The sequence below is a fragment of the Dipteris shenzhenensis genome, chromosome 5, assembly GCF_047967505.1.
Source record: "Dipteris shenzhenensis isolate YYH24624 ecotype China chromosome 5, Dip_SZ_1.0, whole genome shotgun sequence".
Classification (NCBI taxonomy): domain Eukaryota; kingdom Viridiplantae; phylum Streptophyta; class Polypodiopsida; order Gleicheniales; family Dipteridaceae; genus Dipteris; species Dipteris shenzhenensis.
In genome coordinates, this window is record NC_141600.1 from 15564490 (window position 1) to 15636578 (window position 72089).

Here is a 72089-nt window from a genome sequence, read left to right on the forward strand (position 1 = left end):
CAAAACAAAGGGCTTGAATTTTTGCTCTCAAAAGGATGATGAGCTTGAAAAATGGGCTCTCAAGAGCATTTTTACTTTTTATAGCACTGCAAAATTACTTAAGGACCAAAAGTTATGGCCATTTGAAATATGGAGAGCCTAGTTCAAGCCCATTTTTGAATGCTTGAAAAATGGCCTTGGCTTGAATTTGGGCTACGCATTAGTCATGTCAATGAAGTGTGGTCAAATCAATGAAGGGAAAAATATTTTGGTGAGCTTTTAGGGCTGTTCTTAAACATTTTAGTGAGGTTTTAGGGCTAAAATCTCACCAAAATTTTGGTAAACCCTAAAAGCTCACCAAAAAATCATAGTCTGATTACAAGAGTCTTAGCAGTGCTATAAGTATAGCAACAACAAGCATCCAAGCCCTAGTGTACTCATGCAAGTATATATATATGGCTCTTAGCATATAGCACTAATGTGTTCTATATGGTGTTGGGCATGTCTTGAAGTAAGCGGAGGGGGATAATTTTACCCATAACAGGAAGCGTGTAGTCCTTGAGATAGTTTGGGAAGAAAGGAATTCAAGGCTAACTATAGGTTACCATATCATACTATTATTACTATAGGTTACCATAATGTACTATTATTACTAGCTTCTTCAAGGCACTAGAGGAGATCGGTGGATAACACTTTCCATGATAATCCAACACTCTAATTGCATCATACGACACATTGAAGAATCCGATTAGTTTTCGCTAGCCAATTTGGTACCTAAGAATGGAGTTCAGGGAATAGGATTTGCCCAATTTCTACTAGGGTATAGAGCATGTCATGTAGTAAGAGGACGGGCATAATTAATGTGCATAGCATTCCTTGAAGGAATACAATGCTAACTATGGGTTACCATATCATATTGTTATTACTACAGTTACCATAATATACTATTATGACTAGCTATAACTCTTTTGCACGATAAGCCAATGCTAAAAAATACATTACCATGTTTCCATGTGTACAGGATGACCACCCCAGTAGGGGTATGGTAGCTCTTAGTATAATCGAGCACCCGTTGTTTAATGGAGTTTTAGTGTGATTTGGGGGCCTAAGGCAAGTCCCACATGCTGGGTCCATTAGGGTCCTGGTATCTTCGTTGCTCTCTGGTTACTAATGGAGCAAGGAGTCGACACTTAAGGTGGTGCCACATACACAAGGCGGGAGGAAAGAGTGCTCCATGGGAGGTCTGGTGGGTATAAGAGGACCTCCCCGTGCGTTAGCTAGTGGCGCTGTGGGATGTCTCGAATTCCCACCGAGCATTTCGTTGCCGGCAAATCTGAGCATTTATTGCTGAAATTGGGCATTTTTGGCTTGGGGAGCAAGGTATCTGCAACGTGGTGGAGACTTGCATACACGGTGGAGTGTGTCGATTTGTCAAGCAGAAGGCGACATGCAGCCCTGCTGAATCAGCGGCCTTGGGGAGGCCCTCTAAGTGCCTCACATAGCAAAGCCGGCTCTCAATACAAAACAAAAGATAACCCTAAGGGTTTGATTGTAGAGAGCACAGTGAGTTCTCTGTGTGTGCGTGTGTATTGCATATGTTTTTGCAAATCTGAGTGGTGGCAATGGCTGGCGGTAAAAGCCGTAAATCGAAGCCACCAGCTGCCCAACGGCACCCCGGGGGTGGTATCCAATTCCTTAAGACTAAAGGACAGCATATCCTGAAAAATCCTCTAGTTGTTCAGAGTATCGTGCAGAAGGCTGGTCTCAAGAGCACAGATGTTGTGCTGGAGATTGGGCCTGGTACCGGTAACCTTACGATGAAGCTTTTGGAGGTGGCTAAGAAGGTGATTGCCGTCGAGCTGGACCCTCGCATGGTCTTGGAGCTGCAACGGCGCGTCCAAGGCACAGCCTACGCCAACCAACTGCAGGTTTGTCTCTGAAGAATTTGACCGCGCCTTGCGTCTTGAAATGCTTTGAAAGCAGTCTGCCTCTGGAGATTTCAACTTGGGAAATGGTCAATTAATCTGGATGCTGGCTCTTTAGTGCTGGAAAGTATCTTGCCTCCCTGCAAGGATCAAGCCATTCCTACGCGGTCAAACCAAGTAGGTCAATTCACTTTGAACATGTCTCGTGACTCTGCCAGTTGGCCAACTCGACGTTGGCTCAATTGAGCAGCTTTTAGGGGCTGAATAGAGCTATGCATCATAATGGCCATCTTTTAAAGGCAAGTGAGGATTAGCCTTGTTGGAGGCCAATTAACCAATGAGCTTATTCGTTGACATGCCGCTGCCATTTGTCTAGCCATGCATGGCTCGTAACCTATATGCTAATCATCGTCCTTATAGCAATGTCAACAACGGTTGTTGTGAACCCTTAGTCTTTGGTCTTTGTGATGTCCTATCGTTTGGGAGAGTCTAAATAAAAAACTCTAGTCTTCACAAGATTATGTAGCTATCTTAGACTCTTTTTTTGGGCAGGTATCTCTTTTAGTGCTAGCCTTTGTCATGCATAACCCTTCACCTTTGGAGTGCTGAAAAGTAGAAGGCCTATAAATGGATGCTCAGGTGGTGTGTGGGTGTTTGTGGATATGTATGTGTGAGAGCATGCGTTTATACTATGGTCCACCAGTCATAGTTGAACGTTGATGAGGTCGGTGGGTATGCCACGTTAACTAGTCCTTGCTATTGGTGATGGAGTTTATGGTTTGCAACGTTGGTGGGTGATTGTTAAGAGGTTGGAATTGTACCTTTTTTCTTGCTTTCAGAGGATGAGCTTGGGCATGTTCTTTGGATTCATCTAGATATATGTCTCTAACTATATTAGTAGTCATGCAAATTTCTTGTGAACTTTTTTGTCCATGCTGATATTGCTGAAAATTCTGTCTAGTTTTAGGTGTGCTTTGCTCTATCAGGTTCCTCTCGAAGCTTTTTTGCTTAGAAATGGTCATTTAGAGAGACTAAAATAAAGTACTCTAGTCTTGACAAGTAGATATAGCTTGAAGAGAATGGGGACTACTTTTTGATTAGTTCTCCCTCATTGCAAGCCTTTCTCACGGCTGAGTTAGCTCTTCATGTTGTTTGATAAATGGATACTAAAGTGTGTACGCTTTGTTCTACACCCACTATTGGAGGTTGATGACATCGATGGGTTGTCATGTGATGCAGTTTATGGTTTTTAACGTTGTGTGTGGTTGCCATAAGGTTGGAACTACACCCTTTTCTTTTTTTCAATTTTAGTGGATGAGTTGGACATGGATTCATCTAGATATGTTTCTAAGATAACTTTGGTTCTCTTGAAGGCGATTAAGGATCATCATAAGGTGGAGTCTCACGTGTTTCCTACCATATTTAACTTCTACACCTAGATCGATGGTCAGTAGGTTCTCATCTTGGCAAATTCTAGTTCAAAGGACATCATTTCTATGAAAGTAGTGAAGCATGGATATAGTTGTCTTGAACGAGGCATTCATGGGTCAATGTGTTGAAAGTAATATGGAGGTCAAATCAGCCATCTTGAAGATTTTTGGGTGGGTTGATAGTTGGCCACTCAGCGTTGCAGCGACATAGGTAGCGGATATTATCTTGGGAGGCTGGTGGTTTCACCTTTTTGAGGTTTGAACAAACTATCGGAGCCACAGGATCTCATCATTCTAGCCACTGGCAAGAACTTTATTACTTGCTTCGAGATTCTGATAAGAACCTTATTACTGTACGACCATTGATCTCAGCCATCTAGATGGCCAATTAGATACGTCATGGTGGGAAGTGTTTCTTGTCTAAACCCCATAGCAGGAGCCTTGCTACAGTAATTTTAGGAGATGTTTCTCACCTCGAGTCTACCACCATCTTTATGGCCAGTCCAGCCAGAGGGTCATCTGTCACATGCACCCCTGCCCTAGGGTGCATTGTGACACACTGGACTCATCAGCAACTGAATTATGTACATTAGTAGTTCCTAATTTAGGACATTTCGTTGTTTGTCGTGCCCACATTGTGAGCCCTGGTCTGGGGACGACAAGTCATCCACAAGCTGTGTAAGTCAGTCTGTGAACCTTAGGGTCAGTCACAACACTGTTGTACCCATTGGAGAACTAGGTAGGTTAGTTAGAGTCAGCAGCCTAGCCTGGTTAGCTGTCAGTTAGGGTTAGTTTAGGTCAAATGGCCAGCCTCAGGGCTGCCATTCGGGGCTATTCCAGCAGCAAGTTTTCAGGCCAGCTGGGTGCCCAAGGTCGGCCCTAAGGGCATGTCGGGTTAAAATGACCTGGCTGGTCTGGTCGTGCAAAACCGCCAGCCAGTTGGCTGTTTTGCAGCCCTATTTAATGGCTAATGGCTGTTTGCCCCTTATTCCCCATACATTTCTGGCAATAAGTCGTCCCTCTTCTCAAGCCTGTTGCAGCACATTTATAGCTCCATACCTGGCCCCCGAATCAGCTCCAAATTCATCGCTATTTGTGGGCAGATCCACACACAGCAAGTCGAGGTTTGCCAGTCTTTGTTTCAGCAGTTCTTTCTCTGTATACAGCTCAGCACATTCTCTCTCAGTTGCCTCAGTTCATCTCTCAGTGGTCTTAGCTTCATCTCTCTCACTCTCAGTCCATTCTCAGCTCAGTTCATCTATAACCCTGCATTCCGCATCCACCTCATCCCTAGCTTCGCAAAGTCGTCTACATTGATGTTGTGGACAGCATTGAGGTTTCAGTCATTGGTTGGAGCTGCTTCTCAGGTTTTTGTGTCTGTTTAGTGTTTCATAGTGTCTCTTCAGAGTTGCTTTCTTTGCTCTCTCGAAGAGTGTTTTCAGTTGTATTTCAGTTCTCCAAGATTAAAGCATTTTTTCCTACATGTTGTGGGAGGGGGCTGTCAGTGGGTATAGGGACCTTCTCGCTTCTCTCTTTACCCTTATCTCTCTCTATCCCCTCTTTGTGGTACTCGCTAAGGTTTAAAGGTCTTGCTGCATTTCATATGATCAATTGCATGTTACAATGTAACATGAGGGGACTTATTGTGCGGAAATGAACTGAAATTTTACACTGTAACCTGAGGGGACTTATTGTACCATCTTGTTGCTCCTTTGTAACCTCTTGCTAGGGAAGATCCAAGGCACGCAGGCCCGGCCATCTCCCTAGCAAAAAGCCGACATTTGATGCAGTCACTTTGATGCCTTTAGGTCAATTATCCTTTTCTTTGTCTTTGTCCCCTCGCACTCAAGCTGGATTTTAAATGACTCTGTAGGAGTCATTCCTGTTGTAAAATTTTTTAATTCCTCTCGAAGCATTCAGGAAAAAGAGTCTCCTATTCTCCTTCAAACCTATGATTTTACCATGCTTTACTCAAAGATCGAGTTGGAAGACCTGAAGTTTAGAATTAAAAAGCTAGTGGCTGAAGTTTTCAAGCTGAGATTTGACAAAGATAGATGCAAAGTGCTAAAAGTTGAGAAAACAGCCTTATGCTTTGACTTTTTGTGGCTAAAAAATAAAGATCATGACATAGGTTCTAAAAAGAAAAGATACACAAAGGTAGTAAGTGTGGAAGATGTTTGCTCTTGGATAGATTTTCTTTTAGATAATCTTTACATCACAATAGGTGATTCTTTGTTTCAACAAGTTATAGGAATCCCCATGGGCACTAATTGTGCCGTCTTTTTAGCAAACTTTTATCTTTTCACTTATGAATTTGAGTTTATGCAACGTCTTATTTCTATCAATACCTGCCCTATCATTTTACATAAGCTTAGTCAAGTTAGGCGTTTTATAGATGATTTATTTGCACCAGATGTTCCTAACTTTCAAGACTTTATGTACAAAGATGCTAGAGCTTTTGGAGAAGGAATCTATCCTCGTGACTCTTGTGAACTGAGCTGCACTTCAAGAGGGGATTCTTGTGTTTTCTTAGATCTTAGACTTTCTCAATCTACCATAGGATTAGAGGTTGATATATACGATAAACGTGAACAACCTGAATATAGTGGTTTACACATTATAAAAATGCCTCACATTGACTCAAACATTTCTGATTTGGCAAAATATGGAGTCATTTCTTCCCAATTCCATAGATTTTCTCGCTTTTGTACAACTAAGGAGTCTTTTATCACTCATTGTAGTAATTTGATCACTTTACTATTACACAAGAGGTATAATCCAAGGAAAATAATGAAAAAAGTTCGCACATTCTTAGATATGAAGTCTTTTATCTATGGTGTATCGGCCTTAGGTATGTTTAGAATGATTGAACATAAGCTGAAAACAAAAAGCGGGGAGCTGAGTAGCCTGTTTTTCTTTTAGTTTCAAAAGAGAGTTTGTAGTATGCTTGTGCTTTCTAAGCTAGAAATGTATTTTTGTCTCTTTGTAGAAACGATACATAAGTGTAACGGGCCATTTAGCTTTTTATGTTTTAAATAAGAGAGAGAGTTTCTAGTTTTTTGGAAGATTTTGTTTCTTGACTTGCTTGTTTATTTTTGCTTAGTCATCTGCTTCGTTTCTTCTTTATTTCTTGTTTTCATTCTCTTTTGTTTATTTGACGTATTTTAGTAAGCACTGGGTTTGCCCAAGGGACTCCGCGGGTCTTTAGAAACCCAGTATGCTTGGGCACTGACGACGACATAAGTGTTGCTTTGCTTGCTAAGTATGTCTTCCTTTTGTTTTTCATAAAAGTTTTTGTTTACCTCTTTTTTCTTCTCTTTCATTTTCTCTTTTATATTCTTTGTAGATTTTGGATATTTAGAACAACAAAAAATCTGAATTTGTATGATTGGACTTATTCTAGTCTTACAAAGGTATATATTCTTTGTCTTTTCTCTGGGTAGATGCCCATGTCTCCCCCCCCTACGCTCTCCGCATTTAGGGGCTTACAGATGGGGAGGTGACCTTTCCAACAAAGGACGTATGAACATGAATTTTTTTTTTGGCCTTGTGTGTAATCTAAGTGGTGAGAAAAATAGATGTGAAGGTAATACTCCAAAGTTCCCTATACCATAGGCATCTAGACCAATGTCTATATATGCGGGTATCTACCATATACTTAAGTTTGCAACATTTTCTGCTCAGTCTTCGAGAAGAACATGGAAGACAATATGGATGAGGATGAATTGGATGCAGAGAACCCTTATGTGGATATCACATTACGACCTAGATCAACGAACGGAGAGTTAGCTATTAAGAAAAGACCTGTGAGACCTCTACTCCTCATACTTATGTAATAGTTAATAACTAACACCATTTTGGGCACTCTTTCTTTCCATGCCCTACAATGTGGTGGCAATGGAAACAATCGGTGCTTTGCATAGTACCGCTTCTGTCCGTTAGGTTGTAAGTATCCTCCTATAATACTCGCCTTAGCTTTTTCATTTGGAGTCATCTTGGGCTTAGACTCCTTTTTCTGACCAGCTGATTGTTGGCTGTCTTTCTTTTGGAAGCTATCATAGTCGTTGGGGTGGATTGCCGCGGGGCTTTGGCTCTTGGTTGGACCTGCTGCTTAGGCTTTCTTTTGTTCAGCATCTTTTCTTGATTCTGAGCCAGGGTAAGTGTATGCTCGTAAGAGAGCGGGTCAAAATTCCGGACCGGCAAAGAAAATGTTAGAGTCCAACCCCCTAATGAACTGCTTGAGCTTATTGATCTCGGACACGCCTAGCTACTGGGCTAGGGTAATAACCTTATTACTGTAGGATAACTCCGACAGACCATTCTGGCGAGACGAGAAAACTCATCTTCTAGATTCAGCAAGTACTGAGGTGGCAGAAACTGAGCTTTGAGGTTGCTCACAAACGTATCCCACTTGAAACTTGTGACATGTGTGGTCGGATTAGTATAATTATGCTACCACCAGGTTACCGCCTCACCGATCAGATGAGGGGTGGCTAGATGGACTTTGTCTTGCTTGTCCTGAATACGAGCTAGTGAAAAAGAGCTACAAATTGATGGTGACATGTGTGGTCAGATTAGTATAATTATGCTACCACCAGGTTACCGCCTCATTGATCAGATGAGGGGTGGCTAGATGGACTTTGTCTTGCTTGTCTTGAATACGAGCTAGTGAAAAAGAGCTACAAATTGATGATTAGATGGCAAAATGGCTGAGTGGTTGCACTTATTGTCGTATTTTGTGAAATTCGGAGTGGACCTGGTGAGTGGAGTAACCTTTGGTGTTGTCGAACCCAAGGAGGAAGCAATGCTCATGCTAGCCTGCATAGTGGCCAACATTTGTTTGTGCTGGAGCAACATGGCTTCCCGGTCGAGTCGTTGTTGCTTCTTGGCTTGGGCCATCTTGCCATGCCGAAGTGTTGACTCTTGTTTGCGCTGCTCGCGCAATAGCGAGAGTAATTTTTTTAATTTTGAGAGTCCCTTGCCTTCTTCAAGTTTCTACTACTCTGTCGAGCTGTTTACACATCTCCTCTACCTGCTTGTCTTTTTTGCCCAATTGCTATGAAATTTCTTCAAGCTGGATGAGGAGTAGTCGATTATGTTACATGAGCTTCTAAAACATTGCTCGAGTACTGGTAGGTCGAAATTTTGCTCTTCTCTTCTCTCCTCTGCTGCTCCATGATGTTGGTTTGCATGTCCTTTTCGGATCTCAACAAGGCCATGCAGTCGCGGTAATCAAGTTGGATTACAGACCGAAGCTTTGATACCAATGCAGCATGCATCGGTTAATGATCTTGTAATCGCAGCGAGACCTTTAAACCTTTGTGCGAGGGGTATGTGTATGCACCATAAAGGGGAAGAGAGAGAATGTAGACGACACTAGATTGGGTCCTTGTATCCACTGAGGGACCCCTCCCCTAAATAGGGAAGAATTTGCTTCCTTCAGAGAGTACGGGATGCAACTCTGAGGTTGACCCGTTGACACTGAGAGCTGACCCACGAATGCGTGAGAATCCAAGAAGGTGTCCACATAGCAACATAGCCCAGCTTGGAGCAAAGGTTTGGAGTTCCTGTTTCAGCTTGGAGCAAAGGGTGATCCAAGAAGGTGTCCACATAGCAACATAGCCCAGCTTGGAGCAAAGGTTTGGAGTTCCTGTTTCAGCAGAGCTTTCTTTTATAGTTTTCAGCTCTTTTCACAGTTCTTTCTAGGTCCACCTCTCTCCTTTCACATAGATCTCTCAAGCTCCATATCTCAGGTTTCAGTCTTCCCTTCATCTCTCTGCCTCACATAGCTCCGCTGCATGCCCGGGGACAGCACAAGCCTCTTCAATAGCCATGCACAATGGTCCACATCTTCCATGGGGGGCAGCATTCGTCTTGGTTGAGATTGGGTTGCTTAGGGACTGCTGAACTGATGGCTGTCTTGCAGGGACTTCTGGAAGGGCTGAGGCTGCACCAGGCTGGAAGATATGAGGCTGAACTGCGGGGAGCTGAGTTAGAAATGAGGGCAGCAAGCCCCCCTTTAAATACGGGGCTGTGGGGGCCTGGTAGGCTGAGCCAACCAGCCTAAAATAGCTGACTAGACAGTCGGCTGGTTGACTGGCTGGTTGGACTCACTTTCCCACCCTGTTGCTGCCTAGGGAGGGGCACAAGGCAGCCTTCCCCCAGCCCACTTTTCCCTTGATGGGGAGCCCTTTTGGGGCTCCTTCCTTGGCTGCTCCTGTCCCAAACCTTGGTCCAGCCCTTCTGGACCCCTACCCTAGGCTGAGACCTAGGCCTAGCTAAACCTTAAGATGGAAACCTACTGTGCTCCAGTGGCTACTAGTGAACAAGGACTTTGACTTCTGACTCGACCTAAGGCTGAGACTGACCTATGCAGCTTGTGCCTGACTGTCCCTGGACAAGGGCTCACAATGGGGTCACGGCATTAACTATTTGCACTTTGTCGATGAAGCCAATTGTCACCTTGCACCCAAGTGCAGGGTGCATGTGACAGTGCAGTATTCTGATCCGCTGCTCTCTAGGTGTGCCTGCGGCTCTCTCTGGATCCTCAATGAATGACCATGTAATCATGCTATGTGAGTCCCGCCTCCCATTTTTGGCACATGTACTCATGAGATCCTCAATGAGTGACCATGTGATCTATGCCGATTGAAAACAACCCCCCCCCCTTTCCCCTTTCCCTTGCACACCAAAAAAGAAATGATAAAAAGATGAAAAGAAAAGACATGATATTCCACCAGAATTAAGTGCTTTGCAGTCTAAAAATGTTACAGGTTGTTTTTAGGTGGCTGAGTCTTTGTTGTTGCACATTCTGGCTAATAAAACATGCTCTAGGAGGAGAGACTAAAATGTTTAGACTTCACAAGCAGTTGTAGCTTGAATGAAGAGATTTGGACTACTTTTTGATTAGCCTTCTCCTTTAGTGCTAGCCTTCGTCATGGTTGAGTTTGCCGTTCACCTCCGGAGTGCCGACAGAAACTCAGTACGAAGACTTTGTATAAATGGATGCTCAAGTATGTGTGGGTGTGTGGATTTGTATGTGTGAGAGCATACTTTTATACTATGGTCTACACCCACTGTTGGGGGCTGATGACGTCAGTGGGGATGTCATAGTAGCTAGTCCCTGCTATGCGTGATGGAGTTTATGGTTTTGAATCTTATGAGTGACTCTCGTGAGATTGAAACTGCACTATGTTGTGTTTTTAGAGGATGAGTTTGGGAATGTTCCTGGATTCATCTAGGTATATGCTCTAGGAGGATGCCTCTCCAGTATGAAGGCATATTTTAGCTGCAAATATTACAGGCCTTTACTGCTGAGTTCTGAATTCTATAAAAAACAAAGCTTTGTAGAGTGAGTTGTGTTGTAACGCCTTGTGGTTTTTTAAAATCTCACTCTGCAGGTGCTAGTCATGGTCAACTAATTGAATATTTGATGATGTCTTGCTTGTCTTAGCAATTTCACAGAAGTTCCTTCTGACTGCCGTCTCATGTTGACAATTTTTGGGGGGTGTGTGTGTATGTGATGCAGGTAATCCAAGGGGACATTCTGAAAACAGAGCTGCCCTATTTTGATGTATGTGTAGCTAACATCCCATACCAGATATCATCTCCCATAACATTCAAGCTGCTGTCACACAGGCCTATTTTCCGATGTGGTATCATTATGTTTCAAAGAGAGTTTGCCATGCGACTTGTCGCCAAGCCAGGAGATTCTCTCTATTGTAGGCTGTCTGTCAACACTCAGCTGCTTGCTCGCGTGTATCACCTTCTGAAGGTGAATAAGAATAACTTCAGGCCTCCACCTAAAGTAGATTCCTCCGTTGTTCGTATAGAGCCTCGTAACCCTCTCCCTCCTATCAGCTTCAAGGAGTGGGATGGATTGATTAGGCTGTGCTTCAGCCGCAAGAATAAGACATTGGGTTCCATATTTCGACAGAAGAATGTCATTTCTTTGCTAGAAAGGAATTTCAAGACCTTCCAAGCCTTGCAGGAAGTTGGTGCTATGCAAATGGGTGATGCACATGTTACAATTCTTGGTGATACTACAGATGATACGAGTATGAGCATTGATGCTGAAGTAGATAAAGAAATGGACCTTGGGGAAGATAAAGAAATGGAATTGGATGATGTGGAAATGCAAGGGGTTTCCCAATTCAAAGACAAAGCTTTGAAAGTTCTGCGAGAAGGAAACTTTGAGGACAAAAGATCATCTAAGCTCACCCAAGATGATTTTCTGATGCTTTTATCATTGTTCAACAAAGAGGGAATGCATTTCACATAGCATTATCTTTGTTTTGGTAAATGAAGGATGATGTAAGCACCTTAGCTGTTGTTTTCTGTGCAAAAAGCTTGATAAATCATTATGTTAGTAAATGAGGCTTGTGGGACAGACCGCAACTGCATCTTGGGAATGTACATACATGGGAAGAGAACTTCATAAAAGGTAGGTGGTTAAATTTGAATCAGAATGGCCGCTGGTTTGTGTAAGTGTCTTTACTTTTTAGAGGAACATGTTGTTTTAAGAGAGTATTTCTCTGATTTGTTTGGGTTGGGGGGAGAGATGAATGCCCCACAACTTGAATAGTGCGGTGGATCAGTAATATTGGTGCTTTGAGCAGGTGGTGATGTGGAATGGTGGCTCCTTAAGCATGAAGATTGATGCGGAATGGTTGACTCTCCCATGGTGGATCAGTAATATTGGTGCTTTGAGCAGATGGTGATGTGGAATGGTGGCTCCTTAAGTTGAATAGTGTGGTGGAGAGATGAATGCCCCATCCTTAGAGAACCTTGTTGTAAAAGTAAGAGATTCCAAAGTTTTATTGATGGTGATTTAGGGCATGTAGTCACAGCTGATACCTCAATTTTGCTTTCTAGTAACTTAAGAGACCTTTTTATGAAAGGCATGAAATTTTGATTGTACTCTTTTAAAGAGTCTTGCATTTTACAAGCTATTGATAAGGGAATCTCAAAGTTTGCTTTGCAATTAGAAGAATGTTTAGGAGTTCAAAATATCTTATCAGAATGGAAAGGGAAGATTTTGAAGAAAGTTGCATTGAAACTAGAAGAAGTCCCTTTCATTAATTGCTGAAAGCAAAGTAACCATCTTTCTAAAGAAGATGAAACTCTTCTTCGAAATATGGAATTTCGTCATTTCTTATATGGACAAATGTTCCAATAACTTTGTTTTTATTTGCAAAAAGTTTTACTTAGAATGTCTTTTGAGAGAAGTGAACTCGTCTGCCAAAACTTATGCCCATGCCTTAGTTTCTCAAAAGGATTTGATCTCAAAACACTAGAATTTGTGCAAGTCTTCTGGGTTTGTTTGCAGTCTAAGTATCCCTTGTCTTTGTGCTGCTTGGAAGTTTCACAAAATTCCAAAAAAGCCAAGATTTATTGCAGTTGCTTGTGAGACTACTTTGACGGATGTCTCTAAATGGATAAGCTACTGCTTCAAAGCCATGCTGCCTAGTGTCCATGAACTTTGGAGGGACTTATTAAAGGAGGCAAATGTCTCTCGCACTCAAGTTGGATTTTAAATGACTTTGTAGGAGTAATTCTGGTTGCAAATTTGTTTAATTCCTCTCGAAGCATTCAAAGAAAAGAGTCTCCTATTCTCCTTCAAACCTATGATTTTACTACGCTTTACCAAAAGATCGAGTCGGAAGACCTAAAGTCTATAAGAGAAAAGCTAGTGGTTGAAGTTTTCAAGCTGAGATTTGACAAAGATAGATGCAAAGTGCTAAAAGTTGAGAAAACTACTTTATGCTTTGACTTTTTGTGGCTAAATAATAAAGATCATGACATTGGTTCTAAAAAGAAAAGATACACAAAGGTAGTAAGTGTTGAAGATGTTTGCTCTTGGATAGATTTTCTTTTAGATAATCTTTACATCACAATACGTACTCACAAAAGCAAGGGTCTGCGCCAAGGGCGGCGGTCACATAAGAACCCCCTTCCCTCTCGTCAACGGACCATTCCGTGACAACTAGTCACAACGCCAATGTGCCTCTAGCGTCCAAGGTAAAAAACAAACTAGACACTTACTCTACATGTCTTTTAACACGCTATATGACAGCACGACGTCTGTCCACACCGCATTCCTCATAATCATCGAGTCCAGGTCTAGGTGAGTCGGTACAATAGGCAAATCACTCGACGCACCCGCAGCCCACAAGTCACTGCCAAACACACACACACACACACACACACACACACACACACAAATGCAAACATCCACGATCAGCATTAGGTGATTAGGGTCCGAACGTCCCTTTTTGCATTTTTCCACGAGCTTGCACGTTGGCCTCACCATCAGTCCCACACCGCACAAATGCACTCCACCCGTCCTCTCTCCCACTCACCTTCCCACTCCTTTACACTTTTCCCCTCTTTTCCTTCTCTACATAGTCAGTATCTCGTCGGTCGTTGCTATAGAGTTATCCCTACGATCGTCACCATCGACATATCCCGTCGATCATCACCGAAATATTATCCGACTGACGGTCGCCATCAAGGATCACGTTGGTCACGGCCTTCTTCATATCACGCTGACCACAGCAAAACGGTACCTCGTCGACCGTCGCCATCAACTCACCCCGCCGATCGTCGCCATCGTCATATCACAATGACCATTGCCATCTGAGGATCCCACCAGCCGTGGGGATGCAAAATCTATATAAGTAAACCCTATCCCGTCGGGTCATCGCCATAGCAGTTTCCCCTAAACTCTTGCCAAATTGCCTCATAATTCTCACAACCTCCTGCCCTCTTCCACTGCCATCCATCATACTCTGTTTATTTCCTCCCACTCTTCCTCTTCCACCGATTCCCTTGTCACTCAGTTACCCCTACTCTTCCCTATGGATCCCGAAAACAAATTCTTCGAATTCAAAACGGAACTGGGACTCCACCCCTGCCCTATTCCACAGGCCACCGGCCCCTCTGATTCTCAAAGCACGTCTTCGGCAACAATCCACATGCCCTCCGAATTCCTCATTGAAGATTTGCAAGGGGAGGAGGAAGTGTCCAAGAGATAGGTTGCCCAAGAGGGTGTGACAGCGGCAGGCACGTCCCCCTCAAGATTAAGAAAGCGCACCCCGGCTCCCACAAAAGGCGAATACAAGGTCGTGCCCTCCCAATCGCACTCACCGCTCAAAGAAGCCTAACTCCAGGAATTAGACGCATGTGTCATTCGCTCGCGCTTCATCTACAAGGGTCACGACTACACCCTCCATTATCACACCACGACAGCTTATATGGCACTTAACGAGCAAGAGGTGCAAGATGAACTAAGAGTCGCAGGCCTGAGCAGAGTGGCAAACCGCCTTCCATGCCACCTGGACATGAAACTCTTGGCAGAGTTCCTCCAGGCGTACAACAACACCACCAATATTGGCATCTTGTGAGATGCAACAGGCAATCCCCACCACTACTACCTCAATCAGGACGTGGTACATGCCGCCTTCGGTCTGTCGATCATTAGCGAAAAGTACTCAACAAAGAAGAAGATGGAGGCCCTTAGCACGGTCTGCCACTACGACCCTCAAATTCATAAGTGAAAAGATAAAAGTTTGCTAAAAAGATGGCACAATTAGTGCCGATGGGGATTCCTATAATTTGTTGAGATGCACAAAATGGTAATGCTGCACAGAATTCATAGCAGCAATCACAAAATATTAGTGGACCTGTAGTGTCCTCTAGCAGTGGTTTACATACTTCGCCATGGATAGGCAAATTGAGATCAAGAGGATCTCCTCAAAGCAATGCAGATAGTGGTATGCAAGTATCACAAAAAGGAAAAGAGAAAGTAGATCAGCCCATGGTTGATGTGAATGCAGGTCACTCTTATGTGGATGGTGAATCCAGTGGCTCTAAACAAAGCCTTGATGATGAGTTGGGTATTCCTTCTATTGTTACACCTGGAGTAAGGAATACAAGGGATGTTTTGAGAGCACCTGGTACTGAGCCTATTTTGCATCGTAGGTCTACCAGAGCTAGGTATCCTGTGGATAGGCTGAAATATGATGGATTTACAGCCATTCACTATGCCTATATGGTCAAAGTGATACATGAACCAGAACCCACTTCTTTTGAGCAAGCCATGGGAAAAGAAAAATGGGAGAAAGCCATGGATGAAGAAATGGATGCTTTGGAAGCAAATGCTACATGGGAATTGCTGCCTTTGCCTAAAGACAAGAATGCAATTGGCTGCAAGTGGGTTTATAAGGTGAAACACAATGCAAATGGTTCTATGAACAGATACAAGGCAAGATTAGTTGTCAATGGGTATGCACGGACATATGGCATTGATTATGAAGACACATTCAGTCCGGTTGCAAGGATGGCAACCATAAGAGCAGTCATTGCTATGGCTGCATCAAAGGGATGGTCTTTACATCAGATGGATGTAAAGAATGCTTTCTTGCATGGTGATTTGCAAGAAGAGGTCTATATGGAGCAGCCACCAGGTTATGTTCATGCTATTCATCCTGAGTTTGTTTGTAGGCTAAAGAAAGCCTTGTATGGTTTGAAGCAAGCACCCAGAGCATGGTCTGACAAGATAGGACAATATCTTGTCACTATTGGCTTTCAGATTTCCAAGGCAGATTTCTCACTTTATGTGAGAAAAACAGAGAAAGGCATTATGCTGCTTGTCATTTATGTTGATGATTTGTTCGAAGCGCGGGCTGGCGGTGTGTTCTTCTTGGAACGGATGCTTTCGGAAGAGACGTTTCTGGGGCGATTGGGGTCTTCTATGGTATAACAATGCTTGGTGGTCCACGTAGAAGACAAACTTGTTAGCTAACAAGTAGTGCCTGAACTTCTTGACTGCATAGACCATGGCCAGACCTTCCCTCTCAGTTGTGGTGTAGTTAACCTCGGCCTCGTTTAGTTGGCGACTTGCAAAGTATACCGGGTAGTCCAGGTTATGCTCCCCTGGTTGGGCTAACACACACCCAATAGCAAAGTTGGAGGCGGCAATATGGACGTGGAATATTAGATTCCAATCGGGTGCTCTCAACACCGGTGCAGTGGCTAGAGCTAGTTTGAGGGTTTTGAAGGACTTCTGGCATTCCTTGGTCCACTCAAAGGATACTAGCAGTTTGTATAATGGACGGGCTATGTTCGCGTAGAACAACATGAACCTCCTGTAATAGCCTATGTGGCCAGTAAATCGTTGGACTCCCTTGGCATTGGTGGGGGGTGGTATGTCCAAGATGAACTACCAGATGGGTTTCCTTGAGCGTGGGCTTTCCCCATTTCATCTAGCATTCCTTGGTATAGACACTCACTCCTGCTCCCCCATCTAGGATGGCATCAACCTTTTGGTGTTGATAGATTATGGGGATAGCGGCGTTCATGTCTTCACCCTCGAAGTACTAGCCTTAGCCGAGCTTTTAAATATAGGGAGTTTCAGACCTGAAGGGGGCTCTTCCATTTCGCTTATAGAGCCGACAGGGGAGGTTACCTTACTCACCCCAGCTCCCCAATTGGAGGAGAACTTATGGTGAGTAGTCATGGCACCCACGTATGGTAGCCAATGGAGATCGAATTTTACCCTTACGGTTCCCTTGCTTACCTCTCAGGGTTTGAGCATGTGAAACATTCTTAGGGGAACCACTGAGGTCGACCCTCAAGCTCTGGGGTGGTGATCTGGAACCCTATTCTCTCTAGGACATCTATATTGGCTAAGATGTGTATCCAGTTTTGAGAGAATTCTGGCTCGGGAAGAGCTGCATACCAGAATTCATCAGATTGCTTCTCATCATCTTCCCTGTCATAGGGTTGGAATAGGTTCACGGAGGTGGTTTGGGCGGTGGTGTCAGAATCTGCGGCAGTGAAAAGGTGTCTCGACAATGGGTGGGCCTTATAGGTGTGCAAGTCCACTCGCATGATTAGCTCCTCATGCCACAAGTAGGTGTTATCAGTACGCCAGTTGTGCATGAGCCCGGACATTCGTAAGAAGGGCCTACCTAGGATAGCTTCATATCCTGGCTGTTGAGTGAAGTCCATGACTACGAACCTGACAGGGTACATGAATCCCAATACCTTAATGTTTATGCCAGTAAGCACTCCCAAGGGCTCGGCAGTTCCGCCATCGGCTAACTTTACTACCAGATGGGTTTCCTTGAGCGTGGCCTTTCCCCATTTCACCTAGCATTCCTTGGTACAGACACTTACTCCTGCTCCCCCATCTAGGATGGCATCAACCTTTTGGTGTTGATAGATTATGGGGATAGCGGCATTCATGTCTTCACCCTCGAAGTACTGGCCTAGCTTGTTGATGGGAACCTTGGGTAGGTTCTGCTCCTTTCCCGACGATGATTGGTTGGGCTTAGGGCTGGCAGGACCAGGGGACAAGAGTGGTCTGTTCATCCAATTGGATAGATCACGCCACAGGATGGGATTTCCTCTTAGCAGGGAGGTGATGGGCATTTTTACCTCTGTCGATAAGAACTTTTCCTATGGACTCCAAATCCCAAGCCAAATATGACACACTAGTCTCCACGATCATGGCCAAGTAGCTAGGGCATCAGTGGAAAAACCGTCACAAAGCGAGAAAGGCATCATCTACAAAGATAGGTATAGAGAGATAGCCCTCGAGATACCAAGAAAAAAGTTGAGAGGAAATTGCTTTCACCATCATGCCTTGAGGAGTTCTCACAGTGGGAATTCCAGCCTCCTAATGTATTGCTGATAGTGATGTCTACTGTTCCAAGAGACCTAATTTTTCCATTCTCAAAGTTTCATGGGGTAGATGCTGAACATTCAAACCTCCATTTAAAGCTCATTTAAAGCAATATGAGTACATGTACATAATCTTGGCTATAGTGGAAAAAGTGCACAAGATGGTTTACCTAGCTCAAAGTTTGAAAGACCAAGCCTAGGCTTGGGATGGGCAAATGAGACTTGGTTCAATCCTAGAGTGGGGTAACTTCCATAATTAGTGAATCGCCAAATATAAGAATAATGCTCCACCAAAAAACAACCCTCTTATATAACTAGCGATTGATTGGAAAACACTTGCAAACATGTGTAGAAATACAATGCTTAGAGGTATCCATCTAGCTTTGATAAGTTAAGACACCTGCTAATGTTAGTGACCTTCACAAACAGAGACCCCAAGTATGTTCATAATTCATTTGACACCTTCAAGATTATTGCTGGTTATTGTTTTCTAAGAGTGAGATTAAGAGAGACGATTTGCAAATTAATGTTGGAGGTGTGAGAATGCCCTAGCTAGATACGAGAAAGACATCCCTTAAATTTCAAAGCTGGAGCTGTGGTCGAAGAATAGGGCTTGGCAAGCAATGCATCATAACCATGTTCACAGAAAACTTGTAAACTATATACAATGAGCGTGCAACATTCTCATTTTCATTTATAAAAACATTTTCTCAATTTTGTAAAATTTGTAAAATTTTAGGCAATTCTGTTATATTTTAGCTAAAAATCTTGTAAATTCTCAAGAAAAACCTTTGTGAACAATGGCATAGAAGAATACATATGTAAATTTAAATGATTGGAGTACAGAACAATATAGTAAATTCTCAAGAAAAACCTTTGTGAGCAATGGCATAGAAGAATACATATGTAAATTTAAATGATCGGAGTATAGAAAAGTCTATAGTGTTGTTCCCATTTACTAGAATGGTGGCATGGGTTCTGGATTGTTTTGAGCTTGCTAGCATGGAAAGGTCTTTCAAATCTGTACACTTGATCATGGAGTTGTTGAAACCTGGTATGAGCAGCATTAAGCAAGCTGCTAAAGGATGTTCAAATGGGGGATGTAAGAGCTAATATGTACAGTTGCTTTTCCTAGAGTTACCACCATGATTTGGGCGGTGTTTATGACTATGTCAATTGTTGCTCTTGGTTATGACTATGTCAATTGTTACTCTTGTTGAAGAGAAGGTGTCTTGGAGTTACGCACGAACTTGAGGCTTTGTTCAGGATTCGCAGCAGCTGTTTGGCCGTCTCTTTCGTAGCGAGATTTTCCATCTGCAGCAACACCACTGCCTTCTGAATAGCTCCGGCTTCAACTGCTTCCTGGAGCACTTTTGACCTTGGGAACGCTCGACACAGCTTGTATAAAGCTTCTACAGCAGCATTTGTTGCCTCTATGGATACCCTCAAGATTTTCTTGACTATGGCAGGAACCGCCAACGCATGTGACATAGCTGCAGCACAACCTTCCTCAGATGATAGCAGCACATTGAGAAGGACCAGCGCTCTCTCGCATACCACCCTATCCGCCTCGGGAAGTAGTTCCACTAGTATAGGAATCACTTGGGCCTCGGTGCATCTCCTTATTAGATTTAGTCTTTGTCCAGGCCAAGACAACAGTGCTAACAATACACGCAGACTCGCTTTCCGTCCACCTGGACGACTGACGGTCTCCAGAAGTCCCTTTATGAGCCTGTCGGTTCCGTCTGCTGTGCCTTCGAACCATCTCCCATTGTCAAGTTGGGCAAGAACATTCACTGCATAAAGCCTTGCAGATTCTGTCCTCCCGTTGCATAGAATCGAGACTAAGCAAGCCATGGTTTGATCCTTGCGAAGCATGTCTTTGGCCACTTCCCCGATGGAGAGAAAGCTGAGGATTGCTACCGCTTCTTTGCATATCTCCAGAGCTTCTGAGTCTTGGCTTTGCGCTTTTGGGCCGTAACTGTGAAGGATAGAGGAGATCAAGACGTCTGCTCCGGTAGAAGACAGGCTCCGTCTCTTGCGGGCGTTGAGGCGCGCAATGGCATGCAGCTGCCTCATCCTGTCTATTCTTAAGGGATTACAAACGATATCATCCAGGATATTGCTTACTTTCTGTAGATCCCCAGACGATGTGTCGACGGAACCATGTGTCTGCACCCACGACTGGATTAGCCTCTGCAGGGTGCGGTTGGGGATGAGCTCGAGGGGGGGAGGCAAAGGCTGGCGGGAGACAGGGCAAGTGCGGTGGCCAAGGTCGAGCCAGGTCTGGATGCTGCTACGGGCGAAGGTGATGCCGGTGGGAAGGGTGACAGGGTCGAGCATGATGTCGAAGGAGATGGGGCAAAGAAACTCAGGAGGGATGGAGGGGGAGGATAAAGTAAGGGCCATGCAGGGACGAGAAGGTGAGAATCTCAAGGGGGGGGGGGGGGAGGACAGGTTTGAGCTGAGGATGAGATCTTGAGCTTGAGCTTGAGGATATGGAAGATATGATCTTGAGCTTGAGGAAGATAAGAATATGGAAGATGAGCTTTGCAAAAGCTCGATGAAGCTTTAAGCGTTTGCCAGTAAAAGCAACAACAAAAAATTATATAGCTTTTACTTCAACTCAAGTCAAATCTCCATTTTTGCTCTAATCACACCCCTTAGTTCAAAGTCAAATCCCCACGTTTTGCCCCCGTGTCTTTTCCAACTCCGCGCTGCAACTTGTATCTATAGTCGATCGTTTTAACTCACCTCAACCGCCAGTTGTGCTCCAATCAGATACCTTGCTTAACTGAAGTCAAATGCCCACGTTTTGTCCCCTAGGGTAAAGGGGCTAGTAAAGAGGCAGGTGCCTTTAAAATGTCAGCACCCTCCCTCATTTTCTCCATGGAAAGACCCAATAAAGAGGCATGAAAAAAGGGAAAATATGCTTAGGTGTCAAGCTCTTATGAAAAGTTAAGATAGTCTAAATGTGACACAATAGTGGCCCACCACTGCCTTTAGTATTGGGTATGAAGGTTTTCCAAGAAGTTAATATTTTTTCCTCATTTTTTGGGGAAAAATTATATCCTTTCTCTATTTCCAGTCATGCGATGCCGTGACATTTTGAAAAACATTAAAAAAACTATAAGCGCAGCCTCTTACACTATGAAAAAGATAGGGGTGCACAAGACTGGCCCCTTTACCCTACTCTTTCTTGTCCTCTTGGCAATTGCAGCTACTCATCCTTCCGAGTCCCGACCCTTTCATCCGTCTTAAAACCCCTTGACAATTTCTAAGCTTCTAAGAGGCACATAGCATAGTCCATGTAGCGAGAGAAGTTTTATGTTTATAGACAAAGAAACCTACAAATGTCCCTTTTCCTAAAATTATGCTCTCTCTCTCTCTCTCTCTCTCTTTTGTATCATGGGGCCAACCTATAGTTTATTGCCTTGTTACACTTTATCCAAAAAAAAGTACTTCTTCAAACCCTCTAAAGTAAAATTTGATTAGATCCACACCTTTTATACTTATCAAGAATCCTCAATGTAAATAAAATTTGTTTATATTACATTAGCATGCATATCGACTCAGTAAGTCTTCCACTTAAATAATTTTATCACTTCAAGTGCATAATATTGTGATGAACACTAGTTTTTCATCTTTTATAGAGAGGATAGAATATATGCTTCTAGACCCCTTTAAGGGTGACTAAACATTAAAAAATTAAGGAGTACAAATAATTTTGCTCCACCTTCCAAAAATGAATACTGAGGATCTCCAAGAGGATAAAATATGTTTATTGACCTATGCTTCTAACCCCCTCCTAGATCCCTTTAAGGGTGAGTAAAGATATAAGAATTTAGCAGTAAATTTTTTTTTTGCTCCACCTTGTGACTCACTTAGTTAAAATGTCCAAACATTTGTATTGAAAGAATTAATACTCTCCCTTGCTTGCAAAGCTCTAGCCAACCAAAATGTTATTTTCGCCTTATCATCAATGCAATTCCTGAGGCACACTCTCCATTCATAATGCAAATGGGATCCAAATTCAAGGATGCACATGTGTCATACACCTGCAAGAATGAATTTCAAGCATGTCATTTTCAACTTATGAATAGAATGCAAGTCCTTAAATTTGAACTATTCTTCGGTGGCATAAGCAAAATTATCGAGAGAATGTAAAAAGAAGGCTGTCATCTAAGCTATGTATTGAATTTTGTGGTGAATGCGGCATCTCTCCACCCTCTTTCATTTCACTTTTCACTAATCATTCTTAGCATGGATGCACTAATAGAAAAGGCCTACATAAACCATGCATGCATGGGGCAATTACCGTATCACTTTATTAAAAAGTAAATTCATGAATTTGTGAATTAAAATACATATTGTTATGAACTTATTGTCCACTAAAAAATGCCTTATGTTGAACCCACATTGTACACTGACATAATTTTAGTATTCCCTATAGGGGAAGGTGGAAACTGATAATGTTTAATGTAAGGGAGATGTCAAACATGTAACTTAAAGATGGGACCAACAATAATGAAGAGATGATGGGGAAAAGTATCAAGTAGGGAAAGGATTCATGTAGTGGTATACAAAAGAGGGCACTGATAGGGCTAAGGAAAATCGATTATATGTGTGAATACCCAAGTGGTGCACCTAGAAATATGTAATCGTATGATGTGGGTTCAACAGTGAGGGCTTTTTATTTGAAAAAGTCATCTAAATATACATAGAGAAGGGGGTTTTCACCTCAAAAAGTTATAAAATTCTAAAAGAATATAAAGGGAAAGGAATGTAGCACCCTTATGTAAGTAAGGGTTTAAAAATTAACCCTTGAATGCGGGGTTTTCTAGTGGCACACCCCCCTAGTTGCATAGGAGCTAAAAAATAGGTTGTAGTAAAACATAGCTACACAAAAAGGATCTCATGGCATGATTAACTATGCTTTCTAGTTCTAAGCTCCCTATCTATTAGCATCACTAGATGAATAACCTCATGTCGAGCGAAAAGATTATGAATTGCCCATACCCATTGAGCACGTGTTCGAAATGAATGGCATCCATTATGAAGTAAAGAAATCAACAATACCTGCGGCAGGATGTGGTCTTTTTGTACATACGAGCATTAAGAAGAAACAAGATTTGATGGTATATAATGGTCCAAAGTATGATTATGATACTTGGAGATCTCTCCTCAACTTTTTCCCAAGGATGAAGACTTATGGAATGTTTGAAGATCCATTCATTGAGCCATTGACAGATGTGAAATGTATTATTGTGGGAGATGTATTGTATGGAAACATGGCTAGATATATAAATAGCTCAATGTATTATAAAGAAAGAACAAATGTTATATTTGTATACATCCCTATGCTACCGCCTTGGGCTCAAAAGTCACAAGGAGATTTGAGGGCACATGGCTACATTACTATGCAAACCATAAAGGATATCTCCTTTGGATATGAGCTACTTTGTGAGTATGAATACTAGTATGGAATTGTTAATGATTGTGTTAAACATGTGGTGCAAAATTTAGTTGCAAATTTGGCTATGTGTCAATGGTTTTGATTATATTTAGCACAAGAAAGCAATTAAAAAAAAGGTTTTTATCAAGACCATGTCTCTGAGTTTCATGAGCTCTATTGTGATGGAGAGTTTCACGAGCTCTATTGTGATGGAACGGTGTTTTTGAACACCACATTTATATGATGGATGTCAAAGCTCTACCATAATCCTATTGCATGTCAATACTGTAATTTATCAACATAGAAACATATGTATTTGGCATTAATTTGATACATCTAATATACCAAATAAAAATTGACAGTTGTTGCAAATTTAATTTTGTTTTTGAACACCCCTCCAGCTTTAATTTGTAAATTCGGTCTAGTCTCTCTCTCTTCATTAAAAAAAACAACCCAGCAAGAGACATTGGACGTGTGCTCCAATTGTAGAATGAATTATGGACATATCACCCTACTCTAATTTGAAGTTTACGGCTGTGAAGGTCGGTCCATGGACGCCTCTAAGCATTGTATACCCTACTCTAATTTGAAGTTTACGGCTATGAAGGTCGGTCCATGGATGCCTCTAAGCATTGTATTGACACATGTGTTTGCAAGTGTTTTCCAATCAATCGCTACTTACTGGGAGCAAGTAATGGCTGAGAGTTCTTTTAATTTGTTGGTATAACTGCTTGCCTTTGGACAGAATGAGATCGTCTACACGTATTGCGTATCTGGGAAATCTACGCATATTGGGTTCCTGGGCAAAATCTTTGACAAATGGAAGCTTGCAGGTAAAATATCCTTAAACCTAGCAAAGAGTGTCTTTTGTTTCCAAGTTAGCATACTACTCGGTCATGTGATTTCTAAAGAAGGCATTCACACCGTGTTGGGAAGATGCTTGATCACGAGAACCTTACACAACTAAGGTCCATCGTGGGTTTTATAAGCTCTCATAGAAAACTTGTCAAAGATTTTGCTAAGGTTGGAGGCTCCTTTACAAGTTGACTAAGAAAGATACCAAGTTCCAATGGACAAGGAGTTGTTTCATGAACTCAAGAAGCAACAACTTGAACACCTATTCTACTATAACCAAGATGGGATATCATCTTTCATCTTCATGTTGATGCGTCTAGCTATGCCATTGGGATTATCTAGGCTCATCCACAGGGTAGGCTAGATTACCCGGTCTACTATGCAAGCAAACTGGCGACTCCGGCCGAGTGCAACTACAATACTGCCTAGCTAGAGACATTGAATATGGTCTATAGTGTTGCCAAAATTACGACAATATTTGCTTTAAAATCAATTTAGTTTTTATGTGGATTATGGCATCTGATCAATAGGACGGTCATTCAAGGATGCTTTTATTACAATAGTTCTAACTTCGAAATTACTCATATAAAACTAAGTAAGTCCCATGCTGAAGTAGATTGTTTGTCACGATTTTTGGCCTCAAACATGGACCAGGGAGTTGCTACCAAGCTCCCAGATGCATTGTTGTTTGTAATTGGATTCTCTGATAGAGACTATGATGAATTTATGCAGTATATGTCTCAAAGTACCTTTCTTGAGCCTTGGGACAAGAAGATGGTGTATTATGTAAATGGGTGTTGTCACACGAGCAGTAGTTGTCCTCTCACTGAGCCACATACCAAATCTACTTGTTGTCACTTGAACAACTCAAATGGTCTACTAGGTAGGTTCTGGTGGAAAACTTTGTTTAAGGATGCCCATGCTAGGTGTACCAAGTGCGACGTCTGCCAATAGACACGCCAAATGCTTCCACAAGATCATATGCCTCTTTAGCCAAGTGAACCAAGGGAAGCTTTCCCAAGATGGGGATTTTATTTTATGGGTCCCTTCAAAATAGCACAACATTCTTAGAATAAGTATGTTTTGGTGGGTATAAATTATGCTACCAAGTGGGAAGAGGCTAAGACTCTACGTGAAAACTCGAACCACAGTACAACCAAGTCCGTATTTGAAAATATCATATGTCGTTATGACTATCCAATTGAATTTATTAGTGACCAAGGATCACATTTTATGAATGAATGCTTTGAATCTTTGACCAAGGAAAGGTCATGGTACTTATTATCGTTGGTGTATGGCCAAGCTGAATCCTCTAACAAGACAATAAATGGTTCATAAGTAAAACATCAAAAATAGCAAGCACCCATAGGTGTGGTTGGGACACCAAGATACATAGCAGCATTGTGGGCCTATCAGATAGCATACAAGGTAACAACTAATCTCACTTGGCCTTTTGGGCTGGAAGTAGTGGTACTATTGGAGTTTTTGGTACCAAGTTTAAAAGTTGCTACCAAGAATCACTTCAGGGAGTCCCACGCTATTCTCAAATAGTTGCATCAGCTTATTGAGCAGGATGAGCTATGACTCCAAGCACCTTGGTCTCAGCAAGGGATTTAATGCCACATGAAATCTTAGACTGACAAACACATTGTCCCAGGCACCTTCAAAAAGAAATGCTTGTCTTGCTTTATACTTCCAAGCTTGGTCCTTTTAAAACCTATTTGAAGGTCGGATGGAATGTACAATGCCAACTTATTGAAGTATTCGACAATGGGACAATTCTACTAGCTAACCTCTAGGGACAGGTTATCCAAGAACTCTTCAATGGAAGCTGAGTGAAACCATACCAAGTCAAAATTAGTTGGTGGCTACACCTTGGTCTTCCATGCAACCACATTAGATTGCTCAATATCCACGAGAGTGTAGTGACATTAATGGTGGATTAATTATGAATGATTATGGTCTCAAATTGGGAACAAACTCCCACATTGGACTCGTCCTTTTCACCATGTTGTCCCCCATATCGTATGATTCCTCTTAGCATGAGTCCAATCCTTCTACCAGTGCCACTTCCACCATTGATGTTCCATTGACTATAGCTCCATCGTCTTCTTGCCTAGTTGTGTCCTTGTTTCAAATCCCATCACCCAATCAAAACTTCACAAGAACCTTTAAGGTTATGGCTACATAGAATCCATATCTCTCAATTCACATGATCACCATGGGCCACAATATGGGACTCCACCATCATCAAAGGGACCATGGAAACATATTTGGCTACAAACAACAATGTCTTATTCAAGGAACAATCTGTGCTTTTAATACAACAACTACATGAAGCCATCTTCATGCTCTCGCTAGGCTCGATAGTAGCTCCCTTGCCTAACAATACACACTGTGATAGATTCTTTGAGGATGGCAACTATTCATTGTCACAAGGATACATGATTAGCAAGTCCATTGATCCTTAGGTTTTCTTGTTCTTACATTTTCAAAATGCCCAAGTTGGGCATATCATCACTGACAAATCTGGCTATCTCCTCTGTTGTTGTCTCTTCAGATGTGCAAGCTTTATGCTTATCTTCTCTAGCTTCCTCATCTTTCTTTTTATTCATACAAAACCTCTCAATGTGGCTGGGCTTGCCACAGTAATAACATGCACGAGTGTCTCTCCCCGTATTCCTTTTATCTTTCATGATAAATGATGTGTCGCCACCATAGAGATCCTCCTCCCATTTTTCTTTGCTCATAAGAAGTCCCACACAATCAACAAAATCCGCTTCATCATCCATCCTCAGAATTCGTGCTATCTCACTGAACTTAGAAGGAAGACTTTTTAATAATATTGCCTTCTGATCATCGTCCTCGACTTTGGCACCCATTGAGGCTGCAGCCTTGGATCTTGTAGCCTTAAAGTCACAAACAGTAAATGGAGCTATGTATACTGAAGGACTGGATAGTTGCTACTTGAGATTCGCTTTGGAATGTCGCATCTTGGTCCCGAATAGAGCCTCTAGAATTGTCTAGTTCACTGTAGCTATCTTTGTCATCTCTAGATGATAGAAATATTCCTCCCCCAAAGCTCATCCCATCATACCAATTGCCTTGTCGTTATTCTTCCTCCACACTCTTTTCTCTACTTCACCGGTTGTCAACTCCTTCGTAGTTCTAGACACAATCTCCCACAAGCCCTTGTGCATGAACCAAAGTTTAGCTGATAGCTACCATCTCGAAAAGTTCCTCCCAATGAATTTGACGACAGACGTCTCTGTCTTCTTCAGTGAAATATACTTCCCCTCTAGCATGCACTAATTGATCCGAGATACAACTGAGAGCATATGGTAGCCATTACTTCTAAAGAAAATCTAGAACGACGATATAATTTGCTTCTTGGCTTCTTTGTCCTCCACACCAGCATGCATCCGTCAACTTTGAGGTTGCCTGAGCTGAATCTTCTGTCTTTGCTCTCATGAGTTCTTCCCCTTTGAATCCTCATGACCACGCTTTGATACCAAATGTTGGATTTCAGAGTGAGATCCACTCTTCACATACACTATAAAGAGTTGCTCATAGAATCACACTCAAAAGAGAATCAAAGAAGACACACAAAAGATCAAGTTTAGATGCGCCTCAACTCTACTCAGTCTTTTGGCTTACAATCGACAACTAGAAGACTCATCTAAGGACCCTAGAGGACATACTTGTAGCATGAAATTGTGACCCTACATAGGCTCATAGCCTTGACAAAGAGACCTTCATCATTCCAGCAGAAGGCTCTATGTAGTCGTATAAGTCCACTGCCATGCAGTGCATGAGATGGAACGTCTAGTTGCTTCTCTTCTTTTTGCCAAGTGTCACCACATCCTCATTCTTCCAATCATGCTTCACTTCATGCATGGCAAGTGTCTACAACTCTTGTCAACCAATCACAAGCCTATCACTAAACCTTAGACATGACACCACTCCTAGGAGGATCACCTCCCCAACACAAATCACATTCTATTGTACACTTTTTCTTTCATGCATATTTTGGAGGCTAGTTATGAAAGGAAAGGGGAGAGAGAGAGAGAGAGAGAGAGAGAGAGAGAGAGAGAGAGAGAGAGAGAGAGAGAGAGAGAGAGAGAGGAGGGGGGGGAGAGTACCTAGTAGGGCGAGAGGATCTAGCAATAGCAGATAGGGTAACTACTTGTAGCAGGTAGGCCGTGGAGGTAAAACAAAGGTGTACGTGCATAAGGAGATGGTGGTTGACACACTTGAGGGATACCCACAGTGGATGATAGATGTAGGTAGGATGTGCTAGGTAGTGGAGGTGGAGAATGAGATGGTGGTCGATGCTCCGAAGGGGTGCCCATGTGGTGGATTGGAACACACCTAGTGATTGAGGGTGATCAACATTTGCAGTGAGGTGATCAAGATTCATGGTGGAGGTGTGGAAGGAGATGATACCATTGGAGCATCCAAATGACCATATTTAGAAGAAATGACTATACCCTTAGAACAAACGCTCCATCTTGGAAATCATTTGTGGCACATGTGGTCACACGTGTATTTAGGGTGAGTAGGTAGGCTCATGTGCATGTATTTATTTAGAGCCTTGTGCCCTCATATAACTTGTAGCTTGCCTCACCCACCTGCCCCGCTCCCTACTTCCTACCCTTGCTTGCCCTCATCGTCTGTGAGTCCCTATCCCTATAGCATTGCTTCATGTTTCGTCATCCTCCATGTGCCTCCCTTGTCGCACCATACTTTCGACAACAACAAGTCTCTACCCTTGTCTACAGCATCCCTTGTCTCCATTCCCATCCGGTTCCTACGAATACCATGAAGAATGCAACACAGATAGGAATAAGGAGAAGATGGATAGCTAATAAAAAGTAAGCCACCTTTCACACATCACTATATGTAGATCTAGAGAGAGAGAGAGATTTTGCATGCAATAAAATGTGCAGAAAGAATCCCATTTGGGAGATTGGTTTTTGCTCAACCTCCCAAATTGCATTTTGCTACACATTTTATTGCATGAAAAAATTCTCTCTCTCTCTCTCTCTCTCTCTTTGTCCCACCTTTTTTTCCAACCCTGGCCTCCAAAATCTTCATTACAAAAAAGTGTGCCAGCAGAATGCGATTTTGAGGGTTGGGAGCTTCCAAACCGTCCAAATCACATTCTGTTGCACACTTGCCTCCAAAATTTGAATTACAAAAAAGCTAGCAACAGATTGATAAGTGGGAGTGGAATTGATAGTGGGAATTTGGGAATGGGAGTGGGGGGTGGAAGGGTGGGAGTGGGAGAAAGGGAGAGTGGGAGTGTGGAAGCGGGAGTGGGAGTAGGAGAGGGGGAGGTGGGCGTGGGAATGGGAGAGGGAGTGGAAGTGGGGGACGTGGGGGTGGGGGTGGGGGTGGTGGTGGGAGGATGGGAGTGGGAGGGTGGGAGTGAGAGTGGGTGGGAGAGGGGGAGGTGGGAGAGGGGAGGGTAGGAGAGACCAATGGAAGAGTAGGTACTTGGATGGAGGGGCAAATGGAAGAGGAGATAATGTGATGGAGAGGCCAATGGGAGAGGAGACAATGAAATGTAAGGACCAATGCGAGAGAAGCACTTAAAACCCTACCTTTTCTTATATATACTCTCCTCCTCTCATTGTTTCTCCCATTTCAACAAGGAAGAGCAAGAGGAGCAACAAGAGCAAAAGCAAGGACAAGCATACATCTCAACTTTCTTCCAAGAATTTTTTTTAAATTTTATTCTTTGAAATTTTATTATAGAGAGAGAAAGAAAAGAGAGAGAGAGAGAGAGAGAGAGAGAGAGAGAGAGGTGAAGGGAGAGAGTGCTGCTACCACAGCAGTGAGAGAGAGAGAGAGAGAGAGAGAGAGAGAGAGGTGAAAGGAGAGACGAGGCGGCACGCGAGAGAGAGAGAGAGAGAGAGAGAGAGAGAGAGAGAGAGAGGGGGGGGGGGGAGAGGTGAAGGGAGAGAGTGTCGTTGCTGCAGCAGTAGCAACACCAGAGAGAAAGGGGGGGTAGAGAGAGAGAGAGAGGGGTAGGGACAGAGAGAGGTGAAGGGAGAGACGCAGCTGAGTGCGTGCGCGCAAGAGAGAGAGATAGGGAAAGGTGAAGGGAGAGAGTGCCACTGCCGCAGAAGTGAGAGGGAGAGAGACGTAGGGAGAAAGAAAGGTGAAGGGAGAGAAGCGGCAGCGTGCGTGCACACGTGAGAGAGAGAGAGAGAGAGAGAGAGAGAGAGAGAGAGAGAGAGAGAGAGAGAAGGGAGAGAGGGCCACTATTGTGGTAGCAGCAGCGCGAGACAGACAGAGAGGGATAGGGAGAGAGAGAGAGGTGAAGGGAGACACCTGGTGGCGCATGCGTGTGAGAGAGAGAGAGAGAGGTAGGGAGAGAGACATGTAAAGGGAGATAGTGCCGCTACCGTGGTAGCGCGAGAGAGAGAGAGAGAGAGAGAGAGAGAGAGAGAGAGAGAGAGAGAGAGAGAGAGAGAGGTAGGGAGAGAGTGCCACTGCCGTGGCTACATGTGCCCACGTGAGAGAGAGAGAGAGGTGAAGAGAGAGAGTACCACTGTCACGGTAGTGTGTGTGTGAGAGAGAGACGTGAAGGGAGAGACGCGAGAGAGAGAGTGGGGTAGGGAGAGAGTGCCGCTGCTGCAATAGTGAGTGAGAGAGTGAGAGAGAGAGAGAGAGAGAGAGAGAGAGAGAGAGAGAGAGAGAGTTTTGTGTCTTTTTTGGAACTACGAGTAGACATATGAGATTCGACATTCATACTTTCGAGCACTTCATTGTTTTTTTCTTTGAATTCAAGGATCATTGGTTGAAAATAATAGAACATATCATGCTGTTCGACAATCGGAGCTTAACCAAATCTGTTAGAAGAGGTGGCACTGTGCACATCTACTGCATCATCTAGCATCTGTAGGTATGGCAATAACTCATGAAGCAAAATAAAATCACCACAATCTATATCAAATTTTGTAGGGAAAATGCAATTTTCTGCTGGATTAACACAACCCGTGTAAGGTGAAACATCAATGAACACTGTTCTTGCTGGTTTGCATTCCTCTTTGAAACAACACCACACTCTCATTAATGGTTTAAACTCTGCTTCCACATTCATCCTATCTGGTCGAATGATTCTACTCTTTGTATGCTTGTGGCATGCCATCGCACCCCAAACCATGAAGAAATGTAACTTTCTGTTAACATGATGCTCCAAAGTGTCCAGCATGTGTTGCACCATGCCCTTTTCTCCTCTAGTGGACCAAATGCCAACATGGCAGTGATCGAGCAACCATTGTAGAAACTCTAAACACCCAGGACAAAGAACAAGCCAATGCTTCCCATTGTGCAAGCTCATATGTTTGTTTGACTTCGAAAAACAACACTCGAGCAATAACCCTTTCAAATCTATTATCACTACTAGTCTTATTTTTGTTATCACCTCTTTTGACATTATTTCTGAGGGTGACATTATGTCTTCTCCTTTATCTTCTAAGATTTCTTCTTGTACCTTGGCTTCATACAATGACATTGCATCTTCTCCTTTACCTTCTAAGCTTGCATCCACATTTGTCAATGGAACATTAACTCTAGACATTGCATCCTCAACATTTTCAATCAACCATGTTGAGCTTGGAACTTGCATGCTAATGTTCAAATTAGGCACATAATGAATTTGATTAGGTGTCACATATACAGGCAATGCTTCTAGCGATGTGAAATTGAGATGGCCAAGATCTGTTGATAAACAAGGAAATGAAATCAATAAGTAGAAACAAACTGAAGATTGAGTTGGAAAACCAAATTGTCAAACTTTAGGTTGTGTGCTCTCAATGAAATCTGTTTGAGTGAAAGCAGTCATGTTTTTCTTTTTCAAAACAAAATTGGATTACTAAAAAAAAGAAAGCATTCATGTTCATATGCATAGTATACCCCCTAAAGTTGTTGAATCTATACCCTTTCAAGTTATTTTAATCCCCAAAACTACATATCCTTACAATGCCAAAAACCTTTGCATAATAGATAGAGTGGAGTCCAACATTATCTAGCATTGCCCAAGTGTTCCCACTAAGAAAAGATTTGGCCAAGCGGCCAAAACATATTTGAGCATTCATATGAAGTGAATAAGGATAGAAACAACAATTTACACTAATTCATTCATCACGAAACATATTCAAGAATACATATGTTCATGTTTGAATTATGGCAATGAGATAGAAGAAATTTCCAAGTAATATTAAAAGATCCTTGGAACAAAATTAATACATCATATGGAAAATATAGCAAGATAACATATGAAAAACATGAACACCATATAAAAGGACAATTTCAAGTACTTGTTGCTTCCTCTTCTGTTTCCCAAAACTTTGAAGCGTGTTTTTGTAAATGCTCATGCTGCTCTTCATTGAAGGGTTGAAGCTCTTTTTGTCCTGGTATGGTATCAATTTCTTTATCCCCTCCACCTTCAGTTGTATCATCTTCTTTTGGTATTCCCTCTGTTGCCAATATTGGTTCTTGCAAGCCAACCCATTGTCGAATTTCATGATTATTGTAAGCATACATGCAACAAATACTTTCCACCTTTGCCAACTCCTCATAAATTTCAACAACTAAAACAACACGCCTCTTACGAGAAAGAGACTCTATTGCAGCAAGCCCCTCAGAGAACAAGTCCAATACATACTCATCTTCTCGACAAAAACCCATGATCATGTCTTTCATGATACTTGAACGTTTTCTTTTCAAGGACAATTCAATGTCAAATTCATCATCATCATCCTTGTCATCATCATCCTCATCACCTGATTCTTCTCCACCACTTGATTTTTCATATTTTTCATCTGCAACATATATTAATGGCTTACATTGTGCATTCGTATAGTGCTCAATATCGTTGAAATGCTTTTCCTTGCTTACCAGTACACATGCAATTAAGCCATCCATAGATCCAGTGACAAATATATCTGCAGTTTCAAAATTAAGGCAACCAAAGTGTATTTTATATTGCCCGCATGTCTTATTTAATGCATTCTTCAAACATGATACATGATCCATGGTCAAGAACACTACAAGAAGGAATTGCACTAGGAGAGAAGCGATTGTCATCAAGCTTTTCAACCAACACTCAAAGCGATCCTCATTCCAATTTCTACTTCTGCTTGGTCCATACATTACGTCCAAAAAAGCAACCCCTATTGCCATTGGCTCTTGGTACACATTATGTATAAATTCCATTCCCTCCATGTTTGAACCGACTGTGTAGAACCTCCAAGGCCGGGTGGAATTCGGTCCATGACTTGAACCTTCACTTTGTCCCATAATCCACCTCAGATACCCCTTTGCAGCATCAGGCAATGGTGGAGTTTCCTTGCCTTGTTGAAGCTTCAGTTTTAACCATGAATCAGAGCAACCACGAATCCGATGATACAATTCTGGAGTAATTTTAAAATGTAATCTGCACTCATCCCAATTTTTTAACATTAAAGAAGGCCGTTCTGCCGATATAAACATATAAATTTTTTCTTGTAGTGTAACATCTCTCTTGATCTGCATAGCTCGTCCTTCAATATCAAGAATCATGGCATCAGTCTTTGTTTTAGTTATGACTACTCTACCTTTCTTAATGTCATTTTGAATTTGACCAATTTGATCATCACTCAATCCATGCAAGCATCTAAACATTGAGACTGTGGGTTGCCTACGGCATTTTCCATCTTGTGAATATTTTCCTGCAATGTAATCCTCAAGGATGGAGATCCAACCATCATAAATGGCATCGCTTATAATTATCATATGTACATCCTTCGTGGCAAAGTTATTGCCCAATGTTACCTTGCCAGTGTCAATGAAAGCCTACAAGATATATGAATCCATTAGAATGCAATAATTAAGAAAACATTCTTGTAAAAAATGATCCATAATGAAAAATGTACTTACATTACAATTCTCACGATCTGGATGTCCTTTTGCAAGCCCTTGTTGTGCTTTCTTGGGTTTGTTAAAAAGAATCCATTGTCCCCTCACCTGCTTAAGTATATCAATGTATGGAGATTGTATCAAGATATTTTGAGACTCCAAGTTTGCCATCTTTGATATCTCCACACAAAAGGGTGCGGGACAATTCACTACAATCCTCGCCTGATGGGTGTGGTAGTAGTTCTTTCTTTGGGCCGTGCTGTTATCATCATTAGATGTGAATATTTTAGCAGCATATATTGAATGTTGTCCAGAGAGTATCCAATAGTGGCACTTGGTTAAATCCTTTTTATCTACCCTTTCTATGGGTTGCTTTGTTTCAGGATTGAAAGGCATTAAATCCGCTATAGCACCAGGAGGCCTAGAGTTATAACCGAAGTCTGCAGCAAGCTTCTCCACATGCTCTTTGTTCAACCCTCTATATACATAGCTTGGAGGAGCTTTTTGACATCTTGCAACTGGAATTGGAAATGTTTCATGCAACCCGAATGGGTAGTACTTTTCATATTCCACCAAGCCTGATGGTTTCTTTTGCCCTTTGTTTCCTATGACCTTTCCACTTGGCTCCAATTCACTACCACTGCTTCTTTCCACAACTGCTAGCATACCCTCTGGAGGTGTTCCTTCCTCTGGTACATCCTCGGTACATCAATTATAGTGAGCTTTCCTTTCTTTGCCCCTTCTCCACTACCACCTAGTGCTTGAACCATAGTCAACTTTCCTTTCTTTGTTCCTTCCCCACTATCTTCCCCACTCTTGCGCTTCTTTAATGTTGCTGAAACTTTGTGATATGATTCAATGATTGTTGTCACTGTGTTAATTTCATTTCCATCAATTGATTCAACACTTATCTAGCCTCTTGAGTGCATGTTGTCATCTACATCAGACTTCATACGAGATGCTTCATAATCACTAGGATCCAAGAGAAATTTCTTATTTTGATTTATAATGATTAACAATCCAATATCTCCCTCTTTTCCAACCACATCTTTTGTGATTTGATGTACCGATCCAACACAAGTGTATGCACTTTTGTTAAGTAATAAAACAAATAAGTGAACTCATGTCAACTGTGCTCCCTCAATACTGTATATGTCAAAGTACCATGGTATGCTTTTTTCTCCAAATCCACTTACAACTTTCTCAACCTTCTTCAGATTTGTGTCTTTCCTGTAAAAAATCCAAGCAATATACAAACTATCATCTTTATAATCTTTAATGTTAGACAAAACACATTATCAATAAACATATCTGAAATAGAATCGAGAATTAACAGCAAACATAGTGGTAGATTTGAGAAAGCACCAGGGTCTAGGGACATTTGGCCGTGCGGCCAAATCTTATGGGCTTCTTTTAAAGCACCGGAAGGGGAGGTTTGGACGTGTGGCAAAATCTTATGGGATTCTTTCAAAGCACCAAAGTTTGGGGAGATTAGCCTTGTGGCCAGATCTTGTGGGCTTCTTTCAAAGCACTAGGTCTGGAGAGATTTGGCCGTGTAGCCAAATGTTGCTAGCTTCTTTCAAATCAGTCAAATCTTTCTAGCTTCTTTTAAATCACCTGGGTCTAAGGAGATTTGGCCGTGTGGCCAAATCTTGCTAGCTTCTTTCAAATTGGTCAAATCTTTCTAGCTTCTTTTAAATCACCTGGGTCTAAGGAGATTTGGTTGTGTGGCCAAATCTTGCTAGCTTCTTTCTAATCACGAGGGTCTATGGAGATTTGGCCGTGCAGCCAAATCTTTTCAAAGCAACACGGTTTGGGGAGATTTGGCCGTGCAGCCAAATCTTTTCAAAGCACTAAGGTTTGGGGAGATTTGGCTGTGCGGCCAAATCTTGCTAAATTCTTTCTAATTAGGAGAGTCTAGGGAGATTTGGCCATGTGGCCAAATCTTTTGAAAGCAGCAAGGTTTGGAGAGTTTTGGCTGTGGTGCCAAATCTTCCTAGCTTGTTTCTAATCACGAGTGTCTAGGGAGATTTGGCCTAGCCAAATCTTTTTAAAGCAGCAAGGTTTAGGGAGATTTAGCTGTGGTGCCAAATCTTCCTAGCTTCTTTCAAATCACCAAGGTCTAGGGAGATTTGGCCGTGTGGCCAAATCTTTTTAAAGTAGCAAGGTTTAGGGAGATTTAGCTGTGGTGCCAAATCTTCCTAGCTTCTTTCAAATCACCAAGGTCTAGGGAGATTTGGCCGTGTGGCCAAATCTTTTTAAAGCAGCAAGGTTTAGGGAGATTTAGCTGTGGTGCCAAATCTTCCTAGCTTCTTTCAAATCACCAAGATCTAGGGAGATTTGGCCGTGTGGCCAAATCTTTTTAAAGCAGCAAGGTTTAGGGAAATTTAGCTGTGGTGCCAAATCTTCTTATCTTCTTTCAAATCACCAAGGTCTAGGGAGATTTGGCCGTGTGGCCAAATCTTTTTAAAGTAGTAAGGTTTAGGGAGATTTAGCTGTGGTGCCAAATCTTCCTAGCTTCTTTCAAATCACCAAGGTCTAGGGAGATTTGGCCATGTGGCCAAATCTTTTTAAAGCAGCAAGATTTAGGGAGATTTAGCTGTGGTGCCAAATCTTCCTAGCTTCTTTCAAATCACCAAGGTCTAGGGAGATTTGGCCATGTGGCCAAATCTTTTTAAAGCAACAAGGTTTAGGGAGATTTAGTTGTGGTTCCAAATCTTCCTAACTTCTTTCAAATCACCAAGGTCTAGGGAGATTTGGCCGTGTGGCCAAATCTTTTTAAAGCAGCAAGGTTTAGGGAGATTTAGCTGTGGTGCCAAATCTTCCTAGCTTCTTGACGACATATCTAGGATGATCAGGTGGGAGAAATCGATGGTGATTCTCATAGATGACCTTACTCAAGTCCTCTGGCCGTGAAGCAACTAGCAAAGGACCACAAACAGGACATGCATGGTAAAAATAGATGCAATTGTGTAAGCAGGGTGGGTTCCCAATGCCACATTGATTGGCTACTCATAAGTAAAAGTTCAATGCTTACCTGAACACTCACCATAGCCTAGGAAGTCATGCCTCATCCACATCAAAACTGCCTTGCATGTGAAGTCTCGTGACGAGGGACGCCTACTCACGTCACGATACCTCTCCAAAGTATCTCCAACTCATCAATCGAAGGTTCCAGATAAACATCCACGTTTTTGACTTTATGTTTCCTTGGAATTAGAAAGGATAATACAACATGACTTTCATGAGGTAATGGTGGAGGGCGACTATCGCCATCACTCCATGAATCCATAATGCCCTCCTGAGGATCCCACCTCATATCGCCAACCCTTTGCCTCCTCATGATGAGCATAGGGCAACATATGCGGGTGTGGCACTACATCGTGTATCAAATTAGAAAAGGATCATATATCAAACACTTGAACACCCATAGGTATCTCAATCAACCTCAATGCTTTAACACTTACCGTGGATATGGTCGCATCCTATTCTCCGTACTTTGAGATGTGACTGAGTGTAATTCTACGTGCAAGATACATGTTTCCTCAATATCGATCACACATACATTTGATTTTTTTCTCCAACCACATTTCTCGATGGTGGATATGGAGGGATTCATCCTCACTTATTGAAGATGAAGACATCCTACAAATAATAACAACTCAAAAAAACTGTTAGTGCTTGCAAATTTAATCTCAAAACTATGTAATGCATCTATTAACGCATCTATTAGTGTGTCTATACTGTAGAACACGTCTATAGGCACGTCTAATACACAGTGTAGATGCACCAATAGATGCGGTTTTAGACACGCTAATTGGTTCTTAAACCTATGGGTCTTAGCATGGGAAGGTGACACAAAAAGCACTGTCTGGGACATTTAATTCTTTTAGTGGTATAGCACACCTATTTCAAACCTTAAAAAATTATTGCAATCATAAAATGTGCTTTTTGACTCTTACAACATTGTAAGTTCATTAAAGAACATTGATATTAAAAAAATGTCATATATTAAGATACATAATTTGTGCTATAAGTAATGTGCTATGTGCTTTCATAAAGCACAAAAAGCATGTCACCTAACCATGCTTAGACCCCTACATTTTGTTCATTTCCCCACTCTGCCGTGCTTGCTTTCCTTTCAACACCCACACCCACCTCCAAGAGGAACTCATCTCCAAGCAGCTTACACCTCATCTCCAAGCATACACATTCATCTCCAAGCATACAAGAGAAGAGGGTGAAGAAGGAAGCCACAAGATAAGAAGGAGAAGAAGCTTTTGAGAAGAAAGAGAAGAAGCTTTTCATACCTCTATCCAAGGTAAGTCTCTTGTTAGTTGTTCTTCTCTCTCAATCTATGAAGCTTCTTGTACTTGTGGATAGTTGCTCTCTTCAGATTCGTCCTTTGTCGCATGCAAGAAAGAATGTTTTTGGCTACTTTTGTTCTTTTTGGGGTTGGTCGATCTGTTGTTGTCAGATTTTGTGGAGATTTGTTTGTTAGAGCGCGTCTAACAACGCATCAAACTTTTTTTTGAACTACACATATAGACGTGTTGTTAGCCGTGTCTATAGATGCGTTACGGCACTTCTACAGTTTTACTGCTCTCTCCTTCTTCTCCTTCTCCTTCTCCTTCCCCTTCCCCTTCCCATGTCCCTTCTCCTTCCATTCTCCCTTCTCCTTCCATTCTCCCATCTCCTTCTCCTTTTATTGATCTTCCTTCTCTTTCTCTTTTCTTTCTTGATCCTTCCCTTCTCCTTTCCCTTGCATGCATGTTTAAGTCGAATTTTCAATGCCTTCAGAATTCATGAGGAAATAAGGGATTGCATGCATGATGGAAATAAGGGATTGCATGAGGGAAATTGGACTGCAGTGTGAGGGTGGGATAAAGAAAGCGAGCATGCTTGCTGGAAATCACGGGATTGCATGAGGGAAATTTGGAAATCGGCATAACTCTTTTATATATGCATATGGAAAGAGGGCATGCATGATATAAAACACCCCTATTACTTCTTTCTTTCTTCTCTTCTCTTCTCTACTCTTCTTTCTTTCTTCTTGCATATCCAAGAATGTTGTTCCATGGTTCACAAAGCACTTTGTTTTGAGATGGATATGAGGTATACACTCTCTATGGCTATACATTCTCCATGGTTACACACTCTTGTGGGGTATACTCTCAATGGCATATGGGTAGCCTTTAACACAACTGATAGACAGCCTCAAGCATGGAGCATTTCACATCATGTATTCAAGTCATGAATTTGGATGGGATTCATGATGAGTCGAAAGAGTAACTACTCTAGCCTTGTTGCCAAAGGGTATTTTTTGGTTTACAATGCTAATTCAAACCTTATAGATGTAAAAAACTAGAAAAAGATGTATCACATGCTTGCATGGATTAGCCTCCACATTTTGATCATGCACATTTGTAGGTAGCAAGATCAGGGTAAGAGCTCATCATGAGGCTCTTCCATCTATATTAGTTTAGGTTAATACGTCTATGATGTTCAACCATCACCTTCATTCCTAGATCTATCTCCATTTACTACCAAAGATGGCTCAATAGTGACAAAAAAAGGTGACCCACAATCCCAATCTAGTTTTGGAGGTATACTTAATCATCCAATTATGACAAGAGGGGAAAAGACGATTGGATGATCTTTCTCTATAGGTCTAGCTAGCATACATGAACTCTTTCCAGTGACAGATTTCAGATATATAAGATGTTGGACTTTTCTAATGTAATATAAAAGGTTGTAGGTGTCTTTATCAAAGTGCCATGTAAGTAGAAAAAGATATAGTAATGAACAAGAAATTTTGTATTATGGTTGTGTTGATTTCAATTATTCTTTGGTATCTCATACATCCTATATCAGATCTTAAATAATACATCTTAAAGATTCTTTATTATCTCATACGTCTTATATTACATAATTCTATTATATATCTTTGATAAATTTGATGAGTCTATATGATTGTTTTTCCATCTTGTCTCATTCACCAATAATTGATGAGTTATCAATTGTTCAAATAGCAATCCTAGGCCCTGGCACTAGAGAGAGGATGAAAAAAGCTAGACATATCACATAAGCATGTTATTGTGATTAGGTGTAATGCATGGACTTGTAAAATCTACCACAAGCCATGCAAAAGATCTCACACAAGAATTCATTTGTATTTCTTAGGAGATCCTGTGAAGCAAATTAAAGAGCATCAAGGGCCATAGTGAAGGCAATCATAAAAGATCGACTAACAAGTTTTTTTAAAAAAAAAGTGGATGATATAATATACATCAAGAATCTAAGAGTGATGTAGAAGTAAGCTTCGCTAATTCTTCATAAGGAAGCCATGATCATGCATGCTACACAAAGAAACATTGATATGGGTATTCAATGGACCATTAGTGTATTGCATGGCCAATGTATTAATGTATCCCCTTCATTTGCACAAGCCGACCAATGAATAGTGGAGGTGTGGTTCCAATTACAATACAAGAAACATGCACAAGAAGATGTTTCTGAGGCGCTAGCTATCCTTTAAACATGGTATAAAGCCCCCATTGGAAAAAGGCCATTGTAAGAGCTACTCTTGTATTTATTATACCATGATACAATGCTGTTCGAAAACACATGTTGGATAACCTTTATAAAAAGATGAAACTTGAGATGCATCAAGTTGTTTATTATGGCATTGAGAATACAAACTTGCAGTATTGTGAGTGATGGATGGAGGAACATGTCTAACAGACCCTTAACTAATATCATGGTTACTCCATGGTTATTACATTCCAAAGGTGAGGCTTTTTGCAAGTCTATCGACACAAGTGGGATAGATAGTACATTGTTGTAGAGCTATAAGTCTATCAACACAAGTGGGCATAGATGGTACATTTTTGTAGAGTTGGATAAATAAATTGATGGCTTGGAACCTAAAAATGTCATCGAATCCATCAAGATAATACTAAGAATTTGGAAAAAACAAAAACCTGTGGCATTGTTTGGGTTTGACCATGCTCTTGTCACTACCTTGACTTGCTCTCAAAGATCAAGAAAAAAAACTTAATACCTGATTCTTGAAAATCTAGAGACGTGATTGGTACAATTTTGAGGAACAAACAACCTTCATCCAATCTCTTAGATTTTCTAAAACTTGAAGAGCAATGACCTGATTTTTTTTTGCACCAACACACATTTTTGCAATAGACTAACCAATGTGGCTGTTGAGATAGTAAAGCCTATTTGGTTAATCATCCAAAAACTTGATGTAAAGGGTCCAAGCATGGGAAGTGTATACATGAATTGATGGACTAGGAACTTGATTTTTGGAAGGAAGAATGCCACAGAGAGGGCCATTACAATTGCATCAACGTGTGTGTTGTTTAGGAAATCTGTACAAAGAAGACGGTGTCAAGCTCACAATACTCTTCGCCCTGCTAGCCATTTATTGAATCTTGGTATACATAATTTATTATAGAAAATTAACTTTTGAGGCGTATTAAACATATATGCCATTGAATATCAAACTAGTATCCACATCCTAAATCTAAAACATTAGACTTAAAATAACAGTATAGACCAAGATGATCTATACAAACACTTCCAACCAACATCTAGTTGGAAGGCCATTATTGGGGTGATTTGGATAGTTGTATAAATATGGGAGCCACATACCCTGATAACAATCGGCTGTACTTTTACATTTTCTCCGTAAACTTGATCTTCTACCACCAAAGCATGCATTCTATTAGTTAAGCTGAAATTGACATGCTTGAAATTCATAATTGAAAGTGTATGATGCATGCACATCTTTGAATTTGACAAACTTGAAATTCAATATTGAAATGCATGGGCGTCCTTAATTTGCATCCCATTTGCATTATGAATGGAGTAACATTCATTTTCTAATGTAAAATCTTGGGCTTATTTTCAGTGGTAAAAAGTAGGACCACTAGAAATGAGTCAAACTGTGGAATGAAAATATCTTTATTCCTAAATTCTTCAATATTTACTCACCCTTAAAGGGATCTATATATGCATATGTCAATGAAGATATTCTATCCTCTTGTAGAAGATGAATATCCTCTTAGCATTCATTTTAAATTTTGGTTATAGCTCAATTTTAGACTATAAACGGAATTAAGGTTTATTATAAGTTGTAAAAAGTAGGGCAACTAAGTGAATTACAAGTTGGAATAGGGTTGGAATAAGCTTATTTGTACTCCTAAATTCTTCAGTATTTGGTCAACCTTAAAGGGATTTGGAAGCACACATTAATGAATATCTTCTAGTATCGCCTTAGAGAAGATGAAAAACTAGACTAAGTGTTCATAATAATATTATGCACTTGAAGGATAAATTTATTTAAGGGTGAGACATACTAAGTTGACGTATTGTTAGAATTCTTGCTAATGTATTGTAAAGCCTATGATATAAAGGATACACTAGTCAAAGGATATAAAGGATATATAGTCTAAGTGAAAACTATAGCTTTAGAGACTTAGGATTCTTGCATTATAGCGAGTGGTGTAGATGGGTGTGGATGTAATGTCTTATACTTTGAAAAAGGGCATCTTGACTTCTTTGAGGGAACTTTGGGTGGCCACTTGAAGGGGTTTGACATCATGCGTTTTGACTTCTAGTGAGGGAAACCTATAGAGTTGAGGATGCTTCATGTCATATGTGAAGAAGCATAGTTCTGTGGAGCATAGACCATACTGGACAATAAAGTTTCACTAGGCAAGGGTGGGTGACAACATGTTGAAGAAAGAGAGAGAGAGAGAGAGAGAGAGAGAGAGAGAGAGAGAGAGAGAGAGAGAGAGAGAGGGAGGGAGGGAGAGAGCTTCAAAACCTTAGGAAAAACCTTTGAGGTGGAAAGTTCTAGGCTTCTCTGTGTGCCTGCAAGTTACGTAAAACTTCTCTATCGACACGGACTTGGCTTTGTGGACGGAGTGCATTGGGACATTAAGAGCGTGAAAGGATGTGGAAAAAATAGTGGCATCTATCAAGGTATGTGATTTGACTTTAGTTAAATGAAGGTGTGTGATTTGTCTTTAGGTTAAGTGATTGGGAGGAAGAAATTAGAATGGAGAAGAAGAGGAGGCAAAACGTGGGGATTTGACTTGGTTAAGCAAGTGTGATTAGAGCCTTCGTAATGGCTCAAAATGGGCTTTGACTTTAGGAATACGTCATGGCTGCTTTTTTTCTCAGCTTTGACTTTAGTTAAAACAAGGTGGGTGATTTGACTTTTTGTCAATTGGGGTTTGACTTGAGCTGTACGTCAGCCAATTGAGCTTTTGTCTTGAAATCTCAAGCTCCCCGCCGCCATAGCTCATCTTCCATATCCTCACGCTCCAAGCTCAAGATTATCCTCAGCTCAAGCCTGCCCTCCTCTTGCATCTCAGGCCTGAGCTCCTCCTCCTCCTCCTCCTCCGGCCCTTACTTTATCCTCCCGCTCCATCCCTCCTGAGTTCCTCTGCCCCATCTCCTTCGACATCATGCTCGACCCTGTCACCCTTCCCACCGGCATCACCTTCGACCGCAGTAGCATCCAAACCTGGCTCGACCTTGGCCACCGCACTTGCCCTGTTTCCGGCGAGCCTTTGCCTCCCGGCCCCCCCGAGCTTATCCCCAACCGTATCCTGCAGCGGCTCATCGAGTCGTGGGTGCCGTCTCATGCAGGTCCCGTCGACACATTGCCCGTCGCGTCTGCGGATATTCAACAAGTAAGCAATATCCTGGATGATATCGTTTGTAATCGCTTAAGAATAGACAGGTTGAGGCAGCTGCATGCCATTGCGCGCCTCAGTGCCCACAAGAGACGGAGCCTGTCTTCTACGGGAGCAGACGTCTTGATCTCGTCTCTCCTACACAGTTACGCCCCAAAAGCGCAAAACCAAGACTCAGAAGCTCTTGAGATATGCAAAGAAGCAGTAGGAGCCCTCAACTTCCTCTCCATCGGGGAAGCGGCCAAAACCATCCTTCGCAAGGATCAAACCGTCGCCTGCTTAGTCTTGATTCTATACAACGGGAGGACAGAATCTCCAAGGCTTTGTGCGGTCAATGTTGTTGCGCAACTTGCCAGTCATGACGGTCGGAGATGCTTTAAAAGGATAGCGGACGGAACGGACAGGCTCATAAAAGGGCTTTTAGAAACCGTCAGTCGTCCAGGTGGATGGAAAGCGAGCCTGCGCGTATTGTTCGCACTGCTGTCTTGGCCTGGGGAAAGACAAATTCTTTTATTAAGGAGATGCATCGAGGCAGAAGCAATTCCGATACTAGTAGAACTACTTCCTGAGGCCGATAGGGTGGTATGCGAGAGAGCACTGGTCCTTCTCAATCTGCTGCTATCATCTACGGAACGTTGTGCTGCCGCTCTGTCGCATGCGTTGACGGTTCCTACCGAGGGTGTCCATAGTGGCAACAAATGCTGCTGTAGAAGCTTTGTACAAGCTATGGCAAGTGCAATGTCAAGCATTCCCAAGGTCAAGCGTTCTCCAGGAAGCAGTCGAAGCCGGCGCTATTCAGAAGGCAGTGGTGTTGCTGCAGATGGAAAACCTCGCTACGAAAGAGACGGCCAAACACCTTCTGCGACTCCTCAAGTTCGTGCATAACTCCAAGAGAGCTTCGCTTGATCTGAACATCGCAGTCAAGGTGAAGTGTGTTTTCAAACTCTCTCATATGCAGCGTCTCTCCAGATAATAAAAAAGAGCAACAAGTGACATTTTGAGGTGCATTGCCTAAACACCGCCCAAATCTGGGCAGTGCGCCCATATTACCGTCCTGTAGCTGCAAGCTTTATGCTGCCAGAATGCTGCTGCTATGAATGATCTCTGATCAAGTGTATAGATTGGTGCCCATTTTAACATCCCGTAGCAAGCTAATTAATGCTGCTCATACCAATTTCAACAAACCTACAGATTGACTGTTAATTTGAAATGCTATAAGCAAGCTCAAAATATTCCACAGCCCATGCGTTTCTTAAAGTACTCTCGCAAGGTGAATACATTCTTCCATGCGTTTCTTAAAGTACTCTCGCGAGATGTATACTATTTCTACTGGAATGTTTTCGACCAATCATTCTTTACTTCGAAACTGTGAGAGCTAGTGCCTATATCAGCTCTATGACGCAGCAAAATGTGAGGGACGTTTTTATTGATTCAAGGCTTGATTCTCATCCCTCCAGCTTTAATTTGTAAATTCGATCTAGTCTCTCTCTCTTCATTAAAAAAAACAACCCAGCAAGAGACATTGGACGTGTGCTCCAATTGTAGAATGAATTATGGACATAGCACCCTACTCTAATTTGAAGTTTACGGCTGTGAAGGTCGGTCCATGGACGCCTCTAAGCATTGTATACCCTACTCTAATTTGAAGTTTACGGCTGTGAAGGTCGGTCCATGGACGCCTCTAAGCATTGTATTAACACATGTGTTTGCAAGTGTTTTCCAATCAATCGCTACTTACTGGGAGCAAGTAATGGCTGAGAGTTCTTTTAATTTGTTGGTAGAACTCCTTGCCTTTGGACAGAATGAGATCGTCTACACATATTGCGTATCTGGGAAATCTACGCATATTGGGTTCCTGGGCAAAATCTTTGACAGATGGAAGCTTGCAGGTAAAATATCCTTAAACCTAGCAAAGAGTGTCTTTTGTTTCCAAGTTAGCATACTACTCGGTCATGTGATTTCTAAAGAAGGCATTCACACCGTGTTGGGAAGATGCTTGATCACGAGAACCTTACACAACTAAGGTCCATCGTGGGTTTTATAAGCTCTCATAGAAAACTTGTCAAAGATTTTGCTAAGGTTGGAGGCTCCTTTACAAGTTGACTAAGAAAGATACCAACTTCCAATGGACAAGCTGGAGTTGTTTCATGAACTCAAGAAGCAACAACTTGGACACCTATTCTACTATAACCAAGATGGGATATCATCTTTCATCTTCATGTTGATGCGTCTAGCTATGCCATTGGGATTATCTAGGCTCATCCACAGGGCAGGCTAGATTACCCGGTCTACTATGCAAGCAAACTGGCGACTCCGGCCGCGAGTGCAACTACAATACTGCCTAGCTAGAGACATTGAATATGGTCTATAGTGTTGCCAAAATTACGACAATATTTGCTTTAAAATCAATTCAGTTTTTATGTGGATTATGGCATCTGATCAACAGGACGGTCATTCAAGGATGCTTTTATTACAATAGTTCTAACTTCAAAATTACTCATATAAAACTAAGAAAGTCCCATGGTGAAGTAGATTGTTTGTCACAATTTTTGGCCTCAAACATGGACCAGGGAGTTGCTACCAAGCTCCCAGATGCATTGTTGTTTGTAATTGGATTCTCTGATAGAGACTATGATGAATTTATGCAGTATATGTCTCAAAGTACCTTTCTTGAGCCTTGGGACAAGAAGATGGTGTAGTATGTAAATGGGTGTTGTCACACGAGCAGTAGTTGTCGTCTCACTAAGCCACATACCAAATCTACTTGTTGTCACTTGAACAACTCAAATGGTCAACTAGGTAGATTCTGGTGGAAAACTTTGTTTAAGGATGCCCATGCTAGGTGTACCAAGTGCGACGTCTGCCAATAGACATGCCAAATGCTTCCACAAGATCATATGCCTCTTTAACCAAGTGAACCAAGGGAAGCTTTCCCAAGATGGGGATTTTATTTTATGGGTCCCTTCAAAATAGCACAACATTCTTAGAATAAGTATGTTTTGGTAGGTATAAATTATGCTACCAAGTGGGAAGAGGCTAAGACTCTACGTGAAAACTCGAACCATAGTACAACCAAGTCCATATTTGAAAATATCATATGTCGTTATGACTATCCAATTGAATTTATTAGTGACCAAGGATCACATTTTATGAATGAATGCTTTGAATCTTTGACCAAGGAAAGGTCATGGTACTTATTATCGTTGGTGTATGGCCAAGCTGAATCCTCTAACAAGACAATAAATGGTTCATAAGTAAAACATCAAAAATAGCAAGCACCCATAGGTGTGGTTGGGACACTAAGATACATAGCAGCATTGTGGTCCTATCAGATAGCATACAAGGTAACAACTAATCTCACTTGGCCTTTTGGGCTGGAAGTAGTGGTACTATTGGAGTTTCTGGTACCAAGCTTAAAAGTTGCTACCAAGAATCACTTCAGGGAGTCCCACGCTATTCAAAAATAGTTGCATCAGCTTATTGAGCAGGATGAGCTACGACTCCAAGCACCTTGGTCTCAGCAAGGGATTTAATGCCACATGAAATCTTAGACTGACAAACACATTGTCCCAAGCACCTTCAAAAAGAAATGCTTGTCTTGCTTTATACTTCCAAGATTGGTCCTTTTAAAACCTATTTGAAGGTTGGATGGAATGTACAATGCCAACTTATTGAAGTATTTGACAATGGGACAATTCTACTAGCTAACCTCTAGGGACAGGTTATCCGAGAACTCTTCAATGGAAGCTGAGTGAAACCATACCAAGTCAAAATTAGTTGGTGGCTACACCTTGGTCTTCCATGCAACCACATTAGATTGCTCAATATCCACGAGAGTGTAGTGACATTAATGGTGGATTAATTATGAATGATTATGGTCTCAAATTGGGATTCACAACTCCCACATTGGACATGTTCAGTTTAATTGTGGCACCAGTTTTGAGATGACCCATTGTAGCATAGCATCTAAGAAAAAGGGAGCAATTTGGCTACATGGACCTCTAAAGTTCATCTTCTCGAGTTGCATTCCACTCTCCAACCTTCATCTTTGCAGATACTTTCCATTTTTGCTCGCCTCTACATGCTTCGTCCTTTTCACCATGTTGTCCCCCATATCGTATGATTCCTCTCAGCATGAGTCCAATCCTTCTACCAGTGCCACTTCCACCATTGATGTTCCATTGCCTACAGCTCCATCGTCTTCTTGCCTAGTTGTGTCCTTGTTTCAAATCCCATCACCCAATCAAAACTTCACAAGAACCTTTAAGGTTATGGCTACATAGAATCCATATCTCTCAATTCACATGATCACCATGGGCCACAATATGGGACTCCACCATCATCAAAGGGACCATGGAAACATATTTGGCTACAAACAACAATGTCTTATTCAAGGAACAATCTGTGCTTTTAATACAACAGCTACATGAAGCCATCTTCATGCTCTCGCTAGGCTCGACAGTATCTCCCTTGCCTAACAATACACACTATGATAGATTCTTTGAGGATGGCAACTATTCATTGTCACAAGGATACATGATTAGCAAGTCCATTGATCCTTAGGTTTTCTTGTTCTTACATTTTCAAAATGCCCAGGTTGGGCATATCATCACTGACAAATCTGGCTATCTCCTATGTTGTTGTCTCTTCAGATGTGCAAGCTTTATGCTAATCTTCTCTAGCTTCCTCGTCTTTCTTTTTATTCATATAAAACCTCTCAATGTGGCTGGGCTTGCCGCAGTAATAACATGCACGAGTGTCTCTCCCCGTATTCCTTTTATCTTTCATGATAAATGATGTGTCACCACCATAGAGATCCTTCTCCCATTTTTCTTTGCTCATAAGAAGTCCCACACAATCAACAAAATCCGCTTCATCGTCCATCCTCAGAATTCCTGCTATCTCACTGAACTTAGAAGGAAGACTTTTTAATAATATTGCCTTCTGATCATCGTCCTCGACTTTGGCACCCATTGAGGCTGCAGCCTTGGATCTTGAAGCCTTAAAGTCACAAACAGTAAATGGAGCTATGTATACTGAAGGACTAGATAGTTGCTACTTGAGATTCGCTTTGGAATGTCGCATCTTGGTCCCGAATAGAGCCTCTAGAATTGTCTAGTTCACTGTAGCTATCTTTGTCATCTCTAGATGATAGAAATATTCCTCCCCCAAAGCTCATCCCATCATACCAATTGCCTTGTTGTTAATCTTCCTCCACGCTCTTTTCTCTGCTTCACCGGTTGTCAACTCCTTCTCAGTTCTAGACACAATCTCCCACAAGCCCTTCTGCATGAACCAAAGTTTAGCTGATAGCTACCATCTCGAAAAGTTCCTCCCAATGAATTTGACGACAGACGTCTCTGTCTTCTTCAGTGAATCTTACTTCCCCTCTAGCATGCACTTATTGATCCGAGATACAGCTGAGAGCATATGGTAGCCATTACTTCTAAAGAAAATCTAGAACCACGATATAATTTGCTTCTTGGCTTCTTTGTCCTCCACACCAGCATGCGTCCGTCAACTTTGAGGTTGCCTGAGCTGAATCTTCTGTCTTTGCTCTCATGAGTTCTTCCCCTTTGAATCCTCATGACCACGCTTTGATACCAAATGTTGGATTTCAGAGTGAGATCCACTCTTCACATACACTATAAAGAATTATTTTAATTATAGACATAGAATCACACTCAAAAGAGAATCAAAGAAGACACACAAAAGATCTCTTTATTAAATCAAGTTTAGATGCGCCTCAACTCTACTTAGTCTTTTGGCTTACAATCGACAACTAGAAGACTCATCTAAGGACCCTAGAGGACATACTTGCAGCATGAATTTGTGACCTTACATAGGCTCATAGCCTTGACAAAGAAACCTTCATCATCCCAGCAGAAGGCTCTATGTAGTCGTATAAGTCCACCGCCATGCAGTGCATGAGATGGAACGTCTAGTTGCTTCTCTTCTTTTTGCCAAGTGTCACCACGTCCTCATTCTTCCAATCATGCTTCACTTCATGCATGGCAAGTGTCTACAAATCTTGTCAACCAATCACAAGCCTATCACTAAACCTTAGACATGACACCACTCCTATGAGGATCACCTCCCCAACACAAATCACATTCTATTGTACACTTTTTGTTTCATGCATATTTTGGAGGCTAGTTATGAAAGGAAAGGGGGAGAGAGAGAGAGAGAGAGAGAGAGAGAGAGAGAGAGAGAGAGAGAGAGAGAGAGAGAGAGAGAGAGGAGGGGGGGGAGAGTACCTAGTAGGGCGAGAGGATCTAGCAATAGCAAATAGGGTAACTACTTGTAGCAGGTAGGCCGTGGAGGTAAAACAAAGGTGGACGTGCATAAGGAGATGGTGGTTGACACACTTGAGGGGTACCCACAGTGGATGATAGAGGTAGGCAGGATGTGCTAGGTAGTGGAGGTGGAGAATGAGATGGTGGTCGATGCTCTGAAGGGGTGCCCATGTGGTGGATTGGAACACACCTAGTGATTGAGGGTGATCAACATTTGCAGTGAGGTGATCAAGATTCATGGTGGAGGTGTAGAAGGAGATGATACCATTGGAGCATCCAAATGACCATATTTAGAAGAAATGACTATACCCTTGGAACAAACGCTCCATCTTGGAAATCATTTGTGGCACATGTGGTCACACGTGTATTTAGGGTGAGTAGGTAGGCTCATGTGCATGTATTTATTTAGAGCCTTGTGCCCTCATATAACTTGTAGCCTGCCTCACCCACCTGCCCCGCTCCTCCTTCCTACCCTTGCTTGCCCTCATTGTCTGTGAGCCCCTATCCCTATAGCATTGCTTCATGTTTGGTCATCCTCCATGTGCCTCCCTTGTCGCACCATACTTTCGACAACAACAAGTCTCTACCCTTGTCTACAGCATCCCTTGTCTCCATTCCCATCCGGTTCCTACGAATACCATGAAGAATGCAACACAGATAGGAATAAGGAGAAGATGGACAGCTCAGAAAAAGTAAGCCACCTTTCACACATCACTATATGTAGATCTAGAGAGAGAGAGAGATTTTGCATGCAATAAAATGTGCAGAAGAATCCCATTTGGGAGATTGGGTTTTGCTCAACCTCCCAAATTGCATTTTGCTACACATTTTATTGCATGCAAAATCTCTCTCTCTCTCTGTCCCAGCTTTTTTTCCAACCTTGGCCTCCAAAATCTTCATTACAAAAAAGTGTGCAACAGAATGCGATTTTGAGGGTTGGGAGCTTCCAAACCGTCCAAATCACATTCTGTTGCACACTTGCCTCCAAAATTTGAATTACAAAAAAGCTAGCAACAGATTGATAAGTGGGAGTGGAATTGATAGTAGGAATTTGGGAATGGGAGTGGGAGGTAGAAGGGTGGGAGTGGGAGAAAGGGAGAGTGGGAGTGTGGAAGCGGGAGTGGGAGTAGGAGAGGGGGAGGTGGGCATGGGAGTCGGAGAGGGAGTGGGAGTGGGGGACGTGGGGGTGGGGGTGGGGGTGGGAGGATGGGAGTGGGAGGGTGGGAGTGAGAGTGGGTGGGAGAGGGGGAGGTGGGAGAGGGGAGGGTAGGAGAGACCAATGGAAGAGTAGGTACTTGGATGGAGGGGCAAATGGAAGAGGAGATAATGTGATGGAGATGCCAATGGGAGAGGAGAGAATGAAATGTAAGGACCAATGCAAGAGAAGCACTTAAAACCCTAGCTTTTCTTATATATACTCTCCTCCTCTCATTGTTTCTCCCATTTCAACAATGAAGAGCAAGAGGAGCAACAAGAGCAAAAGCAAGGACAAGCATACATCTCAACTTTCTTCCAAGAATTTTTTTTAAATTTTATTCTTTGAAATTTTATTATAGAGAGAGAAAGAAAAGAGAGAGAGAGAGAGAGAGAGAGAGAGAGAGAGAGAGAGAGAGAGAGAGAGAGAGAAGGTGGAGGGGAGACGTGTAGAGAGAGAGAGAGAGAGAGAGAGAGGTGAAGGGAGAGACTGCTGCTACCGCAGCAACGATAGAGAGAGAGAGAGAGAGGTGAAAGGAGAGACGAGGCAGCACGCGAGAGAGAGAGAGAGAGAGAGAGAGAGAGAGAGAGAGAGAGAGAGGGGGGGGGGAGGTGAAGGGAGAGAGTGTCATTGCTGCAGCAGTAGCAACACCAGAGAGAGAGGGGGGGTAGAGAGAGAGAGAGGGGTAGAGAGAGAGAGAGGTGAAGGGAGAGACGCAGCTGAGTGTGCGCGCGCAAGAGAGAGAGATAGGGAAAGGTGAAGGGAGAGAGTGCCACTGCCGCGGAAGTGAGAGGGAGAGAGAGGTAGGGAGAAAGAAAGGTGAAGGGAGAGAAGCAGCAGCATGCGCGCACGCGTGAGAGAGAGAGAGAGAGAGAGAGAGAGAGAGAGAGAGAGAGAGAGAGAGAGAAGGGAGAGAGGGCCACTATCGCGGTAGTAGCAACGCGACATAGACAGAGAGGGATAGGGAGAGAGAGAGGTGAAGGGAGACACCTGGTGGCGCATGCGTGTGAGAGAGAGAGAGAGAGGTAGGGAGAGAGACATGTAAAGGGAGACAGTGCCGCTAACATAATCATAATTACACTAACGCATCACGATTATCGATACACTAATCCTACAGCTTAGAATACCTGTAAGACCTTGTGCCAATTATGGGACTTGAGCCCACTAAGCTTATTGTCCTTTGAAAATGCTCCTTTCAAGCAACGCATGTATCCTATGGGTGTTTGAAAAGAGGCAATGTCCACATCAAGATACCCCTGACCAAAATATCATTGGTATGTTTAGGAGCTCTAGAAATATCAAAGACCCGCACTCCTCTCCATAAGATATGTAACTCCTCTATCAAAAGTGCCATGTACACGTCCATATTTTTGGCCTTATAATTCCCTAGCACAAGTATTGCAAGCATGAGGTATCCTTTCTTTATTGTTAGCCATGGTGGGATATTGTAATTCACCAAGACTATGGGCCATGCCAACCAAGATGTCAAGCATAACCTGAAAGGATTCACACCGCCGCCCATGGCGAGCCCAAGATGTAAGTTGTGTGGCTCCCTCGCAAAGTTCGGCCACTGATTGTCTATGTGCTTCCAAGCTACACAATCTATGGGAATCCTCAATGTGTCATTAGTGGACTGATGAGATGCATGCCATGTCATCAACTCCACTATGGATTTGCATCAGAACATGTGTTGTATTCTTGCAATGATGGGAAAGTGTCTCAAGACCTTTATCGGTATCTGCTCACCCTGCAAGTCATCTCTATATCGTTGTTCCCCACACTTTGGACAACTAGCCAAATCTCCATGCTCACGACGAAAGAGAATACAGTCATTACGACAAGCATGGATGGTATCATAATCCATACCCACCGTTATAAGCATCTTCTTTGCTTCATCTCTTGATGCAGGCATGGTGTAGGCAACATCTTCTGGAGCAACCTATCACAATTCAAGCATGCATAGGCTTTGAATGAAAAGAGAGGAAAATAGAGGAAAAGAGAGGAGAAAAAAGAGAGAAAAAGAGAGGAGATAAGAGAGAAAAGAGACGAAAAAGAGAAGATAAAAGAGACAAGGATAAAAGAGAGTCACAATTCAAACAGCTTCGAATAATGATGATTTTCAAACATACATGATGATTCTCAAAACAAACAATATCCAAATAATGAGTCAAATTAATGTGGGAGCTAACCTCATTAAGGCCGAGACAGTTGTATCTGACCACCCATACTTTGCTTGCAGATTCAAGATTGAGAGACAAGCCCATAGTTTAGACATTTTAGCACCCTTGTACAACTGTTTTGATTGCAACTCTTGCATTTTGACCTCAGACTCTGACATCACGTGTACATGTGATGTGCCCCTAAAAATAGAATCCATCATGTCTACCATACCCTCGTCATCATCTGGGAGACTATAGTCTTGCTCAAAGTGTGAAGGTATATGCGCACCCTCGCCACCCTCCTCATCCTGTTTCAAGATTTCGTGTAAATATAAGATCTTGTCTCAAGGTTTCGTGTCGTAATGGTATCCAATATTAACCGTCCACTCAAATAGCATTGACTTACCAATGATCCATCACCACGTGCAACACCAATGGTGGGTACTGGTTCGGGATCCTCGCCATACATCCGTAAGTGGCACATGATAATACGATGTTGATGTCCTACTTCTCGCTTGCAATGAGTGCAATGACAATACAACCTCTCCGTAAGCCACTTTGTGCTCCTGCGCATTGGTGCATCATCTGACAAGCTTCCACTCGTCCCTTCCATCTGCACACTTCTAAAATCACAACATGAGCTGCAAGGAAATCTATTAAGATCCAAAAAATAGCCACCCCTGAGCTTCTTTTCTCTCTTTTAACAATAAGTGCCCTAAACCGTCGCTATATAGCGATGCTTTGCCCTATTCCATTGCTATATAGCGATGCTTTTTGGATATAAACAGCACTATATAGTGACTAACCATCATCACTATATAGCGACACTAGGGGCTTAAACTCAAAACCCCACGCAACGCTATCTTTTGCTAGATATCAATGCTCCACTCTCGTGTAACTATGCGGGAACCAGCTAACTCTACTTGTAAGCCCCCCATATGAGGAGAAGGCATTTGAGTAGCTAGGTTATCCGATAGGTCCTAGTTTGGACACCAGATGGGGGCCATGTGTGGCCTGATGGTTGGACGGCTTTAGATATAGTTGGCACACTGCCAACTAGGCTACATGCAAGTGTGGGAAGGCATCCCATAACTGACCGCACCGAGGGTAGATGGAGCATTTCTCAGGGCAGCCCATGTGGGGCTCGTTTGGAGCCCCAGATGATCCCGGATGATCTGTGCCGAACAACGACCTTAGGTCAGTTGCAACGGTTCTATTGTGTGGTCGGTGGCCTATTTCGGGACCGACCTCTAGTCGACCGTTTTGGGCGCGGACTGGGTCGGTCTCCCAATTGGGTCTAACCAACTACGACTGGTGGTTATATAAGAGCAAGCCTGTGAAGCCCATATTCATCACTGGCTACAGCAACCCTGATTCCTTAGCATCCAGCCTCCGTCCTCTACTGTTTCCAACATGCCATTGAAGCTTCTCACGAGCGTCTCACACAGGAGCACATGGTTGGGAGGAAGCACCATCTATTGTATCAGTTATACAGTAATCAAATTTTTGATTCTCCATACTATCAGCTTTTCTCTCTTACATACGAGATCCTGTTATCTGTTGAGCACAGATGTTGTATTGTTTTCTTACATGGTATCAAAGCTTGGGCTCTAGCAAGAAGATTTGGTATTGTGTTTCTGTTTGCGAGCAGATTGTGAGAGATGGCCCAGCCCGCAAGACTGCGAATCCCACTGTTCAGCGAAAGCAGAAAGTTGGACGGCACTAACTATCCACTCTGGAAGCTCAAGATGAAGACCATCCTAAGCGTATACGAGCTTTGGGATACTGCTACTGGGGTGGATGTGAAGCCGGTTGCGAAACCGAATCCAGCCAATGAAGGACAATAAATAGTACCAACTGTGGATGAGATTCTTGCATGGACAACAAGAAATGCAGATGCGTTGTGTTCTATTGTCTACAGTGTAAGTGATTCTATCATGGCATTAATTCAACATGTCACCACAGCAGAGGAGGCATGGACGGTCTTGAAAAATCAGTACGAGACCATGAATCAGATGCGGATTCAGAATCTAGAGACTCAACTCACGAACGAGAAACTGTTTGATTCTAAAACGGAAGAGAAGTTCATCACCAGGGTGAAGAATCTGCGTGATCAGATGATTGCAATTGGCATCACCATCACCAACAAGAATCTAGCACGAAGGTGCATATGGATTCTCCCACCAAAGTACGACGGTCTTGTTACGACGTTGAGTACGCAGAATAGAAATCTGCCCCTCAACTTTGAGGATTTTAGCACGATGCTTCTGGAGGAGGAGATGCGTCAAAAGACGAGGAGATGCGATGTGGTCTTCTCAGAACAGCCGCATCAATTAGAGGAGGATGCTTCCTTCCTAGACAACTAGGGCCAGGATATCCATCTAGTACAACCATGCAACATGAGATCCCCACCACTACTACCTCAATCAACACGTGGTACATGCCGCCTTCGGTCTGCTGATCATTAGCGAAAGTACTCAACAAAGAAAAAGATGGAGGCCCTTAGCATGGTCTGCCACTACGACCCTCAAATTCATAAGTGAAAAGATAAAAGTTTGCTAAAAAGATGGCACAATTAGTGCCGATGGGGATTCCTATAATTTGTTGAGATGCACAAAATGGTAATGCTACACAGAATTCATAGCAGCAATCACAAAACATTAGTGGACCTGTAGTGTCCTCTAGCAGTGGTTCACATACTTCACCATGGACAGGCAGATTGAAATCAAGAGGATCTCCTCAAAGCAATGTAGATAGTGGTATGCAAGTATCACAAAAAGGAAAAGAGAAAGTAGATCAGCCCATGGTTGATGTGAATGCAGGTCCCTCTTATGTGGATCATGAATCCAGTGGCTCAGAACAAAGCCTTGATGATGAGTTGGGTATTCCTTCTGTTGTTACACCTGGAGTAAAGAATACAAGGGCTATTTTGGGAGCACCTGGTACTGAGCCTATTTTGCATTGTAGGTCTACCAGAGCTAGGTATCCTGTGGATAGGCTGAAATATGATGGATTTACAGCCATTCACTATGCCTATATGGTCAAAGTGATACATGAACTAGAACCCACTTCTTTTGAGCAAGCCATGGGAAAAGAAAAATGGGAGAAAGCCATGGATGAAGAAATGGATGCTTTGGAAGCAAATGCTACATGGGAATTGCTGCCTTTGCCTAAAGACAAGAATGCAATTGGCTGCAAGTAAGTTTATAAGGTGAAGCACAATACAGATGGTTCTTGAACAAATACAAAGCAAGATTAGTTATCAATGGGTATGCACGGACATATGGCATTGATTATGAAGAAACATTCAGTCCGGTTGCAAGGATGGCAACCGTAAGAGCAGTCATTGCTATGGCTACATCAAAGGGATGGTCTTTACATCAGATGGATGTAAAGAATGCTTTCTTGCATGGTGATTTGCAAGAAGAGGTCTATATGGAGCAGCCACCAGGTTATGTTCATGCTGTTCATCTTGAGTTTGTTTGTAGGCTAAAGAAAGCGTTGTATGGTTTGAAGCAAGCACCCAGAGCATGGTCTGACAAGATAGGACAATATCTTGTCACTATTGGCTTTCAGATTTCCAAGGAAGATTTCTCACTTTATGTGAGAAAAACAGAGAAAGGCATTATGTTGCTTGTCATTTATGTTGATGATTTGTTCGAAGCGTGGGCTGGCGGTGTGTTCTTCTTCTTGGAACGGATGATTTCGAAAGAGACGTTTCTGGGGCGATTGGGGTCTTCTATGATGCTTGGACCTCCTCTGGGCATTGGGTCCAATTGAAGTGGCATTGAGCACAGAGGATAGCTGCTTGTACTTGTTGTTCATGACTTTCTTGAGTGGAGGACGGTAATGGCAGCGAAATGGGCAATGGCCCCGGTTTGCCCCTGTGGTTGGATTTCTTCTCCCTTTGGGGTTGGATTCTTGTTGGGGGGTTGGAGGCGGATGGGGCTTCCGGTCCGCCCTCTTGTGTAACCTCGTTGTTGAGGACCGGCAATGGTGGACCTAAAGGAGTAGGACTTGGTCCACACAAGGGGACTACTACCATCCTACCACCATTTGTGAGTGAAGCAGTTCGGGCACACCAGTTGATTTGGCAATAGTTCACAGCATAGCACAAGGTTCTTCCCAATATGATATGTTCGTTAGTTGCTTCTGTGGGGAGAACATAAAAGCGTATTTCTACAATCTGACAACAACCGTTAGACTTAAATTCACAAAACCCAAGGTTTGTATGAGTTGGCCATTGATAGCTCTTATTGAAGCAACAGTGAGGGTTAGGGGTACTTGTAGCCTTTCCCATACCTCTCGAGAGATGAAGTGGTGGCTCGCTTTAGGATCCATGAGTGCTCTAATGCACATACGCGGGACCTACAGTTGAATGGTTAGCTCCACTTGAAGTTGAACTTAGCTCCATCTGTTAGTGAACTGTTAGCTCCACCTATTCAGTCGTTGCCTTAAATAGTGTCATTTGCTTACGCTTTGCTTACGCTGTCGGAGCTTAGCGTTTCGGGCTCTGGCTTCTTCGATGGCCTGGCGTTTAATCCTAGCTACCTCGGACTTTCTGTATCGATGGCTTGAAGGGTGGAGAGTGTGAGTGGCCCATAGTATCTTTTTAATTTGCTCCCGTTAAGGTAGCCGTCCATTTGTGTCCCATCAAGGGTGGCTATTCGGCACAACCCTTGTGGAGTGATCTCGACCACATAGTAGGGACACATACCTTGAAACTTTAGCTTGCGCTTGGTATTACAATCACTGTAGAGGAGTTTTAAATCTCCCTCTGCCACGTCCTTGTTCTTGAGGTTGCGTTGAACCACTTTTTGTGCCGGCCCTTTTCTACCCAAAGAGAGTAGGTTGCACGCAACCTTGTCTCTTCTAACCTTTTGAGTCAACTAGCCGTTCTGGTAACACATTCCCTATAATTATTTCCTTAACGGCAAGGTAGAGGCTAGGCACTACATACTCCATTAGCATCACCGCTATAGTGCGTGGCCACTTTGTAGGATGTTTTGTAGGCCCATAACGCTGCTATGAGCTTATGCTCCCAATCGGTATGATTGGCCTCTACTATACAGGTTATGATCTTATAGCAAGTTTTATTGGAGCTCTTAGCCAAGCCATTTGCCGTAGGGTAGTATGGCGTTGACTTCCTATGTATGATCATAAACTCACTAGTCAGGATTGCTATCGTTTCATTGAGAAAATGAGTTCCTCAGTCCTCACTGACTAACTCCAAGGGACATTCGAACCACGTGATGACTTGTTCATATAAGAATTTGGCGATGGATCTAGCATTTGCCTTCACGGTGGCTCTCCCTTCTACCCACTTGCTCAAGTAATCAATGGCCAGGATGATGTATCTGGCCCTGGTTCCCTTATCTATTGGGCTTCTGGGTCCAATAAAATTGATGCCCCATTTCTCAAAGGGTTAATCGGTCAAGATTTCGGTTAAGGGCATCATGTCCACCTTGTGTGGGATTTGGATACTTGGAAGGGGTCGCACTGTTTGATGAATTTGGCCGTGTCTCCAAAGAGAGTCGGCCACCAAAGACCATCTTGCAGCACCTTATGTGCTGTAACATCAGCATGACAAAATGACCTCTTGCGATTCTCGAGTGGGCTTCCTCAAGCACATCGATGTATTCATGCTTGCACACACATCTTTGCAGGATGCCATCCTTGCCCTTGTGGTATAGTTGGCTTGCTATCAGTTGATATGGCTTGATCCTTCTTAAAGGCCTGGCCAAGGGGTAGTCCACTAGCCAAGTAGCGACTGATCTTGGCGGCCCATTTAGGGATGATGTCAAGGAAGAAGAGAGAAGCATTAGGGAGGTCATCTTTGACTTCCATTGGGGCTTCACCGTTTGGGATTCTCGACAGGCGCTCGGCCAAGACATAAGTTTTTCCTTTATGTATAGCAACTGTGAAGTTGAACTCCAAAAGGATTAGCATCCATATGGTGATGCGTCCAGTCATGCAGGGTTTGTTGACCAAGTATAACAATGCTTGGTGGTCCATGTAAAAGACAAACTTGTTAGCTAACAAGTAGTGCCTGAACTTCTTGACTGCATAGACCATGGCCAAACCTTCCCTCTCAGTTGTGGTGTAGTTAACCTCAGCCTCGTTTAGTTGGCGACTTGCAAAGTATACTGGGTAGTCCAGGTTATGATCCCCTGGTTGGGCTAACACACACCCAATAGCAAAGTTGGAGGCGGCAATATGGATGCGGAATATTAGATTCCAGTCAGGTGCTCTCAACACTGGTGCGGTGGCTAGAGCTAGTTTGAGGGTTTTGAAGGACTTCTGGCATTCCTTGGTCCACTCAAAGGATACTAGCAGTTTGTATAATGGGTGGGCTATGCTCGCATAGAACAACATGAACCTCCTATAATAGCCTATGTGGCCAGTAAATCGTTGGACTCCCTTGGCATTAGTGGGGGGTGGTAACTCCAAGATGAGTTTGGTTTTGTTGTGGTCCATAGAGATTCCATTTTGGGACACTATGTGGCCAAGAATGACACCATGTTTGACCTAGAACTAGTACTTAGGATTCACGGTGTGTGGATAAAAATGAAAAAATATTTTTCACTTGTTGCATGTTGATGGGTGAGTGCATAGCTATGTATATAGCTAGTTGGTTGTGGAAATGAGCTCTGGGTAGCCTCATGATGGACTCCACACTGATGACATATTGTCTTGAGATGGAAGACGCTTCTACAGGGACTCTGGGAGATAATGAAGTGCAGTGTGGTTGCAACAGGCAATCCAAAGCAGTGTGACGGGGTTTTGTTGTGGGATGACATGTACTCTTCATAGTTGTGTGATAGTCTGTGGGGAACTGAGTATTACATGCTGGTTAGCAGGATATGTGCATTGGTGCCTAAGGTAGGAGTATAGGCACTAATTGCCTTGGTAAAGTTTGAAGGAAGGGTGGAAGAGTGGTAAAAAGCAAAGGTGACGTGGCTATAATCAAAAAAGGTATCCATGCAGGTGGCTACGTGAGGACGAGGCGAGGAGGTTCTGGATGGCGAGGTGGCGACTGCAAGAAGCATGCCAGAGGAAGGATATCGGGGTCCTGGGAGAGGAGCGAGAGTCTAGGAGCTACGTGAGGAGGGGCTCCTCTGGATAGAAGGGAGGAGCAGGAGAGGCTCGTGTGGAGGAGAGGACACGTGAGCTGAGGAGGGGCTGTTGCTTGTCGAGGGGATTGCAACGACTACAAGAGGCAGCCTGTGAGTTCGTGAAGGGTGGTGGACACCCAAAGGATCTCAGACGACAGGGAGAGCACCGGAGGGAGGATACGGGAGCATTGTAAGCTCTGTGAGCGGAAGAGAGGAGCTCAAAAGCGACGGGGCTGTTGCTTGCACATGGTTACTGAGCAGAAGGAAGCATCTCGGACGACAGGCGTTTCGCTATGGAAGGATTGCTGGCTAGTTTCACGTAGGACGGATGAGAACCCCATGTTCAGAGGAGAAGTCGGGAGGCAGTTTCATCACGAGGTGGTCAATGAACTTTTGGAGAAGCTTCTTAGTTCTGCAGATGGAGAGATGGGACTATTGCGCTGGTCCAGAGCTGATGAACAGAGGACAGACTATTGTGGCATTGGTCATGAGCTTCTAGCTAGGGGCGGCGTCGACACTATGCTGGGAGGATAGTGCGCAATAGAGGGGGATTTGGTGTTTGTTGTGTTAAAGAAGATCGAGAGCAAGGGTTGTACACAGGTGCAGGGAGTCATTGTGTAGAAGCAGCATCAGACCACAGAGGCGACTCCAGGGAGGAGAGGCTCCTGATGTTTTGTTTAAGGTCAGCATCGTGGTGAGATTGATGGGCTGAATCTCGAGAGCATGAACTCTTAATGTACGTAGGCTCCTGGATCGTGGGCAAGCAGCTGTTGTGGGAGCTCACAGTAGTAGGAGTTCCTTCGATAACGATAACTAGGAAGGGGGACCTTAGACGATAGAGGCTCGTAGGAGTGGTGAGAAACCCGTGAGCGATTGAAGGTCTTGGGAAGAAGCTTGTTCGGTGAGCAGGAGGACTATGGAAAGAGAGCTATTTGGAAGGCCAAAGAGACTGTACCGATTGAAGAAGTGGGCTGAGAGAATAGGATGGACAATCGTGTATAGAAGCTGAAGTACCTTGGTTTGAGAAAGCATGAGCTGCAACAAGAATGTGGTTGGGCTTGCATGAGATTAAAGAGGCTGAAGTCTTTGCTTGAGGTGTCTTTTGTGTGGGTTTGTATATGGTTGACTATGAGCTATTGCTTAGTAAATGGCAGGCTGCATCATTTATGGTACTTGATGTTGATCTTGGGAAGACATGATAAGATGTCTGACTTCTGACCGTGGCCATTTTGTGGGTTGATGTCTTGAAGAGTCAAGAAGATAGTCTTCATGTGCATTGTGGGTTGGATGCATTTGAAGCTGAATGCTTTCAGAGTTATTGAAGGAAGGAGTCCGCTTGTGATGGGCTGTGTGGTCCACTGCATTTTTGTTTGAGGTTGTCTGGCTCTGGAGAAAATGTATCCAAGAGTGAGTTGTCTCAGGAGATCTATAGAGAGGAAAATGTTGATTGAATGCCTTTTGCCTTGTGATTGTGTTGTTCGGGTGTTTTGAACGTGGATGAGTGTGGCTGTGAAGGCGGGTTATGCTCTACTACTTTTGTCCATCCAACGGATATGCTGTATAAGCGGAACTTCTCAAGGACGAGCCGGAGGTACTTCAGGTGGTCATCCCACGTGGAGTTCATGCAAATGTCGTCCAGGAAGACTTCCACAAATTCTCTCAAATATTCCTTGAATACCATGATCATCATCCATTGGAAGGTGGCAAGGGCTTTGGTTAATCCGAATATCATCACCCTAGCCGCATACATACCCCACTCAGTGGCAAAAGCCATTTTATGTTGGTCTTGCAAGGCGATGGACACTTGGTTGTAACTCGAAAGCTATAAGCTTCCTTTTGGCTACCCTTTCTAGAACATGTTCCATGAATGGCAAGGGGTAGTGGTCACGTCTAGTGGTGGTAGCACTAACTTTTTTCAAATCCACGCATACTCTAATTTTTCCATTTTTCTTTAGGACTATCATGATGGGTGATACCCAGTTTGTATTCTCAATCTCGTACATGAATCCCACATCTATGAGTTTCTGGACTTCCTCCCTCACTATGAGTGCATATTTGGGATTCATAGGGTAGGGGTGTTGATGTACTGGCCTGGCATCATCTAGCATGGGGATTGTGTGCTGCACTACTTCGGCACATACCCCTTTCATGTCAGTGTACTTCCAGGCTATGTAGTCTTTGTACTCTTGTAGGAGAGCATGGGGATTGTGTGTTGCACTACTTTGGTAGGTACCCCTTTCATGTCGGTGTACTTCCCAGCCTGGCATCATCTAGCATGGGGATTGTGTGCTGCACTACTTCGGTAGGTACACCTTTCATGTCGGTGTACTTTCAGGCTATGTAGTCTTTGTACTCTTGTAGGAGAGCTATTATGGCATTCTCCTCGTTGGGGGTGAGATCATCAGCGTGATGAACATGAGTTGGGGGTTCTGCCCTTCTGGGGCTAGGTCTACCTCCTTGACTAGGGCTGGCCTGTCGTACCCTTGGGAGCACCTGTCTTCCTGAGACCTTTTGGCCTATTGGTATAAGATCTTGAGATCCTCAATCGTGTAGGCCTTGTAATGGACTGGTACTTGCCACCGCCGCAGGTCCTCTTTTTCTTCTGCCTCCTGCTTTATTTCTGCTAGAGCAGTGGTCCTTTTGGCCTTAGCCGAGCTTTTGGATACAGGGAGTTTCAAACCTGAAGGGGGCTCTTCCATTGCGCTTTTAGAGCTGACAGGGGAGGTTACCTTACTCACCCTAGCTCCCTAATTGGAGGAGAACTTATGGTGAGTAGTCATGGCACCCACGTATAGTAGCTAGTGAAGATCGAATTTTACCCTTACGATTCCCTTGCTTACCTCTCAGGGTTTGAGCATGTGAAACATGCTTAAGGGAAACACCGAGGTCGACCCTCGAGCTCTGTGGTGGTGATATGGAATCCTATTCTCTCTGGGACATCTATATTGGCTAAGATGTGTTTCCAGTTTTGAGAGAATTCTGGCTCAGGAAGAGCTGCATACCAGAATTCATCAGACTGCTTTTCATCATCTTCCTTGTCACAGGGTTGGAATAGCTTGACGGAGGTGGTTTGGGTAGTGGTGTAAGAATCTGCAGCGGCAAAAAGGTGTCCCGACAATGGGTGGGCCTTGTAGGTGTGCATGTCCACTCGCATGATTTGCTCCTCATGCCACAAGTAGATGTTATTAGTACGCCAGTTGTGCACGAGCCCGGACATTCGTAAGAAGGGCCTACCTAGGATAGCTTCATATCCTGGCTGTTGAGTGAAGTCCATGACTACGAACCTGATGGGGTACATGAATCCCAATACCTTAATGTTTATGCCAGTAAGCACTCCCAAGGGCTCGACACTTCCGCCATCGGCTAAGTTTACTACCAGATGGGTTTCCTTGAGTGTGGGCTTTCCCCATTTCACCTAGCATTCCTTGGTACAGAAACTCACTCCTTCTTCCCCATCTAGGATGGCATCAACCTTTTGGTGTTGATAGATTATGGGGATAGCGGCGTTCATGTCTTCACCCTCAAAGTACTAGCCTTAGCCGAGCTTTTGGATACAGGGAGTTTCAGACCTGAAGGGGGCTCTTCCATTTCACTTATAGAGCCGATAGGGGAGGTTACCTTACTCACCCCAGCTCCCCAATTGGAGGAGAACTTATGGTGAGTAGTGATGGCACCCACGTATGGTAGCCAATGGAGATCGAATTTTACCCTTACGGTTCCCTTGCTTACCTCTCATGGTTTGAGCATGTGAAACATTCTTAGGGGAACCACCGCGGTCGACCCTCGAGCTCTGGGGTAATGATCTGGAACCCTATTCTCTCTAGGACATCTATATTAGCTAAGATGTGTATCCAGTTTTGAGAGAATTCTGGCTCGAGGAGAGCTGCATACTAGAATTCATCAGACTGCTTTTCATCATCTTCCCTCTCACAGGGTTGGAATAGCTTCACGGAGGTGGTTTGGGTGGTGGTGAAAAGGTGTCCCGAAAATGGGTGGGCCTTGTAGGTGTGCAAGTCCACTCGCATGATTTGCTCCTCATGCCACAAGTAGATGTTATCAGTATGCCAGTTGTGCATGAGCCCAGACATTCGTAAGAAGGGCCTACCTAAGATAGCTTCATATCCTGGTTGTTGAGTGAAGTCCATGACTACGAACCTGACGGGGTACATGAATCCCAATACCTTAATGTTTATGTTAGTAGACACTCCCAAGGGCTCGGCAGTTCCGCCATCGGCTAACTTTACTACCAGATGGGTTTCCTTGAGCGTGGGCTTTCCCCACTGTCACCTAGCATTCCTTGGTATAGACACTCACTCTTGCTCCCCCATCTAGGATGGCATCAACCTTTTGGTGTTGATAGATTATGGGGATAGCGGCGTTCATGTCTTCACCCTCGAAGTACTGGACTAGCTTGTTGATGGGAACCTTGGGTAGGTTCTACTCCTTTCCTGACGACGATTGGTTGGGCTTAGGGCTGGCAAGACGAGGGACAAGAGTGGTCTGTTCATCCAATTGGATAGATCACGCCACAGGATGGGATTTCCTCTTAGTAGGGAGGCGATGGGCATTTTTACCTCTGTCGATAAGAACTTTTTCCTATGGACTCCAAATCCCAAGCCAAATATGACACACTAGTCTCCACGATCATGGCCAAGTAGCTAGAGCATCAGTGGAAAAACCGTCACAAAGCGAGAAAGGCATCATCTACAAAGATAGGTATAGAGAGATAGCCCTCGAGACACCAAGAAAAAGGTTGAGAGGAAATTGCTTTCACCATCATGCCTTGAGGAGTTCTCACAGTGGGAATTCCACCCTCCTAAAGTATTGCTGATAGTGATGTCTATTGTTCCAAGAGACCTAATTTTTCCATTCTCAAAGTTTCATGGGGTAGATGCTGAACATTCAAACCTCCATTTAAAGCTCACTTAAAGCAATATGAGTATATGTACATAATCTTGTCTATAGTGGAAAAAGTGCACAAGATGGTTTACCTAGCTCAAAGTTTGAAAGACCAAGCCTAGGCTTGGGATGGGCAAATGAGACTTGGTTCAATCCTAGAGTGGGGTAACTTCCATAATTAGTTGATCACCAAATATAAGAATAATGCTCCATCAAAAAATAACAAGAAATCATTTGTTGGAAACAACCCTCTTATATAACAAGCGATTGATTGGAAAACACTTGCAAACATGTGTAGAAATACAATGCTTAGAGGTATCCATCTAGCTTTGATAAGTTAAGACACCTGCTAATGTTAGTGACCTTCACAAACAGAGACGCCAAGTATGTTCATAATTCATTTGACACCTTCAAGATTATTGCTGGTTATTGTTTTCTAAGAGTGAGATTAAGAGAGACGATTTGCAAATTAATGTTGGAGGTGTGAACATGCCCTAGCTAGATACGAGAAAGACGTCCCTTAAATTTCAAAGCTGGAGCTGTGGTCAAAGAATAGGGCTTGGCAAGCAATGCATTATAACCATGGTCACAGAAAACTTGTAAACTATATACAATGAGCCTGCAACATTTTCATTTTCATTAATAAAAACATTTTCTCAATTTTGTAAAATTTGTAAAATTTTAGGCAATTTTGTTATATTTTAGCTAAGAATCTTGTAAATTCTCAAGAAAAACCTTTGTGAACAATGGCAGAGAAGAATACATATGTAAATTTAAATGATTGGAGTACAGAACAACATAGTAAATTCTCAAGAAAAACCTTTGTGAACAATGGCATAGAAGAATACATATGTAAATTTATATGATTGGAGTATAGAAAAGTCTATAGTGTTGTTCCCATATTTACTAGAATGGTGGCATGGGTTCTGGATTGTTTTGAGCTTGCTAGCATGGAAAGGTCTTTCAAATCTGTACACTTGATCATTGAGTTGTTGAAACCTGGTATGAGCAGCATTAAGCAAGCTGCTAAAGGATGTTAAAATGGGGGATGTAAGAGCTAATATGTACAGTTGCTTTTCCTAGAGTTACCACCATGATTTGGGCGGTGTTTATGACTATGTCAATTGTTGCTCTTGGTTATGACTATGTCAATTGTTACTCTTGTTGAAGAGAAGGTGTCTTGGAGTTACGCACGAACTTGAGGCTTTGTTCAGGACTCGCAGCAGCTGTTTGGCCGTCTCTTTCGTAGCGAGATTTTCCATCTGCAGCAACACCACTGCCTTCTGAATAGCTCCGGCTTCAACTGCTTCCTGGAGCACTTTTGACCTTGGGAACGCTCGACACAGCTTGTATAAAGCTTCTACAGCAGCATTTGTTGCCTCTATGGATACCCTCAAGATTTTCTTGACTATGGCAGGAACCGCCAACGCATGCGACATAGCTGCAGCACAACCTTTCTCAGATGATAGCAGCACATTGAGAAGGACCAGCGCTCTCTCGCATACCACCCTATCCGCCTCGGGAAGTAGTTCCACTAGTATAGGAATCACTTGGGCCTCGGTGCATCTCCTTATTAGATTTTGTCTTTGTCCAGGCCAAGACAACAGTGCTAACAATACACGCAGACTCGCTTTCCGTCCACCTGGACGACTGACGGTCTCCAGAAGTCCCTTTATGAGCCTGTCCGTTCCGTCTGCTGTGCCTTCGAACCATCTCCCATTGTCAAGTTGGGCAAGAACATTCACTGCATAAAGCCTTGCAGATTCTGTCCTCCCGTTGCATAGAATCGAGACTAAGCAAGCCATGGTTTGATCCTTGCGAAGCATGTCTTTGGCCGCTTCCCCGATGGAGAGAAAGCTGAGGATTGCTACCGCTTCTTTGCATATCTCCAGAGCTTCTGAGTCTTGGCTTTGCGCTTTTGGGCCGTAACTGTGAAGGATAGAGGAGATCAAGACGTCTGCTCCGGTAAAAGACAGGCTCCGTCTCTTGCGGGCGTTGAGGCGCGCAATGGCATGCAGCTGCCTCATCCTGTCTATTCTTAAGGGATTACAAACGATATCATCCAGGATATTGCTTACTTTCTGTAGATCCCCAGACGATGTGTCGACGGAACCATGTGTCTGCACCCACGACTGGATTAGCCTCTGCAGGGTGCGGTTGGGGATGAGCTCGAGGGGGGGAGGCAAAGGCTGGCGGGAGACAGGGCAAGTGCGGTGGCCAAGGTCGAGCCAGGTCTGGATGCTGCTACGGGCGAAGGTGATGCCGGTGGGAAGGGTGACAGGGTCGAGCATGATGTCGAAGGAGATGGGGCAAAGAAACTCAGGAGGGATGGAGGGGGAGGATAAAGTAAGGGCCATGCAGGGAGGAGAAGGTGAGAATCTCAAGGGGGGGGGGGGGGAGGACAGGTTTGAGCTGAGGATGAGATCTTGAGCTTGAGCTTGAGGATATGGAAGATATGATCTTGAGCTTGAGGAAGATAAGAATATGGAGGATGAGCTTTGCAAAAGCTCGATGAAGCTTTAAGCGTTTGCCAGTAAAAGCAACAACAAAAAATTATATAGCTTTTACTTCAACTCACGTCAAATCTCCATTTTTGCTCTAATCACACCCCTTAGTTCAAAGTCAAATCCCCACGTTTTGCCCCCGTGTCTTTTCCAACTCCGCGTTGCAACTTGCATCTACAGTCTATCGTTTTAACTCACATCAACCGCCAGTTGTGCTCCAATGAGATACCTAGGCTAAAGGGGCTAGTAAAGAGGTAGGTGCCTTTAAAATGTCACCACCCTCCCTCATTTTCTCCATGGAAAGACCCAATAAAGAGGCATGAAAAAAGGGAAAATATGCTTAGGTGTCAAGCTCTTATGAAAAGTTAAGATAGTCTAAATGTGACACAATACTGGCCCACCACTCCCTTTAGTATTGGGTATGAAGGTTTTCCAAGAAGTTAATATTTTTTCCTCATTTTTTGGGGAAAAATTATATCCTTTCTCTATTTCCATTCATGCGATGCCATGACATTTTGAAAAACATCAAAAAAACTATAAGCGCAGCCTCTTACACTATGAAAAAGATAAGGGTGCACAAGACTGGCCCCTTTACCCTACTCTTTCTTGTCCTCTTGGCAATTGCAGCTACTCATCCTTCTGAGTCCCGACCCTTTCATCCGTCTTAAAACCCCTTGACAATTTCTAAGCTTCTAAGAGGCACATAGCATAGTCCATATAGCGAGAGAAGTTTTATGTTTATAGACAAAGAAAGCTACAAATGTCCCTTTTCCTAAAATTATGCTCTCTCTCTCTCTCTCTCTCTCTCTCTCTCTCTTTTGTATCCTGGGGCCAACCTACACTTTATTGCCTTGTTACACTTTATCCAAAAAAAAGTACTTCTTCAAACCCCCTAAAGTAAAATTTGATTAGATCCACACCTTTTATACTTATCAAGAATCCTGAATGTAAATAAAATTTGTTTATATTACATTAGCATGCATATCGACTCAGTAAGTCTTCCACTTAAATAATTTTATCACTTCAAGTGCATAATATTGTGATGAACACTAGTTTTTCATCTTTTATAGAGAGGATAGAATATATGCTTCTAGACCCCTTTAAGGGTGACTAAACATTAAAAAATTAAGGAGTACAAATAATTTTACTCCACCTTCCAAAAATGAATACTGAGGATCTCCAAGAGGATAAAATATGTTTATTGACCTATGCTTCTAACCCCCTCCTAGATCCCTTTAAGGGTGAGTAAAGATATAAGAATTTAGCAGTAAATTTTTTTTTTGCTCCACCTTGTGACTCACTTAGTTAAAATGTCCAAACATTTGTATTGAAAGAATTAATACTCTCCCTTGCTTGCAAAGCTCTAGCCAACCAAAATGTTGCTTTCGCCTTATCATCAATGCAATTCCTGAGGCACACTCTCCATTCATAATGCAAATGGGATCCAAATTCAAGGATGCACATGTGTCATACATCTGCAAGAATGAATTTCAAGCATGTCATTTTCAACTTACGAATAGAATGCAAGTCCTTAAATTTGAACTATTCTTCGGTGGCATAAGCAAAATTATCCAGGGAATGTAAAAAGAAGGCTATCATCTAAGCTATGTATTGAATTTTGTGGTGAATGCGGCATCTCTCCACCCTCTTTCATTTCACTTTTCACTAATCATTCTTAGCATGGATGCACTAATAGAAAAGGCCTACATAAACCATGCATGCATGGGGCAATTACCGTATCACTTTATTAAAAAGTAAATTCATGAATTTGTGAATTAAAATACATATTGTTATGAACTTATTGTCCACTAAAAAATGCCTTATGTTGAACCCACATTGTACACTGACATAATTTTAGTATTCCCTATAGGGGAAGGTGGAAACTGATAATGTTTAATGTAAGGGAGATGTCAAACATGTAACTTAAAGATGGAACCAACAATAATGAAGAGATGATGGGGAAAAGGATCAAGTAGGGAAAGGATTCATGTAGTGGTATACAAAAGTGGGCACTGATAGGGCTAAGGAAAATCGATTATATGTGTGAATACCCAAGTGGTGCACCTAGAAATATGTAATCGTATGATGTGGGTTCAACAGTGAGGGCTTTTTATTTGAAAAACTCATCTAAATATACATAGAGAAGGGGGTTTTCACCTCAAAAAGTTATAAAATTCTAAAAGAATATAAAGGGAAAGGAATGTAGCACCTTATGTAAGTAAGGGTTTAAAAATTAACCCTTGAATGCGGGGTTTTGTAGTGGCACACCCCCCTAGTTGCATAGGAGCTAAAAAATAGGTTGTAGTAAAACATAGCTACACAAAAAGGATCTCATGGCATGATTAACTATGCTTTCTAGTTCTAAGCTCCCTATCTGTTAGCATCACTAGATGAATAACCTCATGTCGAGCGAAAAGATTATGAATTGCCCATACCCATTGAGCACGTGTTTGAAATGAATGGCATCCATTATGAAGTAAAGAAATCAACAATACCTAGGGTAGGATATGGTCTTTTTGTACATACGAGCATTAAGAAGAAACAAGATTTGATGGTATATAATGGTCTCAGGGGGGTCACTCATCATATGTAACCCTATCACGTGAGTTCAACAAAAGGATATTTTTTATTTCTAAAATTTACATAAATAAATATACATAAGGGACTATTTAAAATAGTTTTGGAAAAAATTTACAGATATGTATAGAAAAGGGGTACATTTTATTAATGAAAATTTTTCATAGATAAGGGATTTTAGAAATATGCCTTGAACGCATGTGGTATAGAGGGTTTACACATAGTGACCCCCCCGAGATAATGGTCCAAACTATGATTATGATACTTGGAGATCTCTCCTCAACTTTTTCCCAAGGATGAAGACTTATGGAATGTTTGAAGATCCATTCATTGAGCCATTGACAGATGTGAAATGTATTGTGGGAGATGTCTTGTATGGAAACATGGCTAGATATATAAATAGCTCAATGTATTATAAAGAAAGAACAAATGTTATATTTGTATACATCCCTATGCTACCACCTTGGGCTCAAAAGTCACAAGGAGATTTGAGGGCACATGGCTACATTACTGTGCAAACCATAAAGGATATCTCCTTCGGATATGAGCAACTTTGTGAGTATGAATATTAGTATGGAATTGTTAATGATTGTGTTAAACGATGTGGTGCAAAATTTAGTTGCAAATTTGGCTATGTGTCAATGGTTTTGATTATATTTAGCACAAGAAAGCAATTAAAAAAAAGGTTTTTATCAACTTGACCATGTCTCTGAGTTTCATGAGCTCTATTGTGATGGAGAGTTTCACTAGCTCTATTGTGATGGAACGGTGTTTTTGAACACCACATTTATATGATGGATGTTAAAGCTCTACCATAATCCTATTGCATGTCAATACTGCAATTTATCAACATAGAAACATATGTATTTGGCATTAATTTGATACATCTAATATACCAAATAAAAATTGACAGTTGTTGCAAATTTAATTTTGGTTTTGAACACCACATTTATATGATGGATGTCAAAGCTCTATAACAATCCTATTGCATATATCAATACTGTAATTTAATTTACTCTAATGAATCTTCCTAACGCAACATCCATAAATTGGCTTTTGTTTGTGGTTTTGATGTATATGAAACAACAAACATCTTTCTTTCACTAGCAAATAAACAAATGTTTTGGCCATGGGGCCATGTTCACATCTATTAAGGCCTTTTGCCATAGAAACATATGAAAGCTTGTTGCTTGGGTTCTAGGAATTGGGAAAGTATTGTGCATGGTCTAGTCTCCCCCAACATAATTGAAACTTGGGTCCTCAATGGAGCTAACGTTTCAATAAAAAACATCAAATTTTACTTTTGAAGTGACTATATTTTATTTCGTGGGAATTGGGATTTTCCCAAATTCTCTAATATAGTGTTAAATAGGTAACGGAG

General features: G+C 42.6%; 4 protein-coding genes across 4 annotated transcripts; 2 read left to right on the plus strand and 2 right to left on the minus strand.

The window, feature by feature from the left end:
* Positions 1 to 1366: 1366 nt before the first annotated feature.
* DIM1A (Ribosomal RNA adenine dimethylase family protein) lies at positions 1367 to 11803 on the plus strand. The gene is made up of 2 exons (XM_087374693.1): positions 1367 to 1907; positions 10863 to 11803. The coding sequence occupies exons 1-2, from the start codon at positions 1602 to 1604 to the stop codon at positions 11613 to 11615; spliced, it is 1059 nt and encodes a 352-aa protein (XP_087230819.1). The 5' UTR covers positions 1367 to 1601; the 3' UTR covers positions 11616 to 11803.
* Positions 11804 to 19222: 7419 nt separating this feature from the next.
* On the minus strand, positions 19223 to 20431 carry LOC147901666 (E3 ubiquitin-protein ligase PUB23-like). The gene has a single exon (XM_087375208.1). The coding sequence runs from the start codon at positions 20429 to 20431 to the stop codon at positions 19223 to 19225; it is 1209 nt and encodes a 402-aa protein (XP_087231334.1).
* Positions 20432 to 43732: 23301 nt separating this feature from the next.
* LOC147901667 (U-box domain-containing protein 25-like) lies at positions 43733 to 44848 on the plus strand. Its single transcript, XM_087375209.1, has one exon. The coding sequence runs from the start codon at positions 43733 to 43735 to the stop codon at positions 44846 to 44848; it is 1116 nt and encodes a 371-aa protein (XP_087231335.1).
* Positions 44849 to 66775: 21927 nt separating this feature from the next.
* Positions 66776 to 67984, minus strand: LOC147901668 (E3 ubiquitin-protein ligase PUB23-like). The gene has a single exon (XM_087375210.1). The coding sequence runs from the start codon at positions 67982 to 67984 to the stop codon at positions 66776 to 66778; it is 1209 nt and encodes a 402-aa protein (XP_087231336.1).
* Positions 67985 to 72089: the final 4105 nt, after the last annotated feature.

Excerpts from the sequence above, each read along its gene's own strand:
- DIM1A (XM_087374693.1), top strand. The coding sequence starts at position 1,602 with ATGGCTGGCGGTAAAAGCCGTAAATCGAAGCCACCAGCTGCCCAACGG. Across the intron at positions 1,908-10,862 it reads CCTACGCCAACCAACTGCAG|GTAATCCAAGGGGACATTCT; the intron begins GTTTGTCTCTGA and ends TATGTGATGCAG.
- LOC147901667 (XM_087375209.1), top strand. The coding sequence starts at position 43,733 with ATGCTCGACCCTGTCACCCTTCCCACCGGCATCACCTTCGACCGCAGT.
- LOC147901668 (XM_087375210.1), bottom strand. The coding sequence starts at position 67,984 with ATGGCCCTTACTTTATCCTCCCCCTCCATCCCTCCTGAGTTTCTTTGC.
- LOC147901666 (XM_087375208.1), bottom strand. The coding sequence starts at position 20,431 with ATGGCCCTTACTTTATCCTCCCCCTCCATCCCTCCTGAGTTTCTTTGC.